Raw genomic sequence first — 72,089 nt, 5'->3', positions numbered from 1 at the left:
TCTCTGGTATAGATGTATTCATATCTCATAGTTTTACTATTATTTCATGTCCTCTTGATAACAGATGAGGCTGAACATCCTTGCATTTGTGTCTCTGTGTGTATATGTATAGTTTGTAAAATGACTGTCAATTTTTTTGCTTGTTTTTCTATTGGATATTCTTGGGTTTTTTTATTGTTTCATAAGAGGTTTTCCACTGTCCTGGATTTATTTCTTACATATACTATCACAAAGAGTTTCTTGAACTCTGTGACTTGTATTTTTCACAACTTAGTGAAACATAATTAATTCCAACATAGATCAAATTATCTAAGCTTTCATTTATGCAAGAATGATTTTATGTCCTGTTTAAAAAGACTTTACCACATGAGGTAAAAACTACATTCTGCTCTGATACCACTTAGATGTTTTATTATCTTTCACAAATAGATATGTGATCCACTTTAACATTTTTTGTGTGGTGTAATATATTTTAAAAAATTAATCTTTTTGGAACATTTAAGGTATACAATATAATGACATTAATAATTGGAAATTTTCACCTTTACATAATCCATCTTGTTTCTCATTTTTTTCCCCATTCCCCTGCCCTCCCATCAACACCTCCACCCTTCCCTATTTACAAAGATTGTGTCTCCAGTTTTTCCTTTTCTCATATTAATTCCATTCCCTTCTCCCTTTTTCCCTACCCCTCTCTCTTCCCCTTCACTTTGGCACCTTTTCTTCCTATTTCACATTACCTATTATACCTTTTAGTCCTTATTTACACTTTCATTTTCTCACACTACAGAAACTATTCGGTACTTACACATGTGTGTCCTATTTATTTCAGTTAATATCACTTCCGTGTGCATCCATTTAGCTATAAATGTCTCTAAATTCTTGTTCTTTATGGCTGAGTAATACTCCATTTTATAAAAAAAAAAAAAAACACATTTTCGTTATCCAGTCTCAGTTGATGGGCAGCTGGTTTGCTTCCAAGTTTTAGCTATCACGAATTGTCCTGCTATGAACATGGGTGCACATATATCACTGTGGTATGATTCTTTTAATTCTGTGGAGAAGATACCCAGCAGGGGAGTACCTGGGTCAAATGAGACTTCCAATACTAGTTCTTTGAGGTATCTCCATACTGATTTCCACAGTGGTTGCACCAGTCTATGCTCCCACCAGCACTGGAGTAGTGTTCCTCTTTCCCCACAGCCCTGCCAGCATTTGTTATTGGTTGATTTCATGATAGCAGCCATTCTTTCTGGAGTGAGGTGGAATCTCAGTGTTGTTTTCATTTGTATCTCCAATGACCAGTGATGTTGAACATTTTTTCACATGTTTCTTAGCTATTTTTTTTACTTCTTTGTCTGAGAAATATCTGTTTATTTCAGATGCCCATTTTTGGTTTGGGTCTTTAAATTTGGGAGGTCTGATTTTTTAAGGTTCTTTATGTATTCTGGATAGTAGACCTTTGATGGACAGCTGGTGAAAATTTTTTCTGACATTGTTGGTTGTCTCTTCACATTGTTGGTGGTATCTTTTGCCATGCGGAAGCTTTTTAATAAGAAGAGATCCCACTTGTGGATTGTTTGTGCTAGTTCACAGGCAACTGAAGTTTTGTTCATAAAATCTTTTCCTACACCAATGACTTCAAGAGTTCTAACTTCTGTTCCAGCCAGTTTAGTGTTTCTGTTTTAATATTTAGATCTCTAATCCATTTCAATTTTAGTTTAGTGCATGGTGAGAGATATAGGTCTTTGGCAAGTTGCACCCCAGTTTTTCCAGCACCATTTATTAAAGAAGCTATCTTTTCTCCAGTGAGGGTGTTTGGCTCCTTTGTAGAAGAGTTGGCTAAGTGTGTCTGGTGCTGTTTCTGCATCTCCTAATCAATTTCACTGGTCCTCAGGTCTGTTTCTTTGCCAGTACCTTGCTGCTTTTATCACAGTAGCTTTGTATTATAGTTTCAAGTTGGGGATTATGATACACCCTACCTTGTCTTTATTGCCTAGTATTTTTTTTTTTTTTGCTATTCTAGTTCTCTTCTTGTTCCAAATGAATTTTTGGATTGTTTTCTCCAGGTCCGTGAAGTATGCTGCTGGGATTTCAATTGGGATTGCATTGAATCTATATAGCAGTTTTGCAAGTATGGCCATTTTCACTATGTTGATTCTTCCTACCCAGGAGCAAGGGATGTCTTTCCATTTTCTGATGTCCTCTTCAATCTCTTTTTTGAGAGTGCTATAGTTATCGGAATAGAGGCCTTTGATTTCTTTTGTTAGGTAAATACCTAGGTATTTCAATTTTTTGAATGTTATCATGAAAGGAAATGATTGCCCCATTTCTCCCTCAATGAGTCTGTTTTTTGTGTACAGAGAAGCTGTTGATTTTTGTGTGTTGACCTTTTATCCAGCTACTTTACTGAATTTGGTTATTAAGTCTAGAAGACTTTTGGTGGAATTCTTAGGGTGTTCTATATAGAGTATCCTGTCATCTGCAAATAATGACAATTTGACTTCTTCATTTCCTATCTTTATTCCTTTCATTTCTTTCACTTGTTTAATTTCTGTGGCTAATGTTTCCAAAACTATATTGAACAGGAGTGGTGATTATGGAAATCTTTGTCTTGTTCCTGATTTTAGTGTGAAAGGTTTCAGTTTTTGACCATTTAGTATGATTTTGGCTGTTGATTTTTCACAGATGGCTTTTATCAGATTGAGGTAGAGACCGTCTCTTCCAATTTTCCATAGGGTTTTTATCATAAATGCATGTTGGATTTTGTCAAATGCTTTTTCTGCATCTATTGAGATGATCATATGGTTTTTGTCCTTAGCTCTATTGATATAATGTATTACATTTATTGATATGCATATGTTGAACCATCCCTGCACCCCTGGGATATATCCCACTTGGTCAGGGTGTACGATTGTCTTGATGATCTTCTGCATTCTGTTTGCCAGTATCTTATTAAGGATTTTTGCCTCTATGTTCATGAGTGTGATTGGTGTATAGTTCTCTTTTTGGGTTGGGTCTTTCTCTGCTTTGAGAATCAAGGTGATCCTTGTTTCCAGGAATGAATTTGGGAGTACGGCTTCCCTTTCAATTTCATTGAAGAGTTTAAACAGTAGTGGCAGCAGTTCCTCTCTAAATGTCTTGTAGAATTCAGCAGTGAAGCCATCAGGACCCGGGCTTTTCTTACTTGATAAGTTTTTTATTACATTTTCAATTTCATTGATTGATATTGGGTCGTTTAGAATTTTTCGGCCATCTTCTTTCAACTTTGATAATTCACACATATCTAGGAATCTGTCCATTTCTTCTGTGTTTTCCATTTTATTGGCATATAGGTTCTCAAAGTAGGTATTGATGATCTTCTGGATTTCTGCAGAGTCTGTTGTAATTTCACCATTTTCATTCCTAATTGCATGGATTTGGGCCTTTTCTTTTTTTTTGGTAAGGTTGGCTAAGGGTTTGTCAATTTTGTTTCTTTTGAAGAACCAACTCTGCTTCATCAATTTTTTTGTATTGTTCTCTTAGTCTCCATTGGATTGATTTCTGCTGTGATCTTTATAATTTTCTCCCTTTTGTGAGCTTTGTTTTTGTCCTTCTCTTCTTTTTCTAGGGGCTTGAGGTTCAGCATTAGGTTGTGTAATTGAACTTACTCTGTTTTCCTCATGTGAGTATTCACTGCTATGAATTTCCCTCTTAATACTGCTTTCATTGTGTCCCATAGATTCCAATATGTTCTATTGGCATTGTCATTTAATTGTAGAAACTATCTGATTTCTTCTTTAATTTCCTCTGTGACCAATTGTTTATTCAGTAGTGTGTTGTTCAGTTTCCATGTGTTTATGAAATTCTTTCAGTTTCTTTTGCTATTGATCTCCAATTTCATAATATTATGTCAGATCATATACAGGGGATAACTTTGATTCCTTTGCACTTACTTAAACATGTTCTATGAGTGAGTATGTGGTCTATTTTAGAGAACGACACATTTGTACCTGAAGAGAATGTGTATTCTGATTTTTATGGGGTGGAACACTCTGTAACATCTGTTAAGTTCATTTGTTCAAGAGTTTGATTGAGTTCTAGTATTTCTTTGTTTATTTTTTGTCTAGTTGATTTATCTATTTGTGACAGTGGGGTATTGAGGTACTACACTACTATTGTATTAGTGCTTACATGATTTTTCATGTCCATTAGTATTTGTTTTTTATAGTTGGGCACACTAGTGTTCAGTTTATATATATTAATGATTGTCTTCTCTTCCTCTTGGATTGTTCCTTTACAAGGATCTAGTGTCCTTCTTTGTCTCTCTTAATCAGTGTTGGTTTGAAATTCAGTTGATCTCAAAGAGGATAGCTGCTCCTGCTTTTTTTCAGGTTCCTATCACATGGAGTATTGTTTTCCACCCTTTAACTTTCAATCTATGAGTTTCTTATTGAATTAAATGTGTTTCTTGTATCCAGTATATTGTTGGATCTTTCTACTTGACCCATTCTGCCAGTCTATTTCTTTTGACTGGTGAATTGAGACTATTGACGTTGATGGTTATAACTGGTATGTATTGACTTATCCTTGTCCTGACTTTTTCTTTTTGTTGGATTCTCTCTCTTTGCATTTAATCTTGTTGTGCCTGATGGATTCATTCTGCAGAGCTTCCTGGGGTTGTGATACTCATTGTCTTTTTCTAGGTTATTGTTTAAAATTTTTTGGAGTGCTGGTTTGGTATTCATGAAGTTCCTAAGGTGCTCTTTGTCATGAAAGTATCCTATTTCTCCATCAATTTTGAAAGATAATTTTGCAGGGTACATCAATCTGGGTTGGAGGTTGTTTTCAATTAGGGATTGAGATACATTACTCCACACTCTTCTTGCCTTGTGAGTTTTTGTTGAGAAGTCTGCTGTGTTCTGACAGGCTTTCCTTTCTACGTGATTTGTTTCTTTTCTCTAACTGCTTGTAGAATTTTGTTCTTCTCTTTCTGGAATCTTAACTATTATATGCCTAAGTGTGGATTTTTTTTTTTTGGTACCAGGGATCAAACTCAGGTCCTTGCACTTGAGCAGCAGGCAGGAAAACCTCTGAGCTAAATCCCCAGCCTGGATTTTTTTTTTTAACACAGCTATTTGCAGTCCTATATGCCTCACTTATCTCTATGTCAAGTTCTTTTCCCCTATTTGGGAAGTTTTCTGCCATTAGCTCTGTGAACAGGTTTTTTATGTCATCTGTGTTCTCTCCTGTTTCTTCATTGACTCCGATCAGTCTGATGTTATTCTTCTTTGTATCGTCTAGCAGCTGCTGGATTGATTTCTCATGGTCCTTTACTATTTTTAAGAAATTTTTCTTTTCCTGGTCACTAGTTACAATCCTATCTTCTGTATCGGAAATTCTACCCTCACATTGGCTTACTCTGCTGTGTAAACTTTCAGTGGAGTTTTTAATCACCTAGAAATCTGTTTGTATCTGTTTTATGGATTCCATTTGTTTCCTATGTTGTGATTTCATTGTGTTCCTCAGCTCATCTTTTTTTTAATCTGTGTCCACTCTAGATTTATTAATCATGTCTTGTACTATGGACACAAGTTCTACTGTTATCTGAGATGTTCTGATTTCATTTTTTTCTAGGTCCTCTTTTGTTGCCATTTTAGCGAATTCAGGTGGTTGAATATCAGATTGTTCCATCTCTTTGCCCTTTGAGGTTTCCTTAGGGGACCTGGAAGTCTTGTTTTGAGACTTATTTAAATGTCTTCTCATTTCAACAGATACAACCTGCTGTACCTTTGTTGAGGTGCCTTTTTTTCTCACCCAGTGGTTTTGAATTCTCAGCAAGGCTTTGAGCAGCCTTTACTCTGCTGCTCAGCAGTACACCAATTCCTGGGTTCAGAGTGGTGGCCTTCTGGATTCCTTAGCTGAGCTATTGTCTCGACTGGCTTCTTGCTGGAGCCTGTGCTCACTTGGGATGCTATCTAGGCATGCCTCTCACTGGGGCCCCTATGTAGCTGTTGTCTGGGAGGGTTTTTGGCTGGGGGCTGTGCACCTCAGTTCCTGTTGTCTGCACAGGCTTTGGCTAGGTTTTCCTTGCACTTATCAATGGTATCAGAGCCTCTGGGTATTGTGTGTGTGCCTATGTAGCTCTTTTCCAGGTGGGTCCTTGGCTGTGCCCAGTGGTATGGAGGGACTCTGGCTGAAGCTTGTGTGCCTGTGCAGTTTTTTTCTGGGTGGGCCTTTTGCTTAGGCAGGTGTGCCTGAGCCTCTGGGTTTGAGACAGAGCACTGGCTGGGATAGGGCTGCAGCAGAGCTAGTCTGACCCACACAGCTCCTCCCTGGGATCTGCATACAGTTACCAATGGACAGGTGGGCCTCTAAAGTTCTGAGTTTTTATGTGGATACCCAATTAAATGATCCATTCAGGATCATTTACAGACATGGCCCTCTTCTCCTCCATAATTTGTTTTACTTGTTCCTTGAATTATGTGACAGCATCTGTTCACCCAATATGAACTGAGTACTTATTGTGATCTATTTTTACATTAAGTCCTAGTAATATTGAGGCAATGTTTACTGACTATGCACTATGGTCTAAATATGTGCTAGATATGACAGAAATCATCTCTTCATCTTAGCCCAAAGATTATAAATAAATGTATCATGAAAATAAATATGAAATTTTAGCTTGTGATGAGTATTAAATAAAAAGAAAAGAATAATATGTGGAGAATTGGAGAAGGGCCAGGGAGAAGATGGGCTCTCTAAAAAAGTGAGCAGGTAACATTTAAACAGACCTGAAGCAACATGCCATGCTTTTAAGGAGATGTTTCTTGTGATACAATAAAATAGCTGCACATTCTTTGAGGAACCATGGGCCTCTGTCAGAAGATTAGGATGTTGGGAGAGGTAGAATGATGCAGACAATGACATTAAAAAGAGTCAAGAGTCAAGCATAGGATCTTTTTGTTTAACTTTTACCATGAGTTGTGGATAAATGTCTCTGTTGTCTTGTAAGGTTCTACTAGACAGTTGCTGGACAATTTTAAGAGGGAGAGTGAGTGTTATAGTCTGGTGTACATGATTGTGTGGAATATACATTAGGTATGAGGAGGCGTATCAAAGTCAAAGAATTGGTGATTCTTCACAGTGGTCCCCATGACTCAGATATGGGTCTGTAGTGCCCACCCAGAGCAGGGGCTGTGTTATGGCTCTCACCATTCATTTTCCCATGGAGAATTTCACTGGCTTGCTGTTTATTGAGTAACCCTACCTTTTCCTTGTCCCTGAGAAATTTAACCACTTTCAGTATTCTCCAATCAAGCTAGTGAGTCATTGTGTATGATGTTATAGGCTTTGTACCTTCCTATTCTTTGTGCTTAAATCCTGACCACTCGATTAATTTACTGTTCTTTGAGAAAACTTTCCCCTCTTTTCTTAATGTTAAAAGTAGGAGAGGTTTTCATTCTGGGATTTGAAAATTATGAACTCTTTGGAACTTTCAGGTGGCCCACTGTGAAGGAATGAATTCATGGCTCTCAAACCCTGGACTTGTTACAGTGTTATTTAGAAATGCTGGAGGACGTAGGATTGGTATTAAGGACCTGAGCAGTTTGGGGTTGTTATTTTGTCTTTGCAAATACGTCTGTGTGACCTTGGGTCATTTTTTGCTGGCCCTCAGTTTTCCCTTCCATAGAATCCGTCATGATTCTCTTTTTAGTGCCTCTTCTCAGGGTTAATTTAGACCAGAATGAGCTATTCCACATGCAAATCTTGGAGCTCATTTGAATCAGAAGGAATTGTTAATACATGCAGAATTCTTTGATCCAATAGCACCCTCCTGTCCACTAATCTCTGTCATTACTCTCAGGGCTGTCACTTTGTACTTGTGCATGGTGAGGAGCTTAGGGTTTACTTAATTCCCTGGGGAATGGAAATTAAATGGTATTAAAGGTTTTCTTTTAAACAAGCCGCTTCAGTTCCAGCCATTCTCAGCTCATCGGTGAGGGCAAGAGCCTCGTCTCCCAGGCCACTAGATGGTACTAGCGTTCCTTTATGCCTCTCCCTCCCACTCCCAAGCACCAGCCTTCCAGCTCCCACCCATTCTACTTCTGCATCTGCGCAGGCTCCACTGGGATTGTGATGAATTTATTTGCTGGGGAAATTGTGGCTCCCTAAGGAATCTGTAGGACAGAAAATGCCTTGTAGCCTCAGATATTGTGGAACTTTCTCTTTTGTTGGTCTTGCTTTAATTTATCTTCACACAGCTTCCACCTTCCCTCAAAACTATTCTTCCTAACTTTGGGGGGGGGGCCGGTGAGAAAAGGAGGGAGGTTACAGGAGTTATTTGGAGGCCTATTCCTGAAGCCAAATCGCACACCATTTCTGTTTGTTTATGTGGTGCATGACGCTGCCAAGCTGTTCCTAATAAAGACATTATTAGCCTGCCTCTTCCCATCTCTGAGCTCCAGGAGAGAATTTTCCCATATTGTCACTACTTCCTTTCCAGGTGGCCAGAGAAACACTCCCTAGGCTTTCCTCCTCATGGGATCGGTAGTCATTAGTTAGCCAGGTGACTCTGCTGCTAAGAGGGAATTCATTCTTGAAGCAGTTTATGGAAGCCAGATTTACTTCCCACTATTAACACGGAATGTCTTTTGCTTTCTCTAATTCAAAGACCACAAGGCCAAGACACTTTCTAGATGGCAAGTCAAGGGAGCTTTACACTTCCTCTAGTCCACTCGCTCTTAAACTTTAACAGGAGAATGAAGTGGAGGATTTGGTAAATGACAGATTGCTGGACCTCAGTCCAGAGGTTCTGGTACAGGAAATGGGAGGATCCTGAGAATTTGCATTTCTTGTAAGCTCCTTGGCTGATGCTGACATTACTACTTCAGGGAACACACTCTGAGAACCACTGGAGCATTCCAAGCCCATTGTTTCATACAATTAGAACCTGAGCTTCAGTGAAGTGAAATGATTGCTCAAGGTCATAAAGCAAATTGAAATTAGGAAGGACTAGGAAATCGAAAGTCTTTTAAGCATAAGCTTTTGAAGTCCTCATTCAAGTTAGTGCTAGTTAAAAATTTTCCTTTCTAGTCTTTATGGAGAAAAGATTTGCTAAACAAATTTACAGAAGAAATCAGATTGTAAGGGAATTTTTTAATCTGTAATCACTTAAAATAGAGTTTTAAAAAAAAATTTAAATGAAAGTATGAACTAAAAGAAACCTGTATCTAAATCCAAGGACTGACCTTTCAATGTAGCCATCATGGTGATGTTCTTTCTAATGACGTTTGAATTTAGGCAAAATTCCACGGAAAGTTGTTTCTGTTCATTCTTTTCCAAGTATTCATCCCAACCTCCACACTATCCTACCTCCCTCAAAAACCAAAATTTCTTTTTTATAATAATTTCAACATTTTGGATTTTTAAAAATAGCAAAATAGAAATAGAACAATTTAAGCTTTCCTTACAGACATTCATTCTATTGAATTTTCCAGAAGTGGAGTACACATGTATGCAAAAAAGAAAGATTTTACATGTATGTGCATATGGTTATATTACTAGTAATAATAATTATAATTATAAATTTATTTATACTGATTCCTTCCATTTGGGCCAATAGATCTTGGTTTTCAAGTAGTTTTGGAATAAAGTAAAGTTTCATTTTAAATGCACTGTTTGAAAAACAGGAGCCAAATTAAAGAACATGTATCAAATAGATGCTGGGGGATGTTTAGGTAAATTAAGCTAAATTAATGTAGATAATATCTCAATGACAGAAGCTTGGCAAATATGGCAAATACTGTAGCCGTTACAGAAAGAATTCAATCTTGCCACTAAAGTACTTGCACATTAAGGTTTTGAGATGCTCAGGTAGGGACATTCAGGTAAATGACCTTGTGAGGAGGTGGTGAAAGTATCCCTGTAAATGAGATGATGTCTAAACTCTGAGTATCCTATATGCCTCGATTTTCCTCACCATCCCATTATTCTGTGAACCTCCATGATTTTGGAGGTATCATTCAATTTCTGGACAGTGTTCTTTATCCTCTGGGTACAAATCTACTCTTTAACTAAAGCTCACTCCATGTCCCATGGAGCCTTCCTTGAAATCCTTATTTCCTCTCATCCTTCTCTGCTTTGTACTCTTGGTTTCTATACTGTATAACATGTATGGTCTAATTGTCCAGCCAACATATATTGTGGACCACAAATGCTCAAGGTACTGGCTATGGAGAGTCGAACTTGCCGTTATATAGGTTCACACACCAGAGCACAGAACAGACAAGAAAGCTGATGGCACTGTTATAGTTTTAATCATGTACCCTAACATTCATACATGGAAATCTTAACTCCTTTTTCTTCAGAAAGTGACTGCATTTGAAGTTAAGGCCTTTAAAAAGATAAAATGAAATCATGTAAGTGGGTCTTATTCCAACAAGAATTGTATCCTTATGTGTAGTCAAGATTAGGATGTAGACAGAGAAGGAAGGCTTCTTGCAGAGGGAAGAAAATATGAAGTCAAGGGGAGAAGAAGACCTTCTATAAATGAAGGGAACTGGCCACAGAAGAAATCTTACCTGTGGACACCTCAATTTTGAACCACAAGCTTTTAGAAATGTGAGAAAATAAGCTATGTTCTTTCCGCCACCCAGTCTGTGATATTTTGTTATGGCAACAACAGAAAAGTAAAATTGATAACCAAAGGAAGTGAGTGGGACGTATCTTCAGAGAATGAGTTCCTGAGTGCTACCCCAATGGTGACACAGAGTTCATTAAGCATCCATTAAGAAAGGAATTCTTAAAAGAGGAATACGGGCAAAAAGCAAAGATTTATGTATCATATAGAAGTAGCTGTTTCACTACATGTAAGTGTGGAAGATGTCCACTGAAACATTATGTACAAAATAAAAAGTGAAACTTGATAAAATTCTATCAGTGAGTAGGGTTAAAGAGAATTAATAAACCTCTTACAAATTACGTGGAAAAATTTCCATTCACTCCATTAAATAAATGGTGTCAAATACTCTAAAAATAAAAGTGTTAGGTGGCTTAGGGTTTTAAACATCAACCAACACCATAAATATATACAAGTATAATATTTATTAGCCATTTATTCTGTAAAAATATTCTAACAATTGGAGAGATGCTTTGTAGATGAAATTAGAGGAATGCCAACAAAATTGAAAGAAGAAAGACTGTACTATTTCTACTTGGCAGGAAGCTCAGAAAGAGAAAGGGATGTTTCCTCTCCTATATATGTGAATCTGATGTGCCTTTCATAGTACTAGGAGATGATATGTAAATGATTTTTTGAATGTATAAGTCTTAGAAAACAGAATCATAAAACAAGATTATGTTTCCATTCTAGTTTAGTATAATTTTGTTGATTATTCATCGGTCCCTTGGTTATCAAATTTTCACCTTCATGAGAAAGATGTTTGAACCTTGAATATATTCAAAGCTTTACAATTAATACAGGCTGTTCCAGTTAATATTCATTGTCATCTTGACTGTAATGAGACTACTTGACATGTGATCAGGCACTAATACTGATCAGTGTATTAGTTCACTGATAGTCATATCTGAATGTATTATTAGATGAGGAAAGTTGGATGAGGTGAGTCAGTGGGGTATGCTTTTGAGGATATATCTCTTATGGGTGCTCCCCCTGTCCCCTGCTTTCCAGTTGCCATGAAGTGAGCAGCATGGCTCAACTAAGCACTTCTGCTATGATGTTTCTGCTCAAAAGTCAGCTGAACATGAACCGATCTCTGAAATTATGAGCCAAATTAAACTCATTAAGTTTCATGGTCAGACATTTTTGTGCTAGCAACAGATAAGTTGAAAAACACACGATTAAACATTGAAAGAATAGATGTGCACCTCCACATACATAGAACATAGAAGGGGGAGCCGGGATTTTGCTCAACCATTCTCAGATTTCATTCACTAATTTGCAAAATGAGACAATTTATGTTTCTTTGCTCCTATTATAAAAGTGAACACCCTAACGGCTAACGATATTGAACACTTTTCATATATACATTGGCCATTTGTATTTCTTCTTTTGAGAAGTATCTATTCAGTTCATTTGCCTGTTTGTGATTGGATTTCTTAGAGACCATTGATTATTTTGTTGTTGTTTAAATACTCTGGAGATTAATCCTACATCAGAGAATAAGTAGTAGAGATTTTCTCCCAGTCTGTAAGTTGTAACTTCACTCTATTGTTTCTTTTGCCATACAGAAGTTTGAATTTGTTATACTATTATTTGGTAATTGTTGATATTATTTCATGTGTTATTCAAGAAGTCTTTGCCTATGCCCATAACTTGAAGTGTTTCTCAGGATAAATTCCAACAATTTCATAATTTCTGGTTTTATATGTAGATCTTAGGTCAAATTTGACATTATTTCAGTACGAGGTAAGATATAGAATTCTAGTTTCAATTTTTTGTGTGTAGATATCCAGTTTTCCAGCTCCATTTGCCAATGAGACTGTCTTTTGTCTATCATATATTTTTGTCTCCTTTGTCAATAATCTCTTGACTGATGATGTAAGGGTTTGTGTCTGTGTCTTTTCTATTTCACTGATGTACTTGCCTGTTTTTGTGCCAGTACAATGGTGTTTTCATTCCTATTACTTTGCATATAACTTGAATTCTGGTATCGTGTTATCTTTAGCTATTACAGAAATGCAAATCAAAACTACTTTGAGATTCCATCTCACCTCAGAATGGCTATCATCAAGAATATATAAAACAACAAAAGCTGACATGGATGCAGGAAAGAAAGAGAATTCCAACACTGTTGGTAGAAGTGTACTCTAGTATAACCACTATGAAAACCAGTATGACGATTCCTCAAAACCCTAAACAGAAATACTATTTGATCCAGCTATACATCTTCTGGGTATTTTCCAAAAAGAATTAAAGTCAACATATTGTATACATGTAGACCCATGATCACAGCGAGACAACATAGATACTGACCAACAGATGAGCAGATAAAGAGAATGTGGTATATATACATGATGGAATATTACCCATAAAGAAAATTGTATCATTTGTAGAAAAATTAATGGGACTGGAGAGCACTGTGTTAAGAAAAATAAGTCAGACTCAGAAATGTAATACCACGTGGTCTCTCATATATGAAACAATAAATAAATAAATAAATACTAAGAGATGATAGGAAACTGGAGGGCAAACTTTTGGAGAGAGGTAAGGAATGCAAAGGAAAAGAAAATAAAAAGGAAAGGGGTAATGGGATAGAAAATGAATAAAATAGGTTAAATTCAATTACTAATTTCCCTAAATGAACTTCGTCATTCTGTATTATTAACATGCCTTAATTAAAAATAAAAAATAACCACACTTACTCAGGATTCATGATTTTAAAAACAAAAACGTCTAAAAAAGGATAAAGTAGACCTTTTCATCACTCATCTAGAAATAGGCACTTACATTTTTAATATATTTCTTTTCTGGCTTTTTGTATGCATATATATATATATATATATATATATATATATATAAAACAAACTTGGCACCTTTCTGTATTTTCATATTTGTACACTGCTTTGTCACCTCTACTTATTTAGTAACTATTTTCTTATGTTATTTAATATTCCTTGTAAACACAGTTTTAATGGTTCTATAACATTACATGGAATGAATTTATTTATTTAATTTATTTAATAAATTTTCTGATTTTGGACATTTGGCTTTCTTTCAATTTTTCTTTCAATTTTCACCATGAAGGGTTATGTTGTAATGAGTCTCTTGGCACCTAGAGTCTTAGAGAGAAATTGTGATGTCAATAACATCAGCTAATTTGGAAGGCCCCTGAAATGTTTTGTCATAGTGATTTAAAGAAATATTGTACATTTTACACTCCCAATGTATATGTCAGGTTTTGCTAATTTATATTTTAGTAAAAAACAGCATCAATTCTCTGTAAGCTGAACAACCATGTCTGAATGATTCTATGTGCCTGTAATCTCAGCACTCTGATAAGTTGAGGTGGGAAGTATACTAGTTTCAACCTAACCTGGGCAATTCAGCAACTACTCAAGGGCCCTATCTAAACAAACAAACAAAAATCTGAGGATGTACCTCAGTGCTCTGTCCTGGGTTCAATACCCAGAAATGTCATCAAAATAACACAACACAACATCAACTTTGTCTGATTTCTTGCTCTTGGTATTTATCCTCTGTAGGTGATTTGTGGATCTTCCCCATGTATCATCCTCATGCTGGGATCCAGACAGAAGCAGCAGTTTTATCTAGAATTTGGTGTTCTTAATATGGAGGGAAAAGGGCAGTAGCAGAAGTACCTAATAACTCTGAATGCAGTTGTTCAAATGAAGCATCAGCCACTTCATTCACACCCAATTGGCTAAAGCAAGTCACATGGCAAAACCTGTTATAATTAGCTGGTGCTATGGTTTACAGCTAGATGTCCTCATCAGTGGGGCATTGGGAGGTGATTGGATTATGGGGGCATGAAACTCACCATTGGATTAGTTTATTGCTGAGTTTATACCTAAATATGATGTAGGGAGGTGAAGCCAGGTTGGAGGAGGTGGGTCATTTGGGGTGTGGCCTAGAAGGGTCTATCTCTTTCCCTCTTCTCTTGATCTCTCTCTGCTTCCTGCTGCCATGCCATAAGCTGCTTCTCCTTTGCTATGTTGCAGTGCCTTGAGTGCCAGCCCCCTGCATAGGGAAACCATTACAAATTGTGAGGCAAAGTAAACCTTTCTTCCTCTACATTGTGAGTGTTTGGTATTGTGTCTCAGTGAAAAAAAAGTAACTGAGACAGATGGGGAAGACAATCCTCTTCAAAGAAAGACACATCCAAAAGGTTCTATAGCAATGGAGCTGATAGATGTAAGGAGAGAATATTTAGAAGAAATAATGACATCCACTAGTATTATAATAGTTCTGTGTTTTCTGGAGCTTCACTAATGCTCAGCATTATTATTTTTTAATATTTTTAAATTCTGGGTGGAAAGCAGTAGCGTATTTTACCTAATTGCATTGCTTTACTTGTGAGACTCAGTATTTTTATGGTTTGTGTCATTTTGGTTTAACTTATTACAGTCCTCTGTGCTTGTTTTTCTATTTTTTTCTTTTAGCAGGATGTCTTTTTGTATTAAGACTGTCAAGTACTAACCCAGCCAGGTTACTATGTTTTTGGATTTCAACTCTGATTATTTTATTTTTCTATGATAAATAGTGTACTAAAATTTACCTTTATCAAATTTCTCACTTTTTCCCAATATATATATTTATATATTCCATATATGTTTATATATTCCATATATATATTTATTTATTTTTGGCTTGGGAAGCACTTCCTCTTCCTACTGTAGATATATACACAACCATCCTCCTCTTTTCATTTTTTCCTTAACTTTTTTTATCCAATTAAGGTTGTTTTACAGTCAGAATGTGAGGTAAGTATAAAACTTTATCTCCCAGGAATGAACTAACATGTGAACTATGTTCTTGTATTTTCTTTTCTGTGCATGCATTTTCTTGTTTATTGTCTTAATTGGAAACATAAGCATAAGTGAAAAAGTATAATGAACAGTAGGAACCATTGATGTGACCTCCAGAAACCTCTTTGAGATCAAATTGTTGCATGTATTTCAGCAATTCAAATACCTTTTCTGATGCCCTACCACTTCATCTATACAATGAAAATGTTGAATTTAAATAATCTTTTTTTGCCCCAACATTGTAGATCTTCCTTTGTTCTTATTACACATCTTACTATTACCCACTTCTGTTGCCTTGCAGACATGGTTAATGTAATAGGACAATTTTTTTCCTGAGTCGTAAATGGCCAAATGATCCTTGTTCTCATAGTAATTTGAGGAGTTATGGAGTAAGCTTGTCAATTGAAACTTACCAGTAATGTTCAAAGCAGTCACAACTGTTGTGGATTCTTCACCCACTATTTTTATTCTAGTCAAAAATTGCCTAGTTATCATGCATTTTGAGGTCCTTTTGATCCTACTAATGTACAACATTCTAATTCTAGTGGCCTTTGTGCTAAAATAATATTTTATCTACATTCTGAAGATTTGCTCAGATCATTCTGAGGTCATAAAATGCATATAGTTACATTTTCAGTATTTATAGCCTTAGCTGATGAATTTTGCTATGCCAGATAATATTAATGTTCTCATTATAATATTATTTTATTTTGATTTGAAATTTTTAAAAGCAGAAATGTTAAAAGACGTAATCTATCAGAGTTGCAATGGACCTCATATTATCTGCCTTGACTCATTCTATTCACATAATAATCTGTTATAACTGAGCAATATCAGCAAACTTTCATGGCCTTCATAATATTGAACAGTAACCTGCAGGCAATCAGATTGTTGAATACAATGCAAGGATTTAGTACTAAGAGATGGAGCTTTTAAAATCTCCTATGGTAATAGACCTCACTGACATTGGAAGAGGATTTATAAAGCAGATCTTTTATGTCTGATAGTTAAGATAATTTCTAAAATTTTAGGTAGGACTTCAGCTTTGCGCTACTCCATACTTAGCAGTACCACATTTTGTTAGTAGATGCTTTCTCTATATTTACTTTAATGAGGAAAAAGACTATAGTAGCTTCATTTTTCTTATAATAGAAAGTTACAACTTCTTTGATTTTGAAAAATTACCAGAACAATTAACATATTGGTACTGGATATGGTTGTCAAGTGAATTATAAGTTCATTAGTGGATACAGACATAGGTATATTTTTAGAGATTACAAGGAAAAGTTGGGAAAAGGTTCTTATAAAGAAAATAATTGAAAGTTACAATTGTATTCATCACATTTATACTGATAACATATCCTCTACATTTTAATCCTTCCATGTTCTGACATAGGAAATGCAGAACTTTGATGATGTATTGAGAGGAGATACAAACAATTACAGTAATGTAAGTACTTACAAACTTTTGTAGTCTGTTTTCTTTCCTTTTGAGTCACAATTTGCACATAGACTTTGCTTTTAGCCATGAGTTACGGACTTTGAACCATGTGTTTAAAAGTATTCTGCTACTACTGGATACTGTCCTATGATTAGTTACATTAGAATCCACACAACACATTCTGAATTATTCTGTGTATGTGGCAGGCCAGAATGGAGGAGTCTGACAATTTTAGTTGATAGATAAAAAGCAAACAAAACAAAATCAGTCAAAGATCTTGCAGTTTTGTAGGAACAGAGTAAAGTCCACCCTCCAGATCTCTAGAAATTTGAATCTAGTGCTTTCCAGTATATTAACACCTTTATCCTACAACATTTATAACAATTCCTCCCATGCACATCAAGTTCTATTGCCCTGAGCTTCCCTCTTTAGATGGCCAAAAGGAGCAATGAAACATTTACATTTTTGTTTTCAATTGTTAGTGGCAAAAGGATATTGATGTGCTTGAGATGAAGCATTAAAATCAAAATTATGTAGAGAATAAAAAGGTAGCATAAATTAGAAGCATTTGCTTTCACTATGGTTTAAAAGAGTTAATATTATGCCAGCCTCATATAACATTTGGTGGGGTGGGTTTATGGGCAGATTGGGCAATATATCAAAGACAACAATAAAGACCAATGAGTTAGGTATGGCAAAAGGCCACTGCAGAGAAAATAAATAATCATCAACAGAGGCTATGTTCATGAAAAATTGATTTCTTTTCTCTGAAATATAGTAAGGAAGGACGTGTACAATTACTGAATGTTCAAGCTAGAAGGTTGAATTCTTATGTCATGTTCCATACCTTTCATTAATTTAAAAATTTCACATTAGGTTACCTACCCAGTGTCATAGAGTTAGCTAACGGAATAACAGGTGGTTATCTATTGTTGTGTAACACATTATTCCCAAGCATAATAGGTTAAAACAGTACATCTTCAATATTTGTCACAGTCTCTATGCATCAGAAATCTTGGAGACTCTTGTGAGTGAAGATTGTGAATTGCAAGTTCTAGCTCAGTGGGAGCAACTTAACAACTTAGTAAAAACCTGTTTTGAAATAGAATAGAATAATATAATAAAAATTTAAAAATAATGAGATGGAGCTTATTGTGAAGGCCTTCTGTTGCTTTCCCAGTCCTGCAAGAAAAAAGAAAGATATCTAGGAGAGAATGGAGGGAGTTAGCTAAGTATTTCAGTCTGAGTCTCTTATAAAGTCACCAACAAGCTATCTAGTGGATCTGTTTGAAATTTTATTTGAAATTTATTTAAAAATTTTTTGACTGGAGGTGACTAGAGGCTAAATGAAGTTGTTATGAGTAAGATATATCTCAAAGTTTGCTCACTTTACTGGGTGTCATGTTGGTAATGACCATTTGGAGAAGAGCTCAGTATTGTCCCATACAATCCTTTCCAAAGGTGGCTTGGGTTTTCCTTGCCATGGTGGGAAGCTGGCTTCTCACGGAGTGAGTTACTCAAAAGGCATCAAGAGAAAAACTCTAATGACATTTAACACTTGCTACTGTACACCATCCTTTCTGTAATACTCTACTGATTACAAGTTCAGCTCCTCTCAGTGTGAGAGGGGATTATCTAAATGCATGAATCTCAGAAGGTGAGGATGATTAGAGACCATCTTGAGTGTGCCACAACCAACTGAGTTTCGAAGTGCTTAGAAGAGTCCTCAGTAAATAGTAAGTGCTCAGTCAATGCTGCTTGATATAGACAGCAAATTGCTATTGTTAATATTTTACATTATGTAATTCTTAAGATATATCTTTAAAGAGCACACATCACCATAATAATGACTAATAATGTTAATTTTTCCTATTAGTAATTTTAGTCTAATTATTGATAGGTTCAGAAAGGAGACCTTAAAAAAGTAATAATATGAAAAGTTGGGTTCTTTGATTGTGGTTAACAAAGCTGGAAATTCTTAGCTATTTTTGAAAAAATTATAAGTGGTATGACAATATTTTATTTATATTCAGAAATGAATAGGTGATAAATGTGCAACATAAATAATTATAATACATGTTACAAAGGAAAATCAAGGACACAAATTTTCTGAAAAAACTTTCTATAAGAGTTTACGGATTTTTAAACTGGAATGAGAGGAGATTTTGGAGGAACCTCACTGTGACATTTTCTTTAAAGACAGTTAAAGTTTTGACAACATAGAGAGGAACTTATATGTGGAGGAAACATATTGGGTTAAAATGGAGTGTTGGAAAATCATAAGGAATTGCTATGACAGTGAGCAAAACACTGTCTCCTTTGACCGTAACACTGGATGAAAGCAAAAAGTATGAAGTTTATTCTTCAGACAATGAAGAAACATTGCAAGTGAAGAATGGTCTGGAGGTGGAAAAATCTGCCGATAATTTTAACATGTCAAACCCGGAGAGAGTAAGCAAACAGCTGCAGAGAGATCTGTTGGGTGGTAGTTTTGTGAGGTAGTTGAGATACAATGGGATCTAAAAAGAGATATGTTAGAGAATGAACTGAGCTACTTTCGAAGATTTAAATATTATACAATATATCAAAACATTACATGATATTCCACTGATATGTACAATTTTTATATAGAAGTGAAAATAAATTTAATTAATAAAAAGGTTGTAGATTGCAGTATGGGGCACCTGAATGAGTAAGAGAGCTGAGAAAAAGCATTAATCAAACACATTTGGTCCTGGAGCTAAAAAGGTTGGATTTAGTAGACATGGTCTCTGTTTTTTCTTCATTCAGTAAAAACCATTTTGTGGTAATCACACTGTTCTAGTTGCTATGAAAACTCTATGTGCTGAAGATAAAGAAAACCTGATTTATGTCATTTTTCTTTGTTCCCAAAGAAAATATCCTCAAAGACGTTGTTTTTATCAGATGTCTCCTGTCTCATTTGCTCACATCATATGGTCTTTGCCTCAAGCCTGTCATTAAAACTCCAGCCCTGACCTTCATGTTACTGAGCCAGAGGTTACTTCTTGGTTCTCAGATCATTTGGTTTTTCACAGATAAGGGATTCATTTTATCTTTTCTACTCTTACATACCCCTGTCATTTTAGCTTCCTGTATCCCCATGCTAATTTTCTTCTGCTTCATTGCCTAGGATTTTGTGACATCTTTTTCTGGTTTGTCTTCTATTTGTCTGGATCTTAGATTGTCCAAGAGCTCACTACTTGACTTTCTCATCTCTACTGACAGCACTTTTTTGGTGACCTTGTTATTATAACTATAATATCATCTTTGTGTAGGAGTTGTCCACATTTATATATATATATATATATATATATATATATAATATACGTATATTTATGGTAAATTCATATTTTTTATCTTAAATTTTCTCCTGACCCCGAGACTTGTATCCTTTTTATTAGTTAGTATTTGCCCACTGATATGAAAGTGACATTTCAAATCATCAAATCCAAAATTGAAGTTATTTCTCCTCCCAAACTTCTTCCTCCCACAGACTTCCCCATTTAAATTGGGTGTTTTCTTGCTTGCTCTGACACTTGTCTTCTTTTCTACTCTTACATCACCATGTATAATAAATTTGTCACAAATCTCTTGGAGCACTAGCCTATTATACTGACTATTTTGTTTTTCCCACAATACCAATCTAATTTCACTATAAGAATCATTCATGTGAAATACAAGTCTTATTGTCTCACTTCATTGTTTAAAATGCTGCACTGATTCCACATTTCACTCACTGTGAAAACCTAGGTCTCTATAATCACCTACAGGGAACCATTCCGTCCACCATCAACACCACACTATTTCTCTGAGACATTTTTCTCACTTTCACGACTTTCATCTCTGCTCACTTCTTCTCTGGACTGTCTTGCCTTTTAACTGTCCAGTGAAATACCCAAAACAGTCATAATTTAGGAACTTTACATTTAATTCTCTTTCCATTTATATTAGTAAAGGAAATTTACCTCTTCATGTCTAATGAAACATCATACCTACCTTGTCTCCCTCATTTAAACTGTAGATCCTTTCTCATGCCACCCTCAGACACCTATTTCCTGTATTATCTTCTCCTTTGCTTTTGGTTACCTAGGTTTTATGATTCTCTGGTGACCTATATCTAGCAGTTATACACATAGAAGATGCACTGATATTATGTAATTTGCTATGTTTATCACTATGCACATTAGAACATACTATTCACACAGACAGGAATTTCAATCCTTTTGTTCCTGAAGACGCATGATAAATAATGAATGGATTCACAGTGCTGTGGGGAAAGCACACAGAGCCATAGCCAAGCACTTTAAGAGACAGGGAAGAGTTCTCTTCCTTTCTATGCTGAAAAATCTCCTTGAAGAATGCTTATGTGGGTGAATTGAAAAAATATTAATTTTGAGGACTTGATTTTTAAATTTTAATAAATATAGCAAATACCTTATCTTTATATCTAGACTGTGGTGGAGCTTCTCATATAGAATATAGGAAATGTTAAAAATGTTCCTATCAGGCAAAATAATACAATTTGTAGTTCAAATAATTCTACTTGAATTATATTTTAGATCAACATAGGCATTTTCAATGCTGACTTGTCAGAATTTTACTAATTCTCTAAGACTCAACTCACATGTAATCTTCTCCAAAAAAGCACTATTGACTCTACTTAATCAGACATAAGCATTTCTTGTTATTACTATTGGTTGATATACAATTCTCCATTCTAAATTATAAACACACTGTGAATATGGAACTCTACACACAATGTGTGTGCCCTACAATTTACAGGCAAGATTCCTGCATGCAGTTCATAATAAGGGATTACAGTCACTTTTCACCTTAAAACTTTTCTAAATCTCATTATTATATTGAAATATTTCAATCCAATATTACTGATACATCCGATTTTGTTGTAATGTCATAAGATATATAGAAATTGAACCTATGAATTTGATTTTATGGGCCCCCAAGAAGAAAGGGAAAAATTGTTCAATACCTCCCAAATTCCAGGAAATGTGTTTGGGTTTTTATATATGTTATCTCACATAATGGTTAAAATACCATCATTTTACTGGTACAATTATCATTCTGTTTTGTAAATGGGAAAAGTGAGTTTCGTAATGTTAAATGACATCTGAAAGGTCACATGTCTTATAGGTGACAGAGCTAGAATTTGAATCCAGCTGTGTATTATTCCACTAAAGCATGACACATGTGGCAAAGGAAATAAACACAGGAGAAGCAACAGCAAATTCAAAATGTTGGGAAAACAATGGGATACAATAAAATGGAAATGATGAAAGTCACACTGGAGCAGAGTTTGTGGAACTAATTCCACAGTGCCATAAACAATTGGTTCTGGGAAGTATTCACACTAAAACTCATAAGACAAGGAGCTATTCCTGACTCTGTCTCGAGTAAAACAACATTGTCATCAGAGGTATTAAAAGAGGTTGCAATGCAAAGGCACAATGATGGTTATATAATTAAGTTTGACATCATCACTGGAGATTGTATCAGATAGTCCCAGCTCCATGAAGTCTGAGAAAAAAAAAGGTAGAGCTAGTTATAAACTGCCTGAAGGGAAAGTAAAAAAAAAAAAATTAAATCCACAGTATCCAAAGGAAATTGGTTTAAGAATAGCTTATGTGAATTCCCAAAGGTTTTTTAGCTGCAGAATACTAAAGAATAGGAGCTAAGAGAGTGATAATAGAGTGGCTAGATGCAAGAAGAGAAGTTGATTTAGGTTAAGAATGTCTATTTTAAATACTGTTTTAAGACTGGTCTATAATTAAAACTGTGAGAAACATAGCCAAGGACTGTAGCATAGGAAAATAAAAATAGTAAGGAAAATAAATGAATTCTCTGTTGTAGATGTGTCTACCTTATCAAACATTTTGTATAGCCATTCATATCCTACCCAGTATAATTTAAGAAATAGTGGGGAGCCACTATGGTAAAGCATTAACATTTTCCAAATTATTTTCTTTTTTAGCACAGTTTTCAGACCTTTCATTGCATTATTTGTAGCCATTTCACTCAGTGCTTGCTAGCGAACTTAAATAGATTGATAAATGCTACTGCAGGCTGAGCCCACAAAACTTACTTCAGAATGGGCTACTGAATTCTTTCCCATTCCCTCTCATGTAAATGCACAAGATATCTCTGATAGACATGACTGACATATATGAAAATACATGTAAAGATTCTGCTTCATTGAGCTGCTCACCAACTCAGAAACACTGAATTTTAGCGTATTTGAGTAAAACATATATTTATATAATATTTGATCCATCATGTACAAGGCAGGATCAAACCATACTGTGAATTTTTAAATTTATTACAGTAAAAGAGACATTGCCATCAATACCCCTCAAAATATCCCCTCCTCACTTCCAATACACTTATCTCATTGTTCTTGCCACTTTCTAAAGTATTTTCTGCATGTCCTTTTTCTTGAGTGTATTTAGTTGACTATTATGGCTGCATTGGTGTACTAAATCCTTTGAAAATGTTTACCTTTCATTGTGATTTTGATTTTCTGAAAGAAGCAGAAATTGCATAGTGCCAGATCCAGTGAAGAAGGTGGAGCACACACCTCAATGTTTTTATGAGCCTGTCCTTGCATTGGGTGGCACTCAGCAGGAGTATTCTCCATAGTTTTGGTCAGATCTCATAAAAACACTCATGAAAGAGGACTTCCAGAACTGCTTCGGAAAGTGAACAGAATGTTGGAATAAGTGTGTTCAAACTGAGGGCGAGTATTTTGAAGTGTGTTCAAACTGAAGATGAGTATGTTGAAGAGGATTAATGGTGATGTATCTTTTACTGTAACTTTTTTATTTAAATGCATACCATGTTGTTTGATTGGCCCTTGCATTTTGGCTTTGAATGTTACGGTGATCAGTATTATATTAAATAATATGATGATTTTCCACTCCAGTCTCATCACAGATAAATGAAGTTGCAGGCTCAGAAAAGTAAGAATTAGTGTTAAGGGAAGAGTACAGAGTTTTTAAATTATAAATGTAAAGTGAACAAATTGCAGCTGTGGGAAGAATGAAGGCATAGATGCAGAAAATGATACAGAGTGTGAAACACAAGTTAAGCAGTAGAGATGTTACTTACTTAAGGAAAACAATCTAACTTTGGTGTGGAATATAGTTTGTGAGCATCATAGGTTTTAGTTTCAAAGTTTGAAGGAATCACTGTAAGTCACAAGTTATTGAAAAAAAGTGCCACAACACTATGAAGCACTATGAGACCTATATAAATTACTGTGCTTCCTCAAAATTAACTCAATATTTTCAAATGTTTCTCGTGAAATTCTGGGTGGTAATTATTGCTTATTAAACATAAGGCATACAAAAACAAAATTATCAACATTTTCAAATTGGAGAAATAAGTGGAAATAATAATTCAAAAAATAAAAATAATTTAAATTCCATAATAATATAAAATAAAAAGGAGATTAAGATTCATGTGATGTAGATCTTGATTCTGATCCTGATAAATTTGTTTGACATCGAAAAGCCCATTTTAATATTTGCTTCAGCTTTTACTTATGAAATGTGAATTGTGAGTATTAGTTTCTAGCTTGTGTTGATGGTAAATTAGATGGGCTACATCAGAACATTCTAAGTGGTACGATATGCCAGTGATCTTACCTAAGCTCCATCACTAGTAAATACATATTTATTGCAGAGAAAAACCTGCTTTTATCTTAAAAATGCCAAACTTCAGCAAAATATTGCTAAAAACAGATTACTTCAATGTCTTTGATATGGAAATTTTAGGGTACAACAAGAAGACAAGAGTACAGTTAACCTTCCTTTCTCTATAGTCCCTAGTAAATATGATGCAATAAATACTGAGATATTTCCTACATAGCATCATCTTCTCTCACCAAAGGTAAGAATCTTTTTTCTTTCTTCCTTTCTATGAATCTATCTTTCCATTGATGTTTTATTCTTGATGCCTGGATGTGGACATCAGATATTTCAACTGCTTATACTACATTGTCTCAGAATAGAATTTCTTGGCCAGCAGGGACATAAGATGGACTTTTTTAAACTCATTTGAGATACCAGCCGACAAACTATAAAGAAATCGCACCAACACTAAACAAACAAATAAACAAAAAATAACTGTGTTTTTCTTTTTCCCAAGTATGGTCAACTTTGGTGGGTGTGGTTTATATACAGTGAAGACCAGGCAAAAACTTAGTAATTGTCTGATAGTGCCATCCGCTTAGAGAGGGAAAGGCATCAATAGGATATGATGGTACCCTGGTGTCTCAAGTCCATTTAGGGATCCAACAGTCTTTTACAGAAAAGCACAACACTGTCATTTCCATCTACTTATTCATAAGTAAGAGTCAGAGTAGTAAAGAATATATTGATATAATTTATACTATAATCTATATATTGATATAATTTATCTATTGATATAATCTGTACCGATTAGGTGTTGATACAATCTAGTTACTGGGAAAATAATTCTGATAAAAATCAGAGAAATATCTATCAGGGACTTGGCAATGAATTGACAGCTGAAAATATGGATTTATGAGAAGAGATGCTATTTGAAATGATGATGTTAATTACTCTTTACCTGTGGATGACCTTGAATTAGTTGGAAGAATTTCATTGATGAGCCGGATGAAATATGGCAGGAAGTTCAATAAAGATTTTATAGATTGGTGTGCTATCATTGTGAAAAGAGAGTCCCATATTAAGCAGCTATCTAAGTCACTCTCACAGATTATGTTTTAAGTGAGGTTACTGACACTGAAGAGGAGATGTAGAAATGGTTCTGGAAAAGAGTTTGGCAATTTCAAGACACTGAGAGAGCACTTTGAATTTTAGAATCTTGTCCAAAATGAAGAAATAAAAGCAATAATGGTTATGTTGACAAGTTACCACATGTCTCACTGGTTGTCACTATAGAAGGGGAACAAAAGTCCTATCAAAGAAGAAAGGGAAGAGCTGGCTTAGTTTTGCCTAAAGAGGGAAAATGTGAGGGCAGCAAGGTAACATTCTAACATTGTCAGAAAAACAGTTGTCTGGACAATGAGTAATTTGTATTATGAATCATAGCCTTTAACTTAATTATTGCTTTTCACCTTATGAAGTATGTTAAGGAGGGTGTTATTTTTCCTTATTTTATGGATGGAGATACAAGTACATAGTAAATTTTAAAAGTTTGTCGGTAAATAGCAACTGTGTGAAAACATACATAATTTCCCCCTGTTATATACCGAAGTTCCCCTAAGATCCTTTACAAAAATAGTGAACTTACATCTTTTTTTTTTAGAAAAATATGTAATTTCCATACTATGACTATAAAGTTATAACTAGAGCAGTGTGCATACATCTCAGAATGGTATTTTACCAATGTTGCATTAACGGGATCTGTAATTCTTAGAAGTTTCTGAAAATATCACCAAACTTTGAGCCACTTTACTTTTGATTGTTTTTATCTTATCTCACACAGGTTCTTTACCATTTCTTGTATTTCATAGTATTAAAGTTTGTACATTTCATTATGTACATATATGTTGTAATAGTTTTGGATTTCTATTCTGATATTTATATTGTGAATCAGATAAAATGTTTGTATATATTCATAAGATATTAAACACATAATCACATACAGATTTGTGTACTGTCTTTGTCTCTCTGTTTCTCTCTATATCTCTGTGTCTCTGTCTCTATTTCTGTATCTGTCTTTTTCTCTCCCCCAAACTCCAAGCTTTGGATATGGAAAGCACTCGGTCAATGGTCAGTAAATTTCAATAAAATATTACCTTTTCCTTAAAGAGTTTTCAACCTTGAACTTTTCAGAAATAAGTTACTTACCTTTATTATAAATGAATGTTACTAATTTCTCTCTGTATTAGCCATCTTAAAAATGTCTAAATATTTTGACTCCATACCTCCATCTCTGAAGACCCAGCCTAAGAAAATAATCTAAACACAGATAGAGTCTTATGGAACTGTCTTAGTTACTTCTCTCATCACTGGAACACAGTACCTGACACCCACAATTCTAAGGACGAAAGATTGTTTTTGACTCACAGTTCTTAGAGCATTCAGTTCATAGTTGGCTGGCTCCAAGGAGGGCACCATGGCTGAGGTCTGGCTGAGGAGACACAGTTTATGCCATGATGGTGGGAAATTGAGATCTACCAAGGGAAGAGGGAGGGGGATAGACCCTTCCAAGCCACACCCCCAGTGACCCAGATCCTCCAACCGAGCTTCACCTCTGAACATAATATTTAGGTATAAACTCATCAGTGGACTAACCACTGATGAGTAGAGTAGCACGCTCCCATGATCCAATCATCTACCAAAGGCCCTTAGAAAAGTTTCTAAGTACACGAGACTTTGGGCCAATGGCTAGATATAAACCATAAAAGGAACCAATCCAACAAAAAATGAAAATTAATTTATTTATAGCATATACTTTGAAGAGAGCAAACACTCATCAAAATATTTATGGAATTTTAATGAAATGAAAAATGTATACATATCAAATTGTTGATAAGCCAATGAATTAGAGTAAAATTTATGTATGTAGTATTACTTCAGTCACTGGAAATATACTGGGAGAATTGGAATGAAATTATCAAAATATGACCACTAGCCAAGAATTTCAATATGAGAAAAAGATTGAAATTTTTTTTCCATTTTCATGTGTGCTTTCCCTAAATATTTACCTATAATCACATTTAATTTTTAAATTAAGCAGTGTTTGATATTTATGACATATAACCATACAAAGTTGAATGAGAACAAAGAGTTTGCAGTGAAAAATCAAAACACTTTTCATCTGCTCTTAATAACACTCCTTTTCCCTTGAGAATGGCAATCAAAGCACTATTACTTGATTCAGTAGATGGTTCCTGGGAAATTCTATGGAAATTAAAATTACTCCATAATTTTCCTATTGATGTGTAGCCAGGCTACCTTTGATTCCTTGGTATTGACAAACACAACTAGAAATAATGTCTTGACAGTAGACAATGGAGAAGCATATTGATATTCAGTAGTTTGTATGACTATTTCCTACTGGCACTCTGATTTTAGTTATTTTTGTAAATTAATTTTGTTTACCTTTATTCATTGAGCCAGAGATGAAATAAAGGTCTCAGTATCTCCTTCATAATCCTGTCTTTTTATGGTTTGTGGCTACCTTAAGAGTCATTTAATTTATAATATTTTTGAAGGTACAACAGGAAACAGAGCTGCTGTCATAGGTAAGCATATTTTAGGACCTCATGAAGAAGTGATTTCTAATCACAGTTATAATGACAGTGGAAGTAATCCCTCCTTCCATAATTATTTGCCATTACTAATAATCTTTTTTCTGACCTATTTTATGAACAGTGAGTTTATTAACATTGGAAATGTTCCCAGAAAGCCTGCAATGAACCAACAAATGGATTGTGGGAGAAATTTTCAATGTTTGAAAGAGTTGAACTAGAATATTTTCAAGATCTCATCTAAGTCAAGTATCTCCTCTTGTCTATGTTAGGAATTTCAGCTTAATAATTTAGTTAACAACCTAATGAACTTATGGTAAGGGTTTGGAAAAGTCACTTAGCTCTTAGTTTTCCATACTATAAACAAGTGAAAGGAATAGTCATGTTAAAGGATACTGTACAGATTAATTAGCTGATATGTGTCCAGGATAAAGCTTACACAATACAAGGTCTACCTAATAATAAAAGCTGCTGAAAGGGCCAATTGGAATTTACTCAGCGCTTTGTAATGTAAAATGGGGAGCAAAGGGTGAAATGGACAAAAAGAATAATAAATAAATAAAGAGTGCACAGCACACAAATGCCAATGATTTTAATATATACACACATGCATACACACAACAACTTAATTAACTTGTAGTGACCTCTACCCCCATCTGTCTCAAAGCAGGTAGATGAAACAGAATGAGGATGAGAAAAGGATGTGTAGTTAAACAGCATCTGTTAGTTTAGGCTTTTATAATGACCTTTTAATTTTGCACTCTTTAAAATAAACTTTGTTTTTTAAGTACAGCTTTAGATTTATAGAAAAAAATGTAAAGATGGTTTTAGAATACCCATATGCTTGACAGCTTCTCCTAGTACTAACATTTTACATTAGTATGGTACATCTGTTATAATTAATGATCCAATATTTGTACATCATTTATAGCTAATATTCATGCTTTTAAAAATTTCATTAGTTTTTACTAAATGCCCCTTGCTATTGTGTGAGTCCATCTAGGATATTTTATTTATTCATTGTAGTTATTTAGGTTCCTTGGAGATGGAGCAGTTTATCAATATTTTCTTCTTTTTGATGACTGCTGTCAAATGAATCATATCTCCTCAAAATTCATATGTGGAAGGCTTCACATTCCATGCAATGGTACAAGATGGAGTCTTTGAGATGCTATCTTGAGGGTGGGGCCCTCATGATAGGATCCATGTCTTTAAAAGAAGATGTACCAAAGAACCTTATCTTTGTCCATCCTGTTAGGACACAGCAATAATTACTAAGTCAGGAAAGGAGCTCTTCCCAGATCCTGATCTTGTACTTACAGCCACTGTAGCCATTAAAAAATAAATTTAAGGCACTTCTTTTATGCTATTTTGTTGTGCCACCTGAGATTCTATGCCAATAATCTTGACAATCTTGATAAGTACTTATCAGGTAATTTGTAGGATGTTTCTCAGTGGGATTTTTTTGATGTTTTTCTCATGACCACAAGGGGCTTTGTGAAAGGGAGCCCACAGAGGTAAAGTGCCATTTTCATTACACCACGACGAAGGCACATGCAATTAAAATGACATGTCACTTTTGGTGTTGACCTTGATCAACTGCCTGAGGTCATGCATGTTAGTTTTCTCTACAATGAACTTATCATTTTCCCCTTTCCATACCGTATTCTTTAAAAGGAAGTCCAGTTATAGAGTGGGAAGTTATGATGGTAATGTCTACATAAATTATTTGGGATTCTTCTGCATGCGTGGCTGCATTTTCCCTTGGTAATTTATTTATTCAATAATTTACTGTTGACTCAGGAATATTCACTTTACATTTTGGAGTATAGTCCAATGTGGTTTTTATTTTGTTAACTAAACATTTTCAAGTTATAACCAATGGGAGTCTGTTCAGTTGGCCGCTGTGTTCCCTTTGACACAGTCCAATTTTTTTGTGTATATTTCTATACTTTCTGCCACTACAAGATGCTCCAGGACTCATCATTGCATGTCCTTTCTCAGTCCTGAAATCAGTCATTTGTCTAAGGAGCATAGTTTGTTGTTGTTTTGCTTTGTTATTTGTTGTTTTGTTTGGTTTTGATTGGTGACTAATATTTACAACCAAGATCTGGGCACTGATTTTTCTATTAGCTTTATTTTATTTTACATTAAAAGTTGCATTTTTTTCTTTTTTGCTCAAGGTATACATGGGGAGTTTCCACTGCTGCTGGTGAAAAAGCACAGAATTTTTTTCTTGAAAAGATGACATATGCAATGTATTTGTGGTAACTCTAAGGTGGACAGATACGCAAACATGTCTTCTGTGTATCTATGATATAAGTCATAAGCTAAGTGGCCATACTGGTAGTAACTAGATGTAGATTAATAAGTAGCAGTCAAGAAATGAGACAAAATATTATACACATACATGTACATATGCATAAACATGCACACACACCCATACACACACATACCTGTGTATCTTTTCACCATTTTCATTTGGCACTTTCCAAGTTGTTTAAAATTTTAAAAATCAAGAATATTGTGTTTAATTCTAAGGAATTTGATTTTAACTCTTCTGTATTTATTTACCAAAATATTGATACATCTGTGATTACATTCTGCTGGTTTCAAGGCTTGTTTTATATTATTTCCTTTTTTGAAAGAGATTTAACAATATTAGTTAATATCATCTAATTTTGAACTGTAAAAACATTGAACTGGTTCTGAAAATATTTCATTAGTAAACTAAAACAGATGAACACAGTGTCCCTATTTTCATTCAAAATAAAAATTTTAAATGATGGATAATTGATGAACAATAAATATTATGAATAGTGAGTATTTGTGGCTCAATTTTTTTTCAGTTTCATAAAGGAAACGATCTAACATCTCTAAGTTTGAGAAAAACTGAAAGACAGTTTCAAGTGATTTTCAAGTGAAATTGGTAGGCAGCATGTTTCTGGACAAGCTTGTGAAAAAGCGGGTCCCATTCATCTGGCAAGATAGATTTGCTTGGTTGGGTCTGAGCTTGAAAAGGAAAGTTCATCTTTTAAAAGGTGGAATTGAGAGGGCTCATCTTTCTTCCATCTTTATTGCTGCTGCATCCTAAAACTGCCAGGACTTTTCCGACCTGGGTACGCATACTTTCCCAGTGCATCCAAACTTAAATTCATCATCTCACCGTGCTTCACAAGACCCTGCACTGACCCCTGGAAGTCCTGCAAGCTTGATCTTCTATTCTTTCTTCCTCTTTCTCTACACATAAAACACACTGGTCTTTCTGCCTCTCAAGCAAGGTGAACTCACTTCCTAGTCGGGTTCACAACAAAGTCTCCCTCCTGGGTGATAATCTGGGGTCATTCTTTCTCAAAGTAAAAAACTGAAAAGAAAATAAATTTGGTGGTATCATTATATGATCATTTAAGGTCTTTTCTTAAGTGTGTAAGAGGATTTTACCTTTTATAATATTTAGAAGTTTGATGCATTACATTTTTCATTTCGTGCACAGTGAGAGACATGGGTCTAGTTTTAGTCTTTGACATGTGGAAAGCCAGTTTTTCCAGGACCATTTATTGGAGAGGCTTTTACTTCCTGTGAAGGCCATTGGCCCCTTTGTCCAAGATAAGGTGGCTGAGTATATTTGGAGTTGTTTCTGCATCTTCTAATTTGTTCCATTGATCCTCGGTTCTGTTTTGTTTATTTGTTTCTTTTTGCCAGTGCCACACTGTTTTTATCACATACTTTTGTAGTATAATTTCAAGTCAGGGATTGTGATGCCCCTGCCTTGCCTTTGTTGTCCAGAATTGTTTTTGCTATACTAGGTTTCTTCTGGTTCTACATTAATTTCAGGATTGTTTTCTCTAATCCTATGAGGTATACTATTGGAATTTTGATCGAGTTTGCATTAAATCTATACAACAATTTGGGGAGTATGGACATTTTCACTATATTTGTTCTTCCTATCTAAGAGCAGGGGATATCATTCCATTTTCATTATCCTCTTTGATCTCCTTTTCTTCAGAGTACTGTACAAGAGAGAATAGGTAGAACTCTTGAAGACATAGGTCTAGGCAAAGACTTTGTGAACAAAATTGCATGGAAAATACTGCAAAGAACTAACAACTGAGATCGCTTCACCAACAGAGTGAAGAGACAACCCACAGAATGGAAAAAAAAAATTTTTCGCCAGCTGTTCTTCAGACAAAGGACTATTATCTAGAATATATAAATAACTCAAAAACTCAGATCCCCCCAGATTGAAAGACCCAATTCCAACCCTGAAATCTGAAATAGAAACTTCTCAGTTGAACAAGTACAAATAGCAAATAAATATATGAAAAAAGTGTTCAACATCACTGGTGATCCAAGAGATGCAAATTTTAAAAAGCACTGTGATTCTATCTCACTCCAGAAAGAATGACTATTACCAAGAAATCAGCCAATAACAAATGCTGGTGGGGCTGTGGGGAAAAAGGAACCCTTCTCTACTCTTGGTGGGAGTGTAGCCTGCTGCAACCACTGTGGAAATCAGTGTGGAGATTCTTCAAAACACTAAAACTAGAGGTTCCATTTGACCCAACTATGCCTCTTCTTGACAACTTCCCAATATAATCTCAAGCATCATACCACACTGAGATATGCACACCCATGTTTATAGCAACACAGTTTGTAATAGCTGAGTCTTAGAAACAGCCCAAATGTCCCTAACTGATGAATGGAAAAGAAGATTTTTTAAAAATACAATGAAGTTCTACTCAGCCGTAAAAATGGATAAACTTGAGACATTTCTAGATAAACGGATGCACCTTGAGACCATACTCTTAAACAAAATAAATCAGACACACATGTGTAAATATCACATTGTTTCTCTGGCATAAGAAATAAAAAATGTAAATAAGGAACAAAACGTATAAAAGACATTGTGAAATAGGAAGAAAATGCTTGAATGTGAAGAGGAACTAGGGAGGGGAAGGGGAAAAGAAGAAAGGGAAAAGAAAAAATTAAGAAAGAAGGAAAAATGAAAACAAAACTTTTGTAAGGAAGGAGAGAAAGAGGGGTTGAAGGGGGGGGGGTTAATAGGAAAAAAGCAGAATCACGATATATCATGTACAGGTACAAATTTCCTATGATGAATGTGAATATTATGTATATCTAAAATGTACAAATAAAATTAATTAATTTTAAAAAGACCTTACCTTGATACTATTTAATGGCATTTTGGGTCCCATTCCTTTTTATTTTCTCCATAGTCCATGTCATTCACTGAATTCATCTCACTGTAATATATACATGAATTAATTCACCAAACAGCAGAGTATTTACAACATGCCAGAGACAAGTTGAAGCTGTGTGCACGTAACAGAGAACCAAGTAGACAAGGTCTCCGATGCTATAATGCCAACCATTATAGTGGGCACAGTAGTCGATAAACAAATACCAGTGCTGCAGTTTGTAATGTGGATTGGGGCCAAGCAGGTCCTGACTCAGGAGTGCACTTGCACTGTAAGAACAGCATCAGAGTCTGAACCTGAATGTATGGTGAGACAAGGAGTTGTTGTTGATCAGATCCAGAAGATAATGACTCTGTAGGGAGAACTAGACAACTTTGGTCTTGCTCTCAAAGGGATGAGGAATCACTTTGAAAAGATAGGTCTGATCTGCCTTGATTGTGTGTGTGTGTGTGGTACTGGGGATTGAACCCAGTAATTTCACATGAAACTCCATCCCCCAGCCCTTTTTTAATTTTAATTTTTGAGACAAGGTCTCACCAATTGGCTAAATTGCCCATGCTTGCACTTGAGATCTTCCTGCCTTAGCCTGCAGGAGTGCTCGAATCACAGGTGCATCCTACCAGGCACAGCATGATCTTCATTTTAAAGGTTCCTTCTGCTGCTCTGCTGAGGACAGATTCAGGAGTACAAGACCATTAGCAGTGGAGCCAGATTATATATTTATACTCACTTTTCTAATAAAATATAAAATTCTTCAGTGTAGGGGCTGGTTTGTTTTGTCCATTTTATATCTTAGTGCCAAACATAGTATTTTCCCCTTGGATTAGATTTTCTAAGAAAATGGAAAGTTCATAGATTTCCGTATTTGTGAAATGGAGAAAAGATACTTATTCCAAAGGGTAATGGTAGAGATTGAGATAATAACTATAATGTTTAAATCTCTCTTCTCAAATGTTCAATCTCTCTTCTTACTTTATGAATTCTTCCATGAAAGATGAATTCACTGATTTCCTCATAACTATGAAGGCACTTGCTCTGTAGGTTATTTGAAATATTCACCATTTTCAAATTTTACTGTCTTCCTGCTTTATAGAAGTCGAAGAGAAAAAAATATTTACTATCACCTCAAAGAACAGAGTTTACATTAGGTTCAGGAGTGGTCATGGTAGTAAAATATCAAGTCTAAATTACTGGAAGAGTGATTGCTACAACTAGTACAGCAGGCCTAGTTCAATGATTATCTAAAAAATATTGCAAATGCTCTTTAGGTTAAAATGCACTGGAATATTTCTATACAGTGTTATGAATTTCTAAATATTAGCCATAATTATTTAAGTGTGTTGCCTTATAACTTTAGGATAGTTTAAAAAGCTGAGTCAGTTTTTTTGTATGTAGCATTTACTATTATTAATGAATGCTTAAATTACATAAGATTTATGTATTACATATTAGGATAGACGTGTTGTCAAACATGTCATATATCAGTATAGATTATATATGTGTTATGGGGAATATAACTGCATAGTGTGTGAGTGTACAGAGATATATTATCCACAAACTATATTGATGAATATCTTAGATACTTTCTTCTTGTTGAGACACAATACCCAACAGCTACAAATAGAAGGAGTTAAGCTCTGTTGTGACTCATAGTTTGTAGAGGTTTCAGTTCATATTCAGCTGGCTCCAAGGCAGGGGGCAATGGCAGAGGAGAAAGAGCTCATAGGATAGCAGACAGGAAGCAGTGAGTGACCAAGGGAGGAGAAGTGATATATACCCTTCCAGGGCACACACATAGTGATTCACTCCTCCCATCTGGTTTTACCTCCCAGTATCACGCCCAGCTACAAATCCAGCAGTAGACACATTCAGTGATGAGTATCACACAGCCACGATCCAGTTTCCTGCCCAAAGTCCCACCTAGGCGGGCATAATACTTCGGTGGACATCTAGACAGAAACCATAAAACTTGACCATGTTCTTGCTGTAGATCTCATTCCTGGTTATGTGGTGAAAGTTAGACTCTACCTGAGATAGACATACTTTCAGCATCCATTGATAAATGGGATTTTGTACAGAAACTATGGAAATGATTGCTATTCGTGAAGAATAATATTCTGTAATTCCTTTTTCCAAGGTCATTTTGAGCAAAACAAAAATGCTGCTAAAATGTCGTTTTATAGCCTTTGATCGACAATAGATTTACCATCATTTTACAGATCTCTTTAATCTATAAAAGTAAGTCATAGTACATGACTTCATTTGATCATCATACTTGGACTTTGAGATAAATCAAACAGAGTTTTGCTATCTTAGTCTTATATATAAGGCAACAAAATTGTTAATGATCACCTGTCAAGTCAAATCACTGGACTTCACTTGAAATTTCTGGACACAAAATAGCCCTGTATCTTTACTGTTGTTCCTAGCCAATGCTACTGTGTGACTGAAACTTTGATTTCTGCTTATATTTTGTATGCCTAGAAATGTTGCCTGAGAATGTCATGAGTAGGTTGTTCAGAGCTGTAAGACTGAACTGAATTGAAATACATTAATCCTTTAACCATTACTACAGTCTCTGCATCAAACAACATTGTTTCTTTATTGTCCAGGCATACTGAATCCGTGTCCCAGGACAATTTAAAAGGCATAACATCAAGACACAAATAAGTTTTGCAAAAGGTAACCGTCATCCTGCCAACTGATTTATGCATTTTTAAAATGAAAACAGAACTTTCAGGAGATATGAAATAATGCTTCTGTGACAATTTTGGACATTGGTTTCATTCCCAACCTGGCCATTTGGTCTCCAAAATAAACCACTATCTTTCTTTGTGCAATAATGTTGAGATCTGTGCCCAGTTCACAAGGGCATTGTGTAGCTTATTAAATATAGGTAATACATTTTGAAATTGTCTTTGAAATGAACGAGGTGGATCCGAAACAAGATTAACCTCTGTTGTGTGGCTGTTCTGAGTCTGATCAAATGCACAAAACATCTTTTTCAAAGTGTATGTGGGAAAATCTACAATATACGCAAATGTTAATAAACTTCCACTAGCTTTTATAATTCCTGTTAGGACATGACACATCTTAGTTGCATCGTGAAATGTGTTATTTGGTTTTGCATATTGTACATAGGAGAGAAAGTTATTTTATCCATTGATAGAAATTCATTTTACTATTTTTACCACAGTAAATGACTGAAACTACGGAGGAGATGGAGGAAGAATGAAATGGAATAAATTGGCTTAACACAGATATTACAGCAACCTAATAAGTCCACAAATAGTAATAATAGTTACAATGTTTATTAAGGTTATGAAAATACTCTGAAAGTGAGATAACTTTTTTGTAGCAGAACAAACTTCAAACTTCCAAAATAATCTGGGATAATTTGTTTCTCTTCTTTAAAACGCTTCATTCGTTTGTTTCTGTATTCACTAAAGATTTATAAGATAGCTGCTGTGTGCCAAGCATTCATACCAATGGACATTGATACAGCATGGAATGAAAAGAAGTGAAGACCTCTCCGTCCTAACTGAGCCTGCGTTCATGGCTATGAGCTCGCTTGTTGCTGTTCATTATGGCATGTAGAGTCTGTCTGGTTAAGATAAAAATAAAGTTGACCTGGGAAAAATCAAACAAGGGTTATGGGACAGAGCTGTATTTTTGGACAATGTGGTTGAAGAAGGGCAAACTGAAAAAAAAATTAGAACATAGTACTGAGAAAGGAAAAGGATTGAGCCAGGCAGATTCCTAAAACGAGAACATTTCTGGTAGAAGTGAAGGAAGCACAGTTACACTGAGGCTGAGACTCATTTTAGCAGGAGTCGATTTTGTCACCAGGGTGGACTTTGCGATAGCATAATTATAAGAAAATCAGAAAATAGGGGATGTATTGTATAGGGCTTCTTGGGCATAGTAAGAAGTTTTTGGAAATACGAGGAGGTTAGTTGGTTAAGGGGCAGTGAGGAGATCTTGCCACACTAGAAATCACGAGATGAGAGTTTCACAGGAAATTTTAGTAGTTTTATATTATAATAAAATATGAATTTGTTAATTGCCTGTGATAGCCACAAAACTGTAAGCTCAATGTGAGCTGTTACCATGTTTATTTAGTCTTCATGTTTTTTCTGCAAATGGCCAGTGCCTGACACATCGAGACTAATAAGTATGTATTTTTAAATAGGTGAAGACACTTTCCAATTTAATATCACAGCATTGTTTCATTATGCTATTTTAGAAATGCAGGGGAGAAACCAAGAAATGGACTCCAAGAGTCACGCTCAGGCTTTTGGAGCCTATGTTTGGTGACATTTCTGTCTTGACAGCGGAATCCTATCTTTGAGAGTAAATGCCTACAATGTGGGATTTTCCCTTCCTCCTTGGATATCAGAAATCTGAAACTTACCTGCTGCTCATTTCTGGCTGCAGATATCTCTTTTGGTGCCAGTTTTGGTTCCCCACTCTCAGATGTCACCAGCTACCCTGCTGAATTCTCCTCTTGCCAGCCATGGCCCAGCTTAGGCATCAAATGGCCAGGGTAAACAAACAAGAAATTATCACTTGGAAAAAACATCTGATTAACTCAGCAGCAATTGCTATGAAAACAGAACACAGCAAAGGGCAGATGTCTGCTTCATTGCTTTCATTCCAAGGACTGATTGTTATGGAATGAGGTGGCCTTTCCACCTGGCATTGGACCACAGGGCCAGGTGGTGCCAGGTGGCCTGGACAGTAGGGAAGAAGACAGAACATCTCTGAGCCACCCATACAGGCTCTGATGAGTTTCTTCACACCCCCAGGGTGCCCTAATGTGGAAGAAATAAAAATAGAGAAAAGAACGATCCTAGGGATCTGGTTTGGGGTTCTGCCTTATAATTACCGGGGATCTTCAGGAAGTGATTGGACCTCTCTGATGTATCCTTTCACTGCCAATGAAATGTTAGCGATAAAGCCCAATGTACAGTGCTGTTGTAAAATATAATGAAAGAGTATTCAGGGGCAATTTGGGTTTACTACTTAATAGCACAAAATGGTAGTTGATTTTAATGAAAACTTGTACTTGAGAAATCTGGCTTAGTTGGGTTTGGGGCAAATGTATATTCAATTAATAAACCATTATGTGAATTTCATGGACACTATACAAGAAAATCTTTCTGTGCCCGAGGGCAAAATTTTCTTTCTTAATGATGTGTAATATTTTGGTTTTATATTAGAAACAAGTTCTAGGAAGGATGTGTTTAACAAGGACACTCCCTTATTGGTTATGGATGTATCAAGTTTGTTAAGTGAGATTGATCACAATAATTAACTGTGGTAAGGAAGTGGTTTTTGAGAACTGAATAGGAGAAAATGTGGTGAGTACTATAGGTGAAATAATTAATTTTTTCACAATTTGTGAAGAAGATGGGCATTTAACTCATTTGAGTCACAGAAACTTATCTTGTGTCTGTTTGGACAGAGAATAGTCAGGAACAAAAGCTTTAAAATGTGGAAATTTGATCATATCTGGTGACTAAAAGCTTGGAAGGAAAAAGAAATTATCTGTAGCTAATTTTTTTTAAGGTTTTAACATCCAAAAACTTTTATTGTTTTTTTATAATGATTTTATTTATTAGTTGCACCTGAGTATTAGTTGATACTGACCAGAAGAAAGGCATTTTGTGGAACATATACTGTATGTGGAAGATGCTACCCTAATATTTTATATGCACTTTTCCAGTTAATTCTTATTTAATAAAAACTCCATGAGATAAAGAGCTTGCTTGCACCATATCATGGATGCAGAGAATGTAAAATTAGAAACTTGCTAGAATATAGTAGACAGACCTTCCTGTGTGGGCTTGTGAGACTATAAAGGTAGAACTAGTGAAAATGAGACATGGGAAAGCAGACAAAACTCACCGCTGCTGCTTCCTCTTTCAGTGTAATCCAGGTCGACCGGCAACACACAAAGTAATCCTAGGCAAGAGGTGGAAGCATGTTAGGTCCTTATTGTTCAAAATGGGATTTATGGCTAAGTAGAATCCATACCTCCTGAGAATTTTTAAACACGCAGACACTAAACCAGTCATACTGAATCAGAATCTACATTTTTAACAGTAACCATAAATAATTTGTTTGCATGATAAAGTTTTTTTAAAAAATCTAATCTAAGTCCTTGAAGACTCTGAGACATGCAGCATTCTTTGAGGCATGGGTGAGATTTCCTTTGTGATTCTTCATGCTGAATAAGGCAGTGTGTGCCCCAGACAGCACATATGGTGTGTGATTAAGAAGATCTGGCTCAGGTCATGGCTACCCATTATCATGTAAGTCACTTTGGGAGCCACACCTATTTTTTCTGGGAAAGTTAAAAGTGACTTGAGTCCAGTCACTTCCTATGCCCTGTGGATAAGAAGGTCCAGCCTGCTTTCCTGACTCCTAGGTCATGACATACAGTTGAGAGTCAGATGTGGCCACATTTCAGGGAGATGCAAGCTCTTTGAGCCACATCCCTCCCCATAAGTTATGGAAACCATCCTGCCCTCCCTTCTCACCCTGAACTCAATTACTATGAGGCACCAACAAATTTGCTTTAATGTCCCTGCTCTCTGGCTATCATTCAGGGATGCTCTGATTAGCTGCATCCTCGAGAATGGCAAATGGGATGCATGAGCTATTTCTATTTTTGTGGTGATGCTGCACTGTGATTAGATTCTGGAAGAAGGGCAATTCTGTGGTAAAGTCATAGTAACCTTACTCCAACCCTTTGGAAAATAAACTGAAATTTTTAAATGGTCAGTGTTTTGAGGGCAACTATTCTGGGTTTGGACCACTCCTGCTTTTCAAATCCTGTTTTAAATTCTCTTCTGTAGCTGTTCTGTGACAAATGTATCATTTCCTTGTCATTACTCATCTTCCTATGAGTCCACCTGTCTTACCAGGCTGTATCTAGAGACCAAAGCTAGACTGCAATGATCAGACCACTCATAGGGCTGCTTCTCCCAGACTTCACCATATGTGATGCAGATGCAAGTACTGGAACTCTGTAGGATGGTTATAAAAATTAGGAAGGAGAGGACTGGTGGTAAAAGATAGAAATGAAGATTCACACACACATATGGAGATAGCAGAAAAAAGAGGACAGTTTAAGAGGGGATGAAGAATAAGAAGTGGGGCTATTAGATAAAGAGAATTATAGGATGTGATTAATGAAAGATAAAGAAAACAAAATACATAAGACTTAGAAGTAAAAGAGTCTGAGTACAATCAGACAGGAATATACGATGATACAAAGAGGAAAGGAGAGAGGCACAGAGAGACAGAGAGATCAACTGTGAAAGAGAATGAGAATTGAATGGGGCAGTGCCAATGCTTAAAGTGTAGAACAGTAATAATGTACAGTAATTTTGCATCCAAAACTTTGACAGTGAAAGAGGAGAAAGTTGTAAGGACATATGGCAGGGAATTTGGGAGTGAGTAATGTATCTCTTTAAAACTGATCAACCTGGTTTCTACTTTTCATGTATTATTTGTTCTCAATTTGGGTTCTTTGTGGATTTTCTACAAGATAACAGGACTGTAGAACAAAGTAAGTTAATGGTATATGATGAAAAGAAGGATGAAGGGGAAAAGAAGGTGGAAATTGAAGCTGAGATTGTTTCCAAGAAATAAAGCCCACAAGTCAAATCACTTGACAGAAAACCGTTCTGTAGTTTCTACTACCGCCAGTTATTTCCACTAACGCTTCCATTATATCATAGAACATCAGTGTGATTTAAGCTTTAATGTAAAATTTTCACCTTTGATTAAGAAAACAATATGGATGCTCAAAAAGGGACTCTTAAAATAAACTGGGGTTGCCCAATTCTACCATTAATCTATATTCTCTCAACAAATGTGTATATAATACATATGCATACATTATTTCTCTCATTATTTTCTCCATGCCAGGTCTTTTAAGAGACTTATTATCATCTCTGAATGGGTCAAAAAGCGTTAGGAAAGAGTGGTAAGGTGAGATCCATAAAGTCTTTTCTTTCAGCTTGAGTGAAGGAACAAGTCTTCACTTATTTATCACTAGATCCCAGCATAATGCCTGGTATATCACAACACTCATGAGTAATAAAATTGAGGAGATACAGAGTAGATGTATTAATTCATTAAATCGTTTTCCATTATATTCCAATCCCTGCTTTGAGTTCAGGATCAGATAACTTTGTTATACAGTTATTCAACTAATCTCATTTTTAGTTATTCAACTAATATTTCTTTAAATCAAAATCTCACTAAAAAATATCAATATATGATTAGGGTAGAGGTCTGACTACCTGGCATCTTCTTTACTTCCTCAAATTTTTAAGGTAATTCATTGAGCTAAGTCTGAAAAGAGTTGTTGAAAGAACAGAAGAATAGATTTTCAGTTTTCCAACAGAGCTTATGACCTAGGGTCCAAAAGTCATCAATCCTGATGTCAACATTAGAATTAATCAAAATCTGTGGGCAAGCCATCTCTCTATCCATCAGGTTTTCTTTTTCTATGTTTTTCTTTCTTCCTTTCTTTCTTTTCTTCTTTTTCTGTTTCATTATCTGTAAAGCAAGTTCTATAACTTATTTTTTCTATATGGATTAAATGAAAATTTCAACTTACTAATTATTATCTAAAATAATAGGTTAGTGGATGTGTTCAGATTTTCTCCTTGATTGTGAACTTATGAAAGTGATTCTTGAATCTGTGTACATGTTTTTCCTGTATCAAGTTTTGAAGTTGTAAATAGTATATTTTGATTATATAGAAATGAATGTGTCCAAGAGGACCAAGAAATAGAATGAGGTCCAGTGAGGGCATAGGAATTAAATCTATGCTAACCACACCAGTGACTACTAGTGTTATGTGGCTGTTAAGCACTATAATGGAACTCATATGAGTTGGGGAATGAATCTTAAATTCTATTTAATTTTATTTAGATTTAAACTTGAAAACAAACTTATGTTTATTTACATTTAAACTTACTAAAGCAGCAAGAGAGTGCAAACCACCATATTGGAGCAAAAATAAAGAACCGTTCCAGCCTCTTGTTAATTTCTAATGGAAATGGCTGCTCTAAAATATTGCTACTCTTCAAGTAACAGAGTAACACAAAGTAAAAATTCGGTTCATACTCATGTGAAATTATGCTTACAATGGATAATTGGCTGGCATCAACAGGTCTAGTGATAAATCTTAGCTCTGCCAATTTCTAATTGTAGTTTGAAAAGAAAGCCAATTCTATCCTCAATTTTATCAGCCATCAATGGAAATATAATTGAAATGATATGCACACTCTCACACACATACATGAAACAACTCTGAATTATAATATACAATGCTGTTGAATTTTCTAATATTGGTTAAAAAATTGTGATAAACTATACTTGCTTGCAACAGCAGCAATAATCTTTTTTTCCTGTTTGTTTTATTGTGTTTTTTCTCACGATATTGCTGGTCAGATAGGTGGGTCTGCTGATGTGGACACAGCAAGACTGACCAGCTGTGCTCTTCCCATTTCTGGGAAGTTATCGACTGATCTGGAGAAATTTCAGCTCAGACAATTGAGATGCTATGTTTGGGCTGTCTGTGCCTCATCCTCCAGCAAATTAGCCATGGAATAGTTAATGGAGAGGAGGCAGGAGGAAGAGAGGAAAGAGAAAAAATAGAAGTATGTGTGCCTTTTTCCAAGTTCCTGTGCCAAATTCTGTTGATTAAAGTAAGACGCATCACCAAACCTTTTGGACAAGTGATCATGTTCATATGAATGGCTTTTGAGAAAGAGTAAACCTCAAAGTTAAAGGTCAAGGTATAAAAATTAGGGCCTTTAATACATTCAATATAAAAAAATTTCTAATAACAACACTTCATTCTTACTTAAATGAGAACTAACATCTAATTCAAATAGTTGCTTTGGGTACAATTACAATTTTTATGTGATACATATTTATATTTATTTCAGACAAACCAGGTTACATTATGCTGAAGTTTTAAAGCTGATATAAGGTACTGGGTCATTTGATTCTAACTTTTAAAAGGGAACTATGCAAAGACGAGTGAGGGTAATGGGTGCCTTAGAGATATTGTAAACCAACAAAATAAGTACTGTCAAACGAGCGTACAAAACAGGAGAGAAATAAGAGCACTAGCGTCAGCTTTAGTACAAATTTAGAACATCGAAAGGCCAAAATTCATTGGGTGCTGGGGTCAGCCATGTAGTCAGTGTGTGGTCGGAAATGGCGCCTTCGGAGATCCATGCTGCCTCCCATCCTTCTGCCTGTGCCACTCAGTCTTCCTTAGTTTTCATATCATTCTATTGTCCTTTTTGCAGTCACAGAATTTCACCACTGGCACAGGAACTGAACTTGGTCTTAATGGAGGTCTTAGATTCTGCAATGTTTTCTCATTGTCTGTGTTTTGTTTTTGCTTTTTTAAAAAGGCAGGTGTCCTTTATGATCCCTCCCACAAATGACTCAGCTGTTCCTTTGCAGTATCATAACATTTATCTGGTCCAAGGTTTGCATTCCTTCATTCCTTAATGGTTATAATGGTTTTCTTTTCTTTTTTTAATGCGTTCTCTAGTGTAAGCCTTCCCCACGGTGTTCCAATGGGGAACTCCTAAAGCATAGTGTTATTCTTAACCTACAGCAGCAGTCATATCAGTCACACAATGGCATGCTTCTTACTCAATTATAGCATTAGTATGTTTTATAAACTGTTTAAATTGGCCACTCCCTACCTGACTATGCTCAAGTCTTGCACCTCTCTGTCTGCTCTCTAGCTACATAATAATTCTCCCAGATCCTCAGTCATCATCATATTGCTTCTAGCCCTGAGTTCTTCACTCTAGGCCCTCTGCTCACGGCCTCTCCTCTTTCTTTCATCCTTTTTCCTTCCCTTCTTTCCTTTCTTTCACTTTTGCCCAAATTACTCCTATCAGTATTTCAGACCTCAGATTCAGTGTCACTTCCTTGAATGAATATTCCCGGACATTCCAGCCATTAAGCTTCCTTGCCACACAATGACAAAAATAGTTGAATTTTAGATCTAATACCTCTCTCCCAAGAAGATTGTAATCCCATGGGAAAATTGCTGAAACTTCTTATTTGCTATTGTCTCCACACTTTTTAGCCCACAGGAGGCTCTCAAGAAATTCTTGCAGGAAAAAAGAAAAACATGGAAATAAAGCTTTTGTAAATAAGGAGAAGGGTTACAGGAAGGGGAATAGAATGGTAACCAAAGATAGAATGAAGATGTGTTATGTACATGTCCAAATCACCCATGATAAATATGATCATTATTTACTGCAAACATGTACTAATAAAAAATATGTGTTAAATTGATAAAGAAATGATGAAATTGCCACCTATAGTAATTAAACAACTTGTTTCAAATAAAATGTTCACTAATGGTCATGAATCAAGTTATTCAATTCTATATCCACTGTATATGTTTGAGTGAGTGCATTTACCCCAAGCATCACACCATCTCAGAGAACAGCATTTTAGCATTTGAAGGAAGAAAGGGTGAAAATAAAGAAGGAAGGAAAAAATGAAGGAAAAGGGAAGGGAAGAAAGAAAAATGGCAGGCAGATTACCCATTTGGATAGGCACAGAGGAAAATACAGAGACAAAGCATTTCTCCTGTGTTTCTCTTAAGTGATTGATGTTTTAGTGTTTGTCAAGACTAATGAAATGTCAACTTGATAAGAAATAAATAGACTGCGATTAACTGGAATAAACAGTATTAATTATTAGCAATAATTTGGAAGGATTTCTAAATAGAGGGCCCTGTGCTTTCTTAGTTTAAGTATATTCAATCATAATAATAATGAAGAAAAATTCATAAACATTTATTAAGTTATTCTTTAAGTTCAATGTTTGTGAAGTGTTGTTCTAAGCATTTAACATTTATAACACCATAACAACTCAAAGGTCAATAATTGTTTTTTTTTTTCTGGTGCCGGGGATTGAACTCGGGTCCTTGCAGTTGCAAGGCAGGAGGTTGAACCACTGAGCTAAATCCCCAGCCCAAAGGTCAATAACTTTATGATCTTAAATATATAGGTGCAAGGAAGTTAAGGGACATACAAGTTATAAGTAAGTGGAGATATATTCTCCATAGTCGTCATGTCCCAAAACTGTTAATATTCATTGTTAGTTAGAATGCAGAGAAAGAGCACTCTTTATACTGATGAGGAATTATAATTTTATATGATCTTTTTATAAGGCAATTTGGCAGAGACAATTTGGTAGAGATGGGTATTTTAATCATGTCTCCTTGGCTCTGCAAATATATTTCTGGAATCTGTCACAAACAGGCATATGTCATTGTATACAACAACAAGCAAGTACAATAAAAATAGCGCATTTCACATCATTATATAGTGTTCTCCCTGTATCTTTCTGGTCTACAAGTTTCTCTGTGTGCAACATTCCCTCTTCCTATGTGAATGCCAGGCACTGGAGTCCACTCTAATCTAGTATGTCTTCATCTTAACTAGTTTTATTTGCAAAGACATTATTTCTAAACAAAGTCACACTGAGATTTGAGAGGATATTCCTTTTCCAAAAAGCATGATACAATCCAGTACATTATTTAATAGAATATATAATTATGCAAATAATAATATTCATTGTTAAGGTGAACAACTGTGAAGTTCCTATGTACCAGATACTGTACAATGTCCTTTTACAGATTATCCTAAATATTCTAACTACAACACAATAAGAAAGTGCATTTATTACTGCTGTTGACTGTTAAAGAAACTGAAGCTTGCAGAATAAATCAACTATGGGTTATAACACAGTTAGTAGTTAGCAGAAATGGGTGAAAACTCCAGGTGCTTAAATATGGAACCCACACTATTAAACATGAATAACTAAGAACATATATTTTTAGATTAAGAAATCAAAGCAATATGTAATATATAATGTACCATGGCACCATTTTGTCAATAAGACATGTATGAGATTATAAGTATGTGATAGAAATAAATAACATAATATAAAATGATGATTGATATGTAGTAAACAAGTTTTTTTCAAATGCCAGCAATGAATGGGTAAGGAAGGGGTGACAGATGATTCACTTAGAAGGTTTATATACTAGTGATTATTCTTTCCTTCTTGAAAAGCACATTTAATGCCTTCAAAATGTCAAAACTCTATACTAATGGGAAGGAAATTCAGATTTTATCAGTTTTAACCACAGATGAAAATCCTTCCAGTAGAGGAGGAAATAGAATGTAGCCTACTGTACACAGCAGGTTTTGTATCCAGTGCAGCCAATAACACTCGATTTTCTTAAATAATCCTTGGAGTTACAGTCAGTTCATTCCCTCATTCTTTCCCTTTCTCATTAATTGAACAAAAATATTTGAGAAAGTACTCTATATTCCTTTAGTGTCTCTTCTATATCTAATATTGCAGGATTATGTTTGTATATGTAGGCATGAGAGGTTATTATATTTACACAAAAAGTCTAATAGTTAAGGAAAAGTTTATGATGCTTATGAAAATATAATTTATCCAATATAATATTAATGAAAATATGGAATTCGAAAATACCTAAATGAAATATGGAACTCTATCTAATACTCTGCTCTTTGCAGTTATGTTTTGTTTATGCTTTCAATGTTTAATCTCTTATTTTTCTCATGAATTTGATTCACTTTCTTATCTCCAGAACCTAGCAAGTGTAGTACTATACATAAACTACTTAAATTAATAATTTTAGGAAAACAAATAAGGATTTTCTGCCACAACAGAAAAGTTGCCTGAGCTTGAAGTTGGTCAGCGTGGTGCACAGCCTTCCTGAGGGTTTACTTCAGTGGTACAAACCCCTGGGAGTCACTCAGCACACAGATCCTTACTGTCTCTAGGAGCAATCAGCAGATTTTAATATTTTGCCTCATTGATGTAGATAATTATTGTTCCAGTCTGATGAGATCATGGAGTCTGTGTGTTTAAATCGACTTTGAGTTTAGTACCAGTATTGCCCATCACTAATGTTGCAAATGTAGAGAAGTTAACGTATCCTTCTCAATCTCAGCCCACTCCTGTAGCCCAATGTTAACACTTGCTTATAGTTTTTTCATGAAGGTCATAACTAGGACAAGATGATGACGCTTTGAAAGAAAAGAGGCTGTGGTTTATAGATTTGGAACATAGAGGGCAGTGACAATTATCAGGACCCTGCTGAAATGAATTTATTAGTAATTCTTAATTGAAATTAAGTAAATTGCATTTGATTTATGACGCTGATTCAAATAAGTAATGAGATATGTTTTATGATTATCATATCATGGCAACAAATTTCCTTATAAGAAACAACAACAGTAATAAAAACCAAATGTCCATACTCTCTCTCTCTCTTTTTTTTTTTGGTACTGGGGATCGAACTCCGGACTTTGTGCTTTCGAGGCAGGAGGTGGAACCACTGAGTTAAATCCCAAGCCCAATACTCTCTCTTTTTGAGATGCTGCCTGTCTGATAATCTCAATTTGTGGCTTCATGAGTCCTTCTCCATGTGTTCAGTGGCCCCACTAGCAGAGTGAGGCTCAGACTGAGCTGTTATCTGTGAGGTGGTGATAATACCGTACTGTTTACATGATGCCTTTAAACCTGGTTTCCTTATTTTAAAAATGGGAATCATAGTACCTACCTCATGAAATGTTGGGAATTAAGAAAATAGCACATTTGAATTGATTATTTTAACTCCATTTTTCTTGTATTCTGAGCATCTTTGTACACCATTGAACCAACTTCTGTAGCTCTGTGTTTTATGATGACACAATACTCCAGCAGCGACTACATAAATGGGTAGAGATACAGATAGTGTGTGACACCTCTGTGTGCTCTGCTAGGTGATTTCTCAGCTGGAGTTTGCTTCAGGGCAGTTCTTGGAGTGATTCTGCTTTCCAGTGATTTTTCTCCAGTTCTGATTCTATTTCCTTTCCTATCCCGTTACAATATACCTTCGAAGATAACAAACTCTGGACCTACAGCCTAAGCTCGTCAAGCTAATCTGTCTGCTGGCTAGGCTTTTGGGCTGTCATCATCTCACTCTGTTGAGCTGATAAGATAGGTAACAAATAGTGTTTGAGGATACCTCAGTGTTCCACTTTGAACAGAAGTAAAAGGAGTTGAAAAATCCAATATACCAGGGGCACCTCTCACCGATGAGTGTTCTAGGATGGTGTGTTTCTGGCAAGTGGGGCCAACATCTTTTCCTGTGCAGACTCTGAGGAGATGATTCCATATATATTAAAAATACTGGTTTCAAGTCCCCAAAAACTGTTGCTCAAGAGAGTGGTTGCCACTTAAGTGGATGAATTTCACTTCCAAAATTCCAGGATAAATTCCAGTTCTAAAATTAGTGCACAAAATCTGGAACCGGTTTATCTGGATGTGATGCTTGACTTTGAAACTTAATGACTCTGTGATCCTGTGAAAGTATGTTAGCTTCACTAAGCCATAGTTTCTTCAGTTACAACCTACTTTTTTAACCAGCACACTTTTGCTGTACATGCAGTTTACAATCGCCTTGGGGAGCAGATATATGTACATAATACAATGTGGTTCTTTTTTAAAATCCTCTTTCCTTTCCCTTCCTCCTTCTCTAAGTCCCCTTTTCCCATTTTCCTTCTTGTTGACATTATTAATCTTATCTCATTTTATAATATATAATATGCACATTTATTGACAATATGGTTTCAACAAAAATAGCAACCCCACTTATTCATGAGGCTATTAATAATTAATGTGCATTAATAGAGCCTCCACTAAACAAAACACCATAAACCAATAGCATGTGTTGAGTTTTCCATAACTTGTAAATAAATCAATCCAGACTAATAGAGATATCAGACTCCTTATTATAAAGAAAATTAATCTAGACCTGGGGGTGGTGGTACACACATGTAACCTCTACACTGGGGAGGAGGAGGCAGAAGGATCACTGTAAATTGTAGGCTGGCCTGGACTAAGATCCTGTCTTAATCCCTTCACACACACAAAAAATAATAAAAATGAAGGCAAAAGAAATTTTGTCATCTAGCACTTACTGGAGAAAGTGAGATATCTAAGCAGTTTGGCATGTTGTTCTAAAGCCTAGATTGTTGGTTCAAGCCTAGTTCCATTGCTAATTTGCAGTTCTATTCCTCATTAACTAATACCTTGGGCAAAGTGCTTACATTCTCTGAGTTGCACTTTCTTTATTTTAAGAGTGTGGATTATGGAATCTACCTCATAGGCTTGTTACCTGACATAGATCCCTCAGAACCTAGCCTTAAGTAATCACTAGTGTGACAATTTGGGTCTTAAATCTACACTGAGATCCCATGAGTTGAAGGTTGGATCTCAAGCCTTTGGCACTGGTGGGAGAGTGGTAGAACCTCTAGGAGGTGGGTCCTACTGGGAAGAAATCAGGTCATTGTGTCCATGCCTTTAAAGGGGATTTGGGGATGCTGGCTGCTCCTCTGTCTCTCTTCCACTTCTCAGCATCTATGGGGTAAGAAATTTTGTTCTTCCATAAGAAGTTTTGTCTCCTGTATTCTGCCTTACACCAGACTCAAAAGCAATGGGGCCAACAAGTAAACTTTTTGTTCTTCTGTGTTGATTATCTCAGGTATTTTGTCAATGATGAAGAGCTGAGTAACATATTTTGCTATAATAATAACATCTAAGAGTTATACTGGTTGAATATCCCTTATTTCAAATGTTTGGAACAAAACATCTTTCAGATTCAGAACTTTTTGGGCTTTTTGAAATATTTTTTATGCATAATGAGATAATTTCAAGTTTGGACTGTAGTCTACCATGAAATTCTTTCATATTTTAAATATGTCTGTGTAAATATGTGTGTGTTTTGGGGTGTGTGTATTTCTGTATGTATGTTTGTAGCTGTTCCTGGTGATTGAACACAGGAAGCTCTGAGCTACATTCCTAGTCCTATTTATTTATTTACTTACTTATTTATTTTGACAGGACCTTGTTAATTTGCCTAGGCTAGCTTCTAATTTGTGATTGTACAGGTCAGACTCTTGAGTAGCTGGAAATCAAAATGCGCACCACTCTGCCTGGCTCAAATACATTTTATACATATAGGCTGCATGTAATTTTCTGCAATCTTTTCAATGACCCTGTAATTTGACTATAACCCATCATGTGATATCAAGTGGAGATTTTCAGCCTATGGTATCATATCAGTGCTTAAAATTTTTCAGATTTTGAATTTCTCATTTTGGACATTTGGATTAGAGCATCTCAACCTGTATAACAATAACAGTTTGCAATTACTAATGTATATTACATGGAGCCCAATATAGGGCTCTGATTTCTAATCTTGTAATTTTTTTCCACTATGATTCTTTTACAAGAATGGGTGATACAAAGTGGACCAAAGAATGCAAATCCTAATCAGTGAAATCCAATGACAGGAACAGCAATGATATTGAAGCTACATTGTTGGAATCCAGGTCAGAGATCCTGGGAATCACAACTAGACGGTGGCAGTGAGAATGTATTGACACAAGCAAAGCCTTCATAGCTTAACTGGCTTGCTGGCAGCCATTTAGAAACACTGCCATAAATCTCCCTATGCTTCAGCACCACTGGCCTGACCAGTTCCCTGGAGAGCTCATCTACTCCCCACTTAGTGAATTCCTCTGAGGGCAGAGTGGCAACATGGAATGGCACAGACACTACCTTAAATCACTGGCTTTGTGCTCCAGCCCAGCTGCTTGCCTATTGCAGAGGCATCTTGGAACTCCGCATCACTGTCTCTGAGCAGCCCAGGGGACAATGGATGGCATGGATTCCGTCATGCAGCTGCTCTGATCCACATTTGTTTCTTCTCTGTGGATGCTGGGTCTTCCTGGTGATATTGCTTTCCTTAAGGAAAAAAAAAGCAAACATTTTGACTGCAATTCTAAATACAAAGGGGTGATACCTGATTAATGAATTTCAAAGTGATCAACCCCTGGGCCGGGGATTTAGCTCAGTGGTTTTTTCGCCTGCTGCGCAAGCGCGAGGACCCAAGATTGATCCCCAGTACAAAAAAAGAAAAGTGATCAACCCCTGATACTATTTTCTGAACCAAAAGTACAACCCAACATTTATTACAAGGAGTACAAATAGCCATGCTTGCCGACGTTGCTTACTAACTCTGGTGATCTTGGATAAATGTTTCAACTATGTGTGCTTAGGTCCCCAGCTATCTAATTCTCAAGCTATGTAGATGTAAACTTTGCCATGGTGATTATACATAATAAGCCAACCTAAAACTCAGTGGCTCAAGACAAAATCGGTTATATTCATGATCACACCTGATGAAGGGTGGACTCAGTTGGAGGCACTCGGCTTCTCCTTGCTAATGGTTGCGTTGGTTGTCTCTGTATGTATCACATGTGTCATCTTCTTAGATCAACAGGTTGACTGGGCCTCATTCTTCCTTTGAGATTTCAAAGACAAATGAGATAATTTGAAAACAGGAAGCTTCATCTGGCCAAGGTTTGGTGCACTATTCCAAGTGCTAAGGTTAATTGGATGGCTGAGACTTAAGGACAGAGACAGGGAAGGGGAACTTAGCTAGCATGAAACTATGACATGAGTGGAGATATAAGAAATAGGTGAATAATTGCCCCAGCATAACTCCAATTATTTAGAGTATTGTGTAATATATGTATCTAAAGCACTTGATAAATGACTTGACAAATAATAAGACACATGTGGATGCTACCTTTTTCTAAAACTTTGTTTCTATTTTTCTGACCAGTCTCTTGATATTTTAGTATTCTATTGCTGTGTAAAAATTACCGCAAAATTTAAGCTTAGAATCATACCATTTGTTTTCCCTTGCTTTCTGTTAGTAAGAAAATATATCCAGGTGGGCTTGACTGGATACTCATCTGCAGATCTGACAAGACTACAAAGTGTTTACTGGCCATGGTTCTTATCTGAGAACCTTGGTGTAGGGTCTATTTCCAACTCATTCATGTTGCTATGATAATCAATTTCCTTGCTGAGGCCTGCTCTCTGACCTCAGAGGCCAGCCATGTTTTTTCTCTCATGAGTTCTTTCCATATTCAAAACAATACCTGCACCTTGTGTCTTTTTTATATATCATATATCTCCCAATCTTCTTCTGTTATCACTGGGGAAAAGCTCTCTATTGTCATGGGATTACATTGAGAGTTTCTGAGATAATCCAAGATTATCTCTCTATTTTAAAGTCAACTTTACATAAATAAATAACTATAATTAAATATAAGTATCATAATAATCATTGGACTAATATGCCATTGTAACCAACCACATGTTTCACAGAAGAGGGTGAGACAGGTCATCTGTGGGTGGCCATTAGAGAAATTCAGCCTATTCTATTGATAATGTAATAAGGAGCTTAATTTTCCTTCTCTACAATAATGTTGGAGAGTATACTATAGCTGTGCGGAAATCTGTTAGGTTCTAAGTAGATATTGTGAATTATATAATAAACAGCTGTTTTCAAAGCATTGTCTGAGCCTTCCCAAGACTGATAACATCCAGCACAATTTTTATATACTTTTAATCTTGTCAGTGAACCTGAATGATACAACCTGATATGTAGTTTGAAATTCACTTGGATCAGTTTAATAATTAAACTTAAAATCAAATCTCAAAAGATTTTTGTATTTCAGAAAAACTGCTTTGAATAAATTTCAAAAAAATGAATCTAACATCCTGAATTGAGAGTCCTAAAATATCTTTATACATAAGAAAACAAAGCTTACAAGTAGTACATGTAAGAAAAAAATTGGTTATCAAGTTCAATGTGTATCAGCAGTGTAATATAGCTGTTTTCCAAACTAAAACAGATGAAGGCTAAATTAAAGAAGTTTATTGTTATGCTCCAGGTAGGAGATAGCTCTGGTTTTGCTTTCAGGTAAAATCATGCTAGGATTTAGGTCATGTAATTTAAAGAAGACAGACACTTAAAGATGTATCAAGAAGAGAAAAATCATGTTGTGTGTGGTCTCCAAATCATGCTAAAATAAGTAAAGTTAGTCTAAAGTTTTGAGGTTCAGGGAACAAACAAGAAACACGAACGGTGCCAGCAGATAAACTGGGATGGATGACTCAGTGCAACAACTACCTCAAAGCTGGGAAAAGAGATATTAGAAGTAATTTCTTGGTAGTTACATGTTCCTCCTTGGGACAAAAAGTTCTGGAACTAGAGATTGATGGTGGTGGTACATCGTTATGAATTTACTCAATGATAGTGAATTAAAATGAATCGATTAAATGAACAAAATAGTTAAATGGCAAATTTGATGATATGTATGTTCTACCGCCATTGAAATAAATCTGACAACTTAAACAATGCTTCTCAAACCTAGCTGTGCTTTAAAATCACATAAAAGGACTTGATGAAAATAAATACTTGACTTATTACACTGGATATTCCTATTAAGAAAATCTAGAGTGATGCTTAGGAATTTATCTATTTAACAGAAATTTATTGAACAACTAATTTGCTTCTGGCACTTTGCTGTCATTGAAGTGGAACATGGGCCAACATTTGGGAACCATTAATTTCAAAGCTTAGATTTCCTATTAACACAGGTATTCATGCTGTGCCCTGGAGATGCAATTCCAGATTAAAAAGCAAGTGAGCCTACTAGACCCATTAGTTCATGTCCAATTCTCAGGATTATTTGAATTTATAAAATTGCAAGAAATCAATCACAGGTTTATTGTGAGTCTTGCCTCCAATAAAAAAATGAAATATTCTTCCTTTGCTTCTTTTGTGCAAACAATACCATGGCCAAATTGATTTGAAATTTCAGGGGAAACATATGTGCTCATTTTCCAAATTTTCCATTTGTAATGATTAAGTGACTAATGAGAGATGCTAAAGAGTTATTATAGCATGGTGATATAGAGCATGAATTAGTTATCATGAGGGTTCAAATTCTAGTACTAGCTTTTACTGCAAATATAAGCTGGAACAACTGATCATTTTTTCATTTCCTCATACCAACTTGCATTACCTGAAATAGACATGAAATGTGTAACAAACACCTCATCCCATCCTTTGAGGATGTAGATGCTGTGTAGATGTTGCATGAACCTGTGTAGAGACAAAAGGTCTGAGTTTTCATAATCCACAGCTGCAGGCACTATGGTGAGCTTCATCAGGGAAGGGAGTGTGGCCTTCTGTGAGTCAAGTCAGTTTTCTTCATTCAACGACACTTTCTGGAGAGGGCCTTGGCTAAGAGTCATTGGCAACTAAAACTCCCAATAGTTGGGAAGGTAGGGTTTCAATCCGCAAGCTAGGAGGGAGGGATCTGAGTGCCACTACAGCATTAACTCTAACGCTAAGTCTCAGGATTTTTCAGTTTCTAGTTAATATAGGAACATCTATGTCATGAAACAACTATTCAGTTTAATGTGACCATGGATACACAATGTTTCCACAATGCCTGTCATACTGCCGTTGTTCAAAAAGGATAAATACAGTGGACAGAATTCTAAGATGAATTCCATTGGTTTTTAGCTTCGTAAAGTCTTTAGCTCTTTATATATGTGTGGAGCCTGTGAATATGATATGTTAGTCTGGTGATTATGTTTCTTTATACAGTAAAGGGGAGATTGTCTTCTGTGGGCCCCACCCAAGGCTTTGGATAAGCCTTTTCAAAGCAAATACTTTTTCTGACTGGTTTCAGAAGAGAAAGCTGTTCTTGGTTGGCCTGTAAGAAAGCTATCAATCTTGTGAGATACATATGTAGGGAACAAAGGATGGACACCAAGACTGCCTCTCAGAGTGGAGACTGGTTCCCAGACTGTAGCTGGGAATAAAAAGGGGACCCCACAGCTATACTCACAAGGAAAGAAATTGTGTGAATATTCTGTAAGCATAGAAAAGGACTACAGATGATAGCCACAGTCTTGGTTGACACATCGAGGCCAGTCACCTCATATCTGATCTTTGGACCTATAGAGACTATAAGGTAATATTTTCTTGGTTTGAATCTACTAAGTTTGTAATGATCTTTGGACCTACAGAAACTGTAAGATAATATTTTTTGTTTGAATCTACTAAGTTTGTAATGTTTTGTAGGGTAGATGTTTAAACAAAACTGATAAGATTTATTATTATGAATACTACTTCTACTACAGTAAATTTTATTTCAAATTTAAACTCTTGGGCATTTTTAAAACTCAAAATTATAAGTCATCCACATTTATTCCAGAGTAGAGGATTAAGACAGTAGAGGAAGTATCTTTGATGGAGCTCTAAAAAGTTATCACTAAGGGTGTCTCTTTTGTTTTTTTTGGAATTTTGTATTGCACCAGGCTAAGTATACAAAATAAGGGAACAATCTTTAACTTGCAGCTCTGGTTTCCCAGAAGAGTCCCACTTATTCCAATTATCACAGTGCCTCCATTCAGCCTTGAGTATCACAGGGGGAATGATAACTAATATTATCTTACAGTTGCCCCACATAGTTCTGGCCCCATCCATGTTGGAAACACACTCTTCCTCACTTTTCACCAACACACTGAGTAGTTAGTCCTTATTGAATGTTCACCATGTTCCAGATGATGTAGTTACAGAAATAAGCAATAGAAGACTCACAGCCACAAACTCACGTATCCTTGTGGATTTGGGAATCTAATGAGAAATAAAGGCAATTGTATGATATTATAGAGTAATATAACTTTTGTGGTTGAGAGAAATGAATTTAGAAACAAGGAAGAGCATGATTAATTTTGTTCACAGGCAGTTTCTCAGAGAAGGAGTGAACAAAATTCAGAAGAGAAAAGCAGAAGAAAGACTTGTCTTCTAAGTCATACTTTAACCTTGAACATTTTCCTAAAGGAAAAGTTGATATATGAAAGTGTTTAAAATGGGAAAATTAAATGTTCCATTATTTTTATACATTAATATATTTATCTCATACTTGCCACCTGAAATGATTGATATCTAGCTCTGCCTATTAACAATCCTTCTACTCAAATTCCATCTTCTGATAATTTCAGCTCCTTGTGAATGTGAACCCATCTTCTCTGCCTCTACTTTGACATAACACTTTTAAAATTTTCATTCTAGTTACTAGATGTGTGTCTTATTTTTTTCTTGGTAAGATTGACTTGGAGCTCATTGAGAATAGTGGGCATACCTAGTAACAGATAAAAGTCCATAAGCATGATCTGCACAGACAAATATGCACACAATATATTTATTGTTGTTGTAATACATGGAGACTACGAAGTAGAATGGGAACCTTCTGCTTCTTCTCAAGGGCTTACATCAAAGTGAATAAAAATAGATATGTATAGAAATAGAGGGCTTGCATCTTTTAAAATGAAGGTTTTATTATCATTCAAGTAAGGTGAGATTAACTAATCAGGAGACAGTTGATATGGAACAGATGGTTCTTTACTCTGAGTTCCCAAGAGGAAAAAGCAGGCCTTATAGTGCAGGGCCACGAGAGGAAGTGCCAGGGTCAGGAAGGAGGGAGACGGAGTGGGAGGAAAACGTGGGCAAATATATTGTGTCTCCAGTGTAATGACCAGAAGAAGCTGGCTAAACAGCTCGGGGTGGGGTAGTTTGTCATATTTCAGTGGGCTCTGAGGTATTCAGGTTGCCCTGAGTTGTACGAAACATGTAGTCAGGTGGTTGAGGTTAAAGAATGCTGACCTGGTACATCACAGCAGTGTGGCTTTCCCTGTGTGTGTGTGTGTGTGTGTGTGTGTGTGTTAGATTGTGTATGAAATACGTGCCCAGAGGTGAATTGGTTCCTATCTCTAAAGATTGGTGTCCAAATACGAATGCCCCCACCTATACAAAACAAATATTAATGGACATGAAAAACCAAATAAGCACTAATACAATCATAGTGGGGGACCTCAATACCCTACTATCACAAATAGACAGATCATCTAGACAAAAAATCAATAATGAAATTCTAGAACTGAACCAAGTTATTGAACAAATGGACATAATAGATGTTTACAGAGTGTTCCACCCCACAAAATCAGAATACACACTCTTTTCGGCTACACATGGGTCATTCTCCAGAATAATCCACATGCTAGCTCATAGGACATGTCTAAGTAAATGTAAAAGAATTGAAATTACCCCCTGTATATTATCAGACCATAGTGCAATAAAATTGGAGATCAAAAACATAAGAAACCGCAAAACCCCAACAAACACATGGAAACTGAATAACACCCTCCTGAACAACCAATGGGTCACAGAGGAAATTATAGAAGAAATTAAATGGTTTATACAAGTAAATGATAATGCCAGTACAACATACAGGAATCTGTGGGACACAATGAAAGCAGTTCTAGGTGAGAAATTCATAGCAGTGAATGCCCATATTAGGCAAACAGAGAGAACTCAGATAAATAACCTAATGCAGAAACTCAAGCTCCTAGAAAAAGAAGAACATAACAAATACAAAGCTCGTACAAAACAGGAAATTGCAAAGATCAGAGCAGAAATCAATGCAATGGAGACTAAGAGAATGATACAAAAAATTAATGAATCAAAGAGTTGGTTATTCGAAGAAATAAATAAAATCGATAAACCTTTAGCCAACCTTATCAAAAAAAGGAAAGAAAAGACTCAAATCTATGCAATTAAGAATGAAAAAGATGAAGCCACAACAAATCCAGTAGAAATCCAGAGAATCGTCATTGCCTACTTTGAGAACCTGTACTCTAATAAAATGGAAAACAGAAGAAATGGACAGATTCCTAGATACATATGAATTGCCAAAGTTAAATGAAGAAGATATAGAAATTCTAAACATCCAATTACAATGAGTTAAATTGAAAATGTAAAAAAAAAAAATTAACAACAAAGAAAAGCCCAGGTCCTGATGGCTTCACTGTTGAATTCTACAAGACATTTAAAGAATTATTGCCATTACTCTTTAAAATCATCAAGGAAATTGAAAGGGAAGCAAGGCTTCCAAATTCATTCCTGGAAGTAAGTGATTCCAAAACCAGGGAAAGACCCAACCCAAGAAGAGAACTACAGATGAATCTCCCTAATGAACATAGATGCAAAAAATCCTCAACAAGATACTGGCAAACAGAATACAGAGTGTCATCAGGAAGATCATACACCCTGACCAAGTTGGATTTAATCCAGGGATGCAAGGATGGTTCCACATCCATAAATCAATAAACGTAATACACTATATTAACAGAGTCAAGGACAAAAATCATATGATCATCTCAATAGATGCAGAAAAGGCATTCAACAAAATCCAAGACCCATTCATGATAAAAACCCTACAGAAAATTGGAATGGAAGGTCTTTATCTCAACCTGATTAAGGCTATGTATTGAAAACCAACAGCCAATATCATAATAAATGGTCAAAAACTGAAAATTTTCACACTAAAATCAGGAACAACACAAGGATGCCCCCTATCACTACTCCTGTTCAGTATAGTTCTGGAAATATTAGCCAAAGTAATTAGAAAAGAGAAAGAAATAAAAGGAATAAAGAGAGGAAAGGAAGAAGTGAAACTATCATTATTAGCTGACAATATGATACTTTACATAGAAGACCCAAAAAACTCTGCCAAAAGACTTCTAGACTTAATTGACAGATTCAGTAGAGTAGCTGGATACAAGGTCAACACTCAAAAAACAATAGCCTTCTTGTACACAAATAATAGATTCTCTGAAAGAGAAATTAAGGAAACAATTCCTTTTATTATTGCATCCAAAAAAATGAAACACCTAGGAATCAATCTAACAAAGGATGCAAAAGACCTCTACACTGATAACTACAGCACTCTGAAAAAAGAGATTGAAGAGGATATAAGGAAATGGAAAGACATCCCTTGCTCCTGGGTAGGAAGAACCAATATAGTGAAAATGGCCATACTTCCAAAACTACTATGTAGATTCAATGCAATGCCAGTTAATACTCCAACAATATACTTCACAGAACTAGAGGAAACAATCCAAAAATTCATTTGGAACCAGAAGAGACCTAGAATAGCAAAAGCAATTCTATGCAACAGTGACATGGAAGGAGGTATCACAATCCCCAACTTGAAACTATACTAAAAGCTACTGTGATAAAAACAGCATGGTACTGGCAAAAGAAAAGACCATAGGATCAGTGGAATAGATCAGAAGATGCAGAAGCAACTGCAGACATACTCAGCCACCTCATCTTTGACAAAGGAGCCAACCACCATCTTTGGAGGAAAGATAGCCTATTTAATAAATGGTGTTGGAAAAACTGGATTTCAACTTGCCAAAGATTAAAACTAGACCCATACCTATCACCATGCACTAAACTAAGATCGAAGTGGATTAACAATCTAAATATTAAAACAGAAACACTAAACTTGCTGGAAGATTAGTTAGAACTTTTGAAGACATTGGCATAGAAAAAGACTTTATGAACAAAACCGCAATAGCACAGGAACTAGCACAAAGAATCAACAACTGGGATCTCATCTTATTAAAAAGCTTCTGCACTGCAAGAGAAACCACTAACAGAGCTAAGAGACAACCCCCAATGTGGGAAAAAATGTTTACCAGCTGTACCTCAGACAAAGGTCTACTATAAAGAACTCAAAAAAATCAGACTCCCAAATTCAAAGACCCAATTCAAAAATGGGCATCTGAAATGAACAGACATTTCTCAGACAAAAAGTAAAAGCAGCAAATAAATATATGAAAAAGTGTTCAACATCACCGGTCATTCGAGAGATGCGGATGAGAACAACACTGAGATTCCAACTCACCCCAGAAAAAATGGCTGCTATCAAGAAATCAACCAATAACAAATGCTTGCAGGGGTGTGGGGAAAAAGGAATCCTTCTCCATTGTTGGTGGGAGTGCAGACTGGTGCAACCACCATGGAAATCAGTATGGTGATACCTCAAAGAACTAGGACTACAGGTCCCATTTGACCCAGCTATTCCACTGCTGGGTATCTTCCCCAAAGAATTAAAAGAGTCATGCCACAGCGATATATGTGCACCCATGTTTATAGCGGCACAGTTTGTAATAGCTAAAGCTTGGAAGCAGCCCAAGTGCCCATCAACTGGAAACTGGATAAAGATGTGGGTTTTTTTATAAAATGGAGTACTCCTCAGCCATAAAGAATGAGAAACTAGAGTCGTTTATAGCTAAATGGATGCATATCAAGGCCATACTCTTAAGTGAAATAACTAGGACTCACAAGTGTTAATCCCGAAGTTTCTCTAGTTTGAGAAACTGAAATTGTAAATAAGGGTTAAAATGATTAAAATGAATAATTGATTATTTGAAATAGGAGAAAAGGTCTGAAGAGGTAGGGGTGAAGAGAGGGGAAGGGGAAAGGAAAGAAGGGAAAGGAAAAATTATGAGAAAAAAAATGGAAATGATGTCTATGTAAATAGGAAGTGTGCAGGGGTGAAGGGTGCACAGGTAGTGGCTAAAGTATAAGAACCAAGATAAATCATGTACAGGTATAAGCACCCAATGATAAATGTAAACATATTGTATACCTAAAATGTACCAATAAAAGAACTTAAGAATAATAATTAAAAAAAGATTAGTGTCTTTAAGGCTGGGGATTTAGCTCAGTGTTTCTGCCACCTGCCTCATAAGTGCAAGTTCCCGAGTTCGATCCCCAGTTCCCAAAAAAAAAAAAAAAAAAAAAAAAATGATTGGTGTCTTTGGAAGGGTTGGTTTTCCTTGAATCAGTAAAAATTCACATGCAAAAATCTGAAATAAAAAAAAAATTACTGAAAGCCAAGGTAAGCAGATAGTCTTTATTTCTGGTTGGAGTGGGTGTATTATAAGAGATAAACAGGCCCAGAGCTTGATTTCAGGCATCATACTGACACTGAACAACTGTGAGGCCTCATGCGTATCTCATTAACTCTCTGAGTGTCAGTTTCCTATCATGACAAACAACAGCTCTGGCTTTCTAACTGTACTCTCCACAATCACAGCAGACTCAATCAAGAAAGCCAGAAGGCCAACCAAGAAGAACTGATGTTGAGGCTTTTACCCCAGCTTTGGTCCAATTAACAATGCCTTTATCCATCATACACACTGGCGGGAAATACTCCCGTGTGATGACATGCACGCGTTCTCCTGTTCTCTAGTAAAGCTCCAAGTGTGAGAACAATTTGAGGAAGACACAGAACTTTCTTTTTTATTTTTCCTTCTCCCTTTTCCTGCCATTACTGTTTTAGGAAATTATCCTGGGTATATGGGATATCTAGGCCCAGAGCAAATGGCCAGAAGTAAGGAAAATCCTCTGCAGTGTTTGCAGTAAGTTTCAAGAGTGTCCTCATGGTAAACCACCAAATGTTGCAATTTGCATTGCTGCAAAGGATTCTCAATGTTCTCTCCTGCATCTGTCTCTCATTACAGCTCCCAACTTAACCCCCTTACACTGTTGACATCTTTCAGCCAATAGTAATCCCCAGACCACTCATTCATGCACTGCAAAATAATGGCAGTCTCATTCAACATAGATTTGACCAGAAGGCTGGGTTGCTAGGTGCCCACAGCAAAGGCAGCAATTAGCAAGCCATTATCTGCATTTTTTTCTGCAGCATCTTTGAAATCTTTCCCCATTCTTCATTCCTGATTTTGATGTTTTGGTTCATACCTCAGTGGCTCTCATCTGGCCCTTTTCAGCAGCTTTTGAACAATTCTCTCCACTTCCAATATCTCCCTTCTCCAAATCACCTTGTGTATACTAGGAATTAAATCATGGCCTTATGAAAAACTGTTGCTCAAGACCCTATTAGTTTTAGAAGTATTTCCTTGCTTTTTGTTCACATCATCAAAGATTTTATAGGATCTAAATATTGGCCTCAGTCTACCTCACTACCCCTTACCAACCTATGTACCAGGTACATTGGGTGATATTCTCTTTCTTTTTTCATTTAGTCAACTATCAGTATATTCCTCTTTTCAAGTCTTGAGAATGTTGAATTTTCCCCTAAAACTGTGCCTGTATTCAAAAGCAACATACCTTGTCACAGGAGTTGCTTTATATTCCAGTTCCTTTATACATTGTTCCTTCTACTTATGACTTTAATTCATCTCTAAAATACATATATTATTTAGAGCAGTGCTTTGCTATCATAGGGTTACATTAAAATCAATTTAATAAAATTTGAAGAGTACTGAAATGTTTCCATTTCTGAGGCTCATTACACTTAATATTTTTCTTTTATTTATTTTGTTGCAATGCCAGTATAAGGCAAGTAGTAGAGTACTAATCCTTTCCTTTTCTCCATTGCTTCCTAGGCTCACTTTAGTTAGGTTTGCATAAGTCTTCCGAAATGATGTGAGCATCAGCTATTCCCCAACTCTCATCACTTCCTCCACTTAGGCCATTAGAAATATTCACTAATGATCACTTCTCTTTACTTAGTCTACAATGCCCCCTTTTCCTCTTGCCTTCTTGTTTTAATAGTACATGTTTGTAGTATATAATGTCACATTCCTTGCTTGGAATTGATACATGTCTGTGCATCTCAATTCTTCTCTCTCTCTTTTTAAATTCCCTACCCCTCTCTTCCCTACCTGTTCCTCCAAACTCTGTCGCTTTCCCACTTATGACAGCTCTATTTTCATCACTTTTCCCCTTCACTTCTAGTTCTTGCATTTCCTTTCCCTCACCTTCCTCCTGCTTCCTCCATCTCTTCTTTCTGTCCATCTAAAGAGCTCCCTACTTCTGATGTCATGCAACACATACTGCTTGTTTTCACCCTACCTTACTAACATTTCTTTCTCAGTTGCCTTTGTCACACTTTTGCAACCTGAACTCTAATATCTGATGTGGGCAAGGGACCAATTCTGGTCATTTCTGATTGTATATCTAAGCTTTCTCCCTGGTCGGGCTCATTCAGCTCTTCTGTATCATGATGTTAAATGCCATTTGATCGTCTGTGGGCACCACAATTTATCTTTGGTATTGACTGTTTTGAGCACCACACTATTGTATAAAATGTCTCTATACATGTATTTTAGTTTTTGGCTATATGAAAGATCATGATTTATCAAACACAGAATTTTGTAGGTTTTTCTCACCCACTGATGCATTTATGCTCTAGTCATTGTCCCTTTCATATGTGACCCTCAGTTCTTAACATCTGGAAGTCAATCTCTGTTTCTTTCTCCTTCAAACTGTATCATTCTGTCATTAAATTCTGTCAGATGAATATCCACAACAGTGCTCAAAATTGATTCACACTTTCTCTTCTCCACTATTATTGCTTTATCTCAAGTCACCACCGTTTCTTGGAATTATTTTAACACTCCTTATTGGTCTTACACTCTTGTCCTATGAAATATATCAGTCACAGAGAAGCCTGAGTGGTCTTTGACAAACAAGCCAGAGTGATCTTTTGGAGATATCCCATTGTGTAATTTACCTTCTTAAAATCCTCCAAATGTTTCCTGTGACATTGAAACAAACAAATTTTTCACCCTGATCTACAAGTAGATCATAAAGCTTCTTAAATAATCAAGTCCCTCATTGCCTTTCTAGAATCTCTTATACTCTTTGCTTTCCCCTCTGATTTCTACTCACAACTTTAATCTCTTAAGAGTCAGATATCCTTGGGTGCTACCTTTTTCCACTTACAAGAATTACTTTTTCTCATGTATTTCAAGGTAGCTCTTTCTTGTCTATTATATCTCAGTACTACACACCACAATCCAATCTAAAGTAATCAATCACTTACTGTCTATCACATCAACATATTTATTTTCTTCACAAAACTTATCCCTATCTTAACTTATTTGCTTATTAGTATGTATGATCTCACCTGATTAGAATAGAAACCTTAGGAAATTAAAGAACTTATAAAATTTACAGTTTTCCTCTTTGGAAAAGTGTCCCACTTATTGTAGGTGTTAGTTTATTATTGATTATTAAATAATTCAGAACAAGACTTTGAAAATCATAGAAAATTTGATTTAAATTCTTCCATTCCCTTTTAAAGTGACCCTGGGAAAATCATTTCACCCTTTTGAGACTTCTTTTCCTCTTTTCAAACATAAAGAAAACAGTACCTTTTATATTTTTATTGCGAAGCTTAATTAAAAATGTGTGACTGAAATCCTTGGTGTGGTGTCTCAAACTTGGAAAGTACTCAATGTAGGTGGTTTATATTCTTATTATAATTATTACCATTATTATTTTGGTATTACCTTAACGCTTAAGATATTACCTCATGATTAGTTTCATTTCTTTGGATTAAGCATAATACACTTTTAGACATGATTGTTACTTACACAAACTTATAAATTCATTGTCAGTCATCACCTCTTTAAGTAGTTATAACTAGAGTTATCTCTGCTACTTCACTTAGACAGTTAGTTATTCATGTATATCATACATCACTGTAAAACATTGTCCTTAAACATGAACCATTATTTAGCTCATAACTTTATGTCTTGGTAATTTGTGCTGTTTCTCCTGCTGCTTCTGACCAGGTTCATTTATGCATCTGTGGTCACTGCTGGTCAAAATGTGAGCTTCGCATTCAAGACTATGCCGGTTGTCATTTATGATGACAGGCAAATCCAGTCTCCATTTCTGTCATTCTCCATCCAGCAGGCTGCCAGTGCTCATATAGGGTAAAAAGAATGGAAGAGTAAAACCTGCAAGGCTTCTTAAGGCTAGACTTCCAATTAGCAAAATTTCTCTTCCTCCACATGCTTTTGATCAAAATCATTCACAAGGGCAGTCGAGATACGAAGGGTGGAGAAGCTGATCCAAAGTATTGTGTCTATTTTTGCAATCTCCAATAATTAAATAATCTGAGTAAAGTGTTACATGTGTTAGTAAATATAGTAATATCCAGAGTAGTCAGCTCCCACCATTCCTCATGTTATGATGCACAACTTACATTCTATCCACTCCATTCCCCTTTCATCTTCCCATACCACTGTGTAATAAATGTCATTTCCCATTGTCTTCACTGACTTGTGTTATACAGTTTTACAGAGGGCTCATATCCTGATCACATCTATCACAGTTTTAAAGATCTACAATTCTTTTATCTCATCTAACATGTTCTGTCCTCTGCTCTATTCTTCCAGGATTGAATTTAAAAGGGATTGATTGCCCAATGATCAATTCATTCAATTATATTACTAAGTAATGAAGATTACCTATCTTGGAACAAAAGGACAATGTTTTTGATCTTCATATTCCAAAGTGTGCAAAAGACTAGAATTTCAGGTAAAGTGACTAGGTCAGGAAAAAAAATATGGAACAAAAGAGTGTTGTTTTTAATTTGGGAATTAAGTAACACATTCTTTTTATGCATAAACTTAACTATTTCTCATATTCCAACAGTCATGGCATGGGTAAGACTTTGAGGCAATAGTGGCATATGTGACAGAAAGCTTTTGTCATCATCTCAGTGAACCACAGGGTGTATACTGGGCTTTCTATATGAACCACATGTCCGTATATTTCAAAAACATCTGGGAAATCCAGTACCTAAATTAGTCACGCTGATGACTTGGCATCCTATAGATCAAGTACATAAATAATTGACAGAACAAATTGAAATTACTGAGGTTCAGGATGTGATGTGAAGAAACCGACTGGGCTAGGAGAGGATGGGCTTGAGAGGTTGGAGATGCCTGGCTGGATGTGTGGAGCAGATGGGTAACCCACTGGTGTGTGGTCCTCTTCACAAAGGCAATAATGCATGCAGTGGCTGTGGACAGAGGGCTCTTTTTCAAAGATATAGTGAGTGTCAGCTGGCTGGCTACAACCAGACAAAGCAATATTCCATGTAAGCATAAGCCATCCTCCCAGAGGGTCCAGCTGAAGGATTCCTGGTGAGTGGACCATTGTCTTTCACATGAATAAAACAAACTTGACAAAGCACTTTCACAAAAGCTGTCTCATTATAATGGAACATTATTTTGTTTCACTTTTATCAACACATCATATATGAGAAAATTGAAGAAAGTTTACTGATTTGTCCAAGGTCACTTAGAAAATAGCTGAGGCAGGTATTGAATATATATATCTAGTGTCTGAGATATTGTTTCCTTTACAGATGTAAAAGAGGCTGCCTTTAGGAGTGACATACAATTAAAGGGAGAATGCAATTGCTGATATCTAACACTGAAACTATATAGAAAAGGTGAAGAGAGAAGACACCACAACTGTTCTTCATGACTATTTGGAGTTGAAATTATATTAGGCAAATCCTTTTCCAAAATGAGGGATTTTCTTTTCATTTGTCTATAGCAATTCAAAAAGTGAGGAAGAACAAAAAACAATTTTCCATGTATAATGGAAGCAAATTCATCAAGAATGATAGCAACAAGATTATTCTCTTTGGTTGCTCAAAAATATTTTGCCCCTCCCAAATGACAGTTTCATAGTATACTGGATTAAAAATCATCATGACTGACTTTGTATGTTTTCCCTTTGTTGTCATTCTTCACCCTGTGACCACTTGCCACCCAAAAGAAGAAGTTAGGCTGTAAAAATCCCAGTTGTACCCTTTAAAAAGGCAAGACATTTTCTTCTTGGTACTCAGTTGCTGTCATATGAGAACTACAAAGTGCAGCAATTAGCCATGGGTAGGTTCAACAGTTCAACCGAATTCCTACTCAGTTTCCAGGATGAACTTGCAGGATGAGTAAACCATCTTTCTAGCCAAGTCAAGCTCCTAGAAGACTCCAACTTCATTCAGCATCAAATGGTGTTATGGTTTAGATTAAAATGTCCCCCAAAAGTTTCAGTGTGATTAGTGGGTGATTGTATTACAGGAGCACTGCATTCATCAGAGCCTTCATCTATTGATGAGTTCAGTAGCTAAATGTACAGTTAGGATGGAGAGCCTGGTCAAAGGGGCAGTTCACATAGAGTGTGACTTGGGTGGGTGTACTCTTGTCACTTGTTCCGCCCTTCCCTTTCCATTTCTGGACTGACATGAATGCATGAATGGACCACCTTTACCCCTACCATGCCCATCTGCTGACAGTCTGCTGATCATGGACAAAATAAACTTCTCCTACTTTAAATTGTAAGTCTTGGGTGTTTTGTCCTTGCAATGGGAAAGTGAATGAGATACACAGAGGCAAAATCACTCAGGTGAGCTCAGACAACCCAAATCACCATAAAGGATAATGACATGGCTTGTGTTTTAAGCCAACAAGTTTTGGGAAGTGTACATACTTTGGAACTAAAAAGTAGGCAGAACATGATTGAACTCCAAGGTAATTATTAATAGTTTGGAAGAAGAGGAAGAAAATTTTTGTTTGAAACTGTCATATAGTGGTGAATGCTTAGCAACATTTTCACCCAAGTTAATATAGAAAGTAGAATGGTCCCTAGTGAATTTGTAGAGTTACTTTGACATGAATGTCCAAGAGGTATTTATTTATTTTAGCTTCATGTGATGAAGTCCAAAAAGGGGGGATGATAAAAATATATTAAATCAAGGATGGAGTTTTCAGTTTTCAAGAAGAATCTAGGGAAATATATATATATTTTTTTAATTAGAACTTACCATAAGAAAAAACTGTGTATGAGTGCTTGGGTTTACACCCAGTCAGCTCTCAGTCAAGTGCCTGCACCAATCTACAGCCAGGGGTAAAGCCTCTTAGAGGTTCAAGTCAGTTTAGCTCCCAGATGCCTTTGCACCCACCAGCATTCAATAAAGTAGAAGAATGACAAGGCATAGTCCAATTACCCTAAACACTTGTGAAAGAATAACTTGATGGTTGATTTTAGATATGTTATACTTCGAATTCAGAGTTTTCCAAATGAAAACACTGACATCTCAATTATGATGAAGCAACTTGTACAAGATTATAAATATTGTTAGTGGGCTGGGGATTTAGCTCAGTGGTTCGTTCCACCGCCTGCCTCGCAAGCGCAAGGATCCAAGTTCGATCCCTGGTACCAAAAAATAAATAAATAAATAAATAAATAAATAAATAAATATTGTTAGTGACAGAGATTCCTGTTTTCTAATTCCAACTAAAATCATTCCTTATACCTGGCTCTTTTAGCCATTTTTTTTTATATTCTCTGACCTTGTTCTCTGTAATATTAACAGTATGTCAGCAAAACTTACACTGACTCAACTCTTTTGCCTCAAGCTTCTCTGGAAAATCATTAAATTAGTTACCCCCCAAGAATACAGGAAAATTGTTAGGGCTCAAAACAACAATCTCTCAACTGTACCTGTAGCATTAAACATGTTGCTAAACACATCATATGTATTTGACAAGAAAAGATTTATTTCTAAATTTTTTCCAGGTTTAGATAAATTTAATAGTTCAATTCTAAAATGAAAGTTATTATAGATGAAATAACTAAATTTCCTAACACTTGATTTTTGATACATTGCACTAGTTTTCTAAAACAACTCTGAGGAACTAGTATTTACAGATGAGTATTTATGAAAAACCTGCCATCAGTGTGTATCTGTTTATGTGTGTGTGTGTGTGTGTGTGTGTGTGTGTGTGAGTATACATACATACATATGGAACCCAAGATACATGAAGTAGGAAACACTCGGTATGTCATATCTTAAAAGTAGAACTAGAATGCAGAGTATGAGATTTGGGTTTATAAATGCTTTTCAAAGCATGGGGTTTACCAGCAATATGCTGTATACAAGAAACACACCTAACTCAAAAGGAAATCCATAGGCTGAAAGTAAAAGAATGGAAAACAGTTCTCCACATGACAGGAACCCAGAAAAAAGCAGGCTTAGCAATCTTATTTGCAGACAAAGTTCATTTCAAACCAAAACTAATTAAGAGAGACAAAGATGGTCACTACGTCCTTGTGAAAGGAACAATCCAAGAGGAAGAGATGACAATCCTAAATATATATGCACCAAATACGAATGCCCCCACCTATACAAAACAAATATTAATGGAAATGAAACCAAATAAGCAGTAATACAACTGTAGTGGGGGACCTCAACACCCCTCTATCACAAATAGATAAACTGGAAAAAAATTAACAATAAAATTCTAGAACTGAACCAAGCTATTGAACAAATGGACTTAATAGATGTTTAGAGAGTGTACCACCCCACAAAATCTGAATACACATTCTTTTCGGCTGCACACAGGTCATTCTCCAGAATAGACCACATGCTAGCTCATAGGACATATCTAAGTAAATGTAAAAGAATAGAAGTTACCCCTTGTGTATTTTAGACCATAGTGCAATAAAATTGGAGATCAATAACATAAGAAACTGCAAAACCCCAACAAACACATGGAAACTGTATAACACCCTCTTGAACAACCAATGAGTCACAGAATTAATTAAAGAAGAAATTAAACAGTTTCTACAAATAAATGAAAAGGGCAGTACAACATACAGGAATCTATAGGACACAATGAAAGCAGTCCTACGTGGGAAATTCATAGCAGTGAATGCCTATATTAGGAAAACAGAGAAAACTCAGATAAATAACTTAATGCAGAACCTCAAGCTCCTAGAAAAAGAAGAGCATAACGAATCCAAAGCTCCAACAAGAGAGGAAATTATAGATTAGGGCAGAAATCAATGCAATGAAGACTAAGAGAATGATACAAAAAAAAATCAATGAATCAAAGAGTTGGTTTTTTGAAAGAATAAATAAAATTGATAAACCTTTAGCCAACCTTATCAAAAAAAGGAAAGAAAAGACTCAAATCTATGCAATTAAGAATGAAAAAGGTGAAGCCCCAACAAATCCAGCAGAAATCCAGAGAATCATCAATACCTACTTTGAGAATCTGTACTCTAATAAAATGGAAAACACAGAAGAAATGGACAGATTCCTAGATACATATGAATTGCCAAAATTAAATGAAGAAGATATAGAAATTCTAAACACCTCACTAACAATGAGTGAAATTGAAAATGTAATAAAAAATTTAACAACAAAGAAAAGCCCAAGTCCTGATGGCTTCACTGCTGAATTCTATAAGACATTTAAAGAAGAACTATCACCACTACTATTTAAACTCATCAAGGAAATTGAAAGGGAAGCAAGGCTTCCAAATTCATTCCTGGAAGCAAGTGGTACTTTGATCCCCAAACCAAGAAAGACCCAAGCCAAAAAGAGAACAATAGACCAATCTGCTTAATGAACATAGATGCAAAAATCCTCCACAAGATACTGGCAAACAGAATACAGAGGGTCATCAAGAAGATCATACACCCTGACCAAGCTGGATTTATCCCAGGCACACAAGGACGGTTCAACATCCATAAATCAATAAATGTAATACACTATATTAACAGTCAAGGACAAAAACCATATGATCATCTCAATAGATGCAGAAAAGGCATTTCACAAACTCCAACACCCATTCTTGATAAAAACCCTACAGAAAATTGGAATAGGTCTTTATCTCAACCTGATTAAAGCTATCTATAAAAAAAAACAGCCAACATCATACTAAATGGTCAAAAACTGAAAACTTTCATGCTAAAATCAGGAACAAGACAAGGATGCCCACTATCACCACTCCTGTTCAATATTGTTCTGGAAACATTAGCCATAGCAATTAGACAAGAGAAAGAGATAAAAGGAATAAAGAGAGGAAAGGAAGAAGTGAAACTGTCATTATTTGCTGATGATATGATACATTACATAGAAGATCCAAAAAACTCAGTCAAAAGTCTGCTAGACCTAATTGACAGATTCAGTAGAGTAGCTGGATACAAGGTCAACACTCAGAAAATAATAGCCTTCTTATACTCAAATAGCAGACCCATTGAGAGAGAAATTCAGGAAATAATTCCTTTTACAATAGCATTTAAAAAAGTGAAATATCTAGGAATCAACCTAACAAAGGAAGCAAAAGACCTTTATAGTGAAAACTGTAGCTCTCTGAAAAAGGAGATTAAAGAGGATATAAGAAAATGGAAAGATATCCCTTGTTCCTGGTAGGAAGAACCAATATAGTGAAAATGGCTATACTTCCCAAACTACTATATAGATTTAATGCAATGCCAATTGACATTCCAAGAATATACTTCACAGAACTAGAGGAAACAATCCAAAAATTCATTTGGAAGCAGGAGAAACCTAGAATAGCAAAAGCAATTCTAGGCAACAGAGACATGACTGGTATCACAATTCCCAACTTGAAACTATACTACAAAGCTACTGTGATAAAAGCAGTATGGTACTGGCAAGAAACAGGCCCAAAGATCAGTGGAATAGATTTGAAGATGCAGAAACAACTCCAGACATACTCAGCCACCTCATCTTTGAAAAAGGAGCCAAACACCCTCATTGGAGGAAAGATAGCCTATTTAAAAAATGTTGTTCGAAAAACTGTATTTCAACCTGCCAAACATTAAAACTAGACCCATACCTATCACCGCGCACTAAACTAAGATTGAAGTGGATTACATATCTAAATATTAAGTCAGAAAAACTAAACTTGCTGGGAGATAAGTTAGGTAGAATGCTTGATGACATTGACATAGGAAAAGACTTTATGAACAAATCTTCAGTAGCACGGGAGCTAGCACAAAGAATCAACAACTGGCATCTCATCTTATTAAAAAGCTTCTGCACTGCAAGAGAAACTACCAACAGAGATGAGACAACCTACAATGTGGGAAGAAATATTTAGCAGCTGTACCTCAGACAAA

The 72,089-nt window shown here is 35.8% G+C and overlaps 1 long non-coding RNA gene across 1 annotated transcript; it reads right to left on the bottom strand.

Moving 5' to 3' along the window:
- Positions 1 to 37,562: 37,562 nt before the first annotated feature.
- Positions 37,563 to 48,208, bottom strand: LOC110350119 (uncharacterized). Its single transcript, XR_002396451.2, has 3 exons — positions 48,108 to 48,208; positions 39,338 to 39,394; positions 37,563 to 37,952 (listed from the first exon to the last, which is right to left on the bottom strand). It is a non-coding gene; the product is annotated as an uncharacterized LOC110350119 (long non-coding RNA).
- Between the last annotated feature and the right edge of the window lie 23,881 nt (positions 48,209 to 72,089).

This window comes from Heterocephalus glaber, unplaced genomic scaffold, assembly GCF_053883595.1.
Source record: "Heterocephalus glaber isolate CG9 unplaced genomic scaffold, H.glaber_assembly_v1.0 deba00001479, whole genome shotgun sequence".
In the NCBI taxonomy this organism is placed as follows: domain Eukaryota; kingdom Metazoa; phylum Chordata; class Mammalia; order Rodentia; family Bathyergidae; genus Heterocephalus; species Heterocephalus glaber.
The sequence above is the reverse complement of the archived record's forward strand: the minus strand, read 5'-3'. Positions and strand labels throughout refer to the sequence as shown.